The 60,948-nt window shown below is 56.9% G+C and overlaps 6 protein-coding genes across 12 annotated transcripts; 4 read left to right on the plus strand and 2 right to left on the minus strand.

The window, feature by feature from the left end:
• Nucleotides 1–1,208: 1,208 nt before the first annotated feature.
• LYPD4 (LY6/PLAUR domain containing 4) lies at nt 1,209–5,558 on the minus strand. Of its 2 annotated transcripts, XM_036834667.1 has the most exons (5): nt 5,442–5,558; nt 2,864–3,027; nt 2,521–2,664; nt 1,730–2,056; nt 1,209–1,472 (listed from the first exon to the last, which is right to left on the minus strand). In XM_036834667.1, exons 2-5 carry the CDS (start codon nt 2,928–2,930, stop codon nt 1,270–1,272), a joined length of 741 nt encoding a protein of 246 aa, XP_036690562.1. In that variant the 5' UTR covers nt 2,931–3,027; nt 5,442–5,558; the 3' UTR covers nt 1,209–1,269. The 2 variants fall into 2 exon arrangements, with proteins under 2 accessions (XP_036690562.1, XP_036690563.1); XM_036834668.1 differs by lacking the exons at nt 2,521–2,664; nt 5,442–5,558 and having other exon boundaries at nt 1,270–1,472; nt 1,730–2,064; nt 2,833–2,930.
• A 2,240-nt stretch (nt 5,559–7,798) lies between these two features.
• On the plus strand, nt 7,799–11,516 carry DMRTC2 (DMRT like family C2). Its single transcript, XM_036834669.1, has 8 exons — nt 7,799–8,022; nt 8,110–8,267; nt 8,527–8,603; nt 8,841–9,021; nt 9,169–9,295; nt 10,090–10,150; nt 10,307–10,481; nt 11,415–11,516. Exons 1-8 carry the CDS (start codon nt 7,799–7,801, stop codon nt 11,459–11,461), a joined length of 1,050 nt encoding a protein of 349 aa, XP_036690564.1. The 3' UTR covers nt 11,462–11,516.
• Nucleotides 11,517–15,363: 3,847 nt separating this feature from the next.
• Nucleotides 15,364–23,156, plus strand: RPS19 (ribosomal protein S19). 3 transcript variants are annotated; one of them, XM_036834527.1, is made up of 7 exons: nt 15,737–15,871; nt 16,339–16,409; nt 16,683–16,783; nt 21,458–21,641; nt 21,738–21,864; nt 22,176–22,230; nt 23,086–23,156. In XM_036834527.1, the coding sequence occupies exons 2-7, from the start codon at nt 16,339–16,341 to the stop codon at nt 23,100–23,102; spliced, it is 555 nt and encodes a 184-aa protein (XP_036690422.1). In that variant the 5' UTR covers nt 15,737–15,871; the 3' UTR covers nt 23,103–23,156. The 3 variants fall into 3 exon arrangements, with proteins under 3 accessions (XP_036690424.1, XP_036690422.1, XP_036690423.1); XM_036834528.1 differs by lacking the exon at nt 15,737–15,871 and adding an exon at nt 16,151–16,170; XM_036834529.1 differs by lacking the exon at nt 21,738–21,864 and having other exon boundaries at nt 15,364–15,871; nt 23,086–23,155.
• Nucleotides 23,157–27,053: 3,897 nt separating this feature from the next.
• Nucleotides 27,054–30,424, plus strand: CD79A (CD79a molecule). The gene is made up of 5 exons (XM_036834203.1): nt 27,054–27,178; nt 28,541–28,834; nt 29,084–29,202; nt 29,755–29,823; nt 29,968–30,424. The coding sequence occupies exons 1-5, from the start codon at nt 27,103–27,105 to the stop codon at nt 30,079–30,081; spliced, it is 672 nt and encodes a 223-aa protein (XP_036690098.1). The 5' UTR covers nt 27,054–27,102; the 3' UTR covers nt 30,082–30,424.
• A 1,123-nt stretch (nt 30,425–31,547) lies between these two features.
• Nucleotides 31,548–50,526, plus strand: ARHGEF1 (Rho guanine nucleotide exchange factor 1). Of its 3 annotated transcripts, none has more exons than XM_036834697.1 (31): nt 31,548–31,679; nt 36,118–36,160; nt 36,258–36,341; nt 36,850–36,963; nt 38,909–39,007; nt 39,350–39,392; nt 39,600–39,846; nt 40,303–40,332; nt 40,610–40,709; nt 40,859–40,955; nt 41,031–41,066; nt 41,303–41,440; nt 42,185–42,290; nt 42,915–42,926; nt 43,550–43,717; nt 43,989–44,134; nt 45,608–45,754; nt 46,076–46,158; nt 46,390–46,515; nt 46,620–46,734; nt 46,855–46,955; nt 47,097–47,174; nt 47,389–47,464; nt 47,548–47,715; nt 48,212–48,299; nt 48,440–48,526; nt 48,887–48,954; nt 49,045–49,131; nt 49,545–49,708; nt 49,787–49,889; nt 50,202–50,526. In XM_036834697.1, the coding sequence occupies exons 2-30, from the start codon at nt 36,131–36,133 to the stop codon at nt 49,868–49,870; spliced, it is 2,922 nt and encodes a 973-aa protein (XP_036690592.1). In that variant the 5' UTR covers nt 31,548–31,679; nt 36,118–36,130; the 3' UTR covers nt 49,871–49,889; nt 50,202–50,526. The 3 variants fall into 3 exon arrangements, with proteins under 3 accessions (XP_036690592.1, XP_036690591.1, XP_036690590.1); XM_036834695.1 differs by lacking the exon at nt 31,548–31,679 and adding an exon at nt 32,773–32,905; XM_036834696.1 differs by lacking the exon at nt 42,915–42,926 and having other exon boundaries at nt 31,580–31,679.
• Nucleotides 50,527–50,883: 357 nt separating this feature from the next.
• Nucleotides 50,884–56,258, minus strand: ERFL (ETS repressor factor like). 2 transcript variants are annotated; one of them, XM_036834399.1, is made up of 6 exons: nt 56,187–56,258; nt 55,967–56,074; nt 53,064–53,298; nt 52,459–52,654; nt 52,234–52,351; nt 50,884–51,754 (listed from the first exon to the last, which is right to left on the minus strand). In XM_036834399.1, the coding sequence occupies exons 2-6, from the start codon at nt 56,013–56,015 to the stop codon at nt 51,306–51,308; spliced, it is 1,047 nt and encodes a 348-aa protein (XP_036690294.1). In that variant the 5' UTR covers nt 56,016–56,074; nt 56,187–56,258; the 3' UTR covers nt 50,884–51,305. The 2 variants fall into 2 exon arrangements, with proteins under 2 accessions (XP_036690294.1, XP_036690295.1); XM_036834400.1 differs by lacking the exon at nt 55,967–56,074 and having other exon boundaries at nt 56,187–56,253.
• Nucleotides 56,259–60,948: the final 4,690 nt, after the last annotated feature.

The raw sequence follows: 60,948 nt of genomic DNA on the forward strand, positions 1-60,948 counted from the left end.
TCACTTTGCTGTACAGCAGTAATTAACACAACATTGTAAATCAACTACACTTCAGTAAAAATAAGGGGAAAAAAGGCAAAAAAATACTGCATGATATCACTTGTGAAATCCTAAAAAAAAAAAAATTGAACTCATAGAAACAGATTCAAAAAATGGTTGCCAGGGGCTAGGGTTGGGGAAAATAGGGAAAAGTTGGTAAAAGAGTACAAACTTTCAGTTATAAGATGAATAGGGTCTGAGGATCTAATGTATAACATGTTGACTATAGTTGATAATACTGTATTGTATAACTGCAATTTGCTAAGAGACTAGAACTTGTGTTCTCACCAGAAGAAAGAAAAGGGTACATATGTGAGGTGATTAACGTGTTAGTTAACTCAGTGGTAGGAATCCTTTTACGATGTATACATATAGCAAATCATCATGTTGTACACTTTAACTATACTGCAATTTTGTCAATTATACCTCAGTAAAGCTGGAAAAAAAGTGACCTTCCAACCTTGAGTCTGGCTGGCTCAAAACACGTCTCACTCACGTACCACACGCCCTTTGTATCCACGTCCATTTTCATTTAATAAATTTTTTGCACCAAAAACAAAACACAACAAAACAAACAAAAAAACCCTAGCCAGATACTACCACAGTATCTGACACATACCAATGAGCCACACTTCTAATTCATAAGGCCTTCATTTTATTTTTTTAATGGAAAAAAGTCTTCATTAAGTAACTTTTAATATCAGAAAAATAAAACTCTTATAATTCTCTTAACAGCAAATATATCAGTGTCAGTGCTTTGGCCATCTTAAGTTAAAGGCGCTTTATCATAAAATATATGGTTTTAAACTTTACTCAAATTGAATTTATAATCCCTATGACTTCCCTACAAGGCCTTCATTTTAAAGGGGAGGAAATGGAAGCCCAAAAAAGGGAGAAGATTTGGCCAGGATCTCCAAGTCAATGGCTGAACCCAGGCTAGAACTCAGGTCCCCAGGAGGAGGAGGAGAAGGGGAGTGTTTAGGTTTCTCCTGCTTGCTGGGCATGATTCTGTCACTTTGCCAATGATCTCCTCCCCAAGCCCCCTGCTCACTTCACAGCAAGCACTGCCCATTACCTGCCCCTCCCCTCCGCCTCCCTGGACACGTCTGGCCCTCCTCAGACCTTTCATGCCTCCACAACCCTCATGGACCACAGGACAAAGCAGAAAGGCAACTCTGTAACTTTATTTCGCTATGTGAAGGGATAGGGGTGTTTGGTCCAGCTAGATCGTCAGTCCCTGAAGGCAAACAGGAGGCCTAAGAGGATGCCCCGAGCAGGTCTCCCACTAGAGGGCTCTGCACCAGCAAACTGGGCCTTCTCTAAGATGTTGATGACCTCAGTCACTCTGATGCTGCCAATATGGTGAAAGTGGGCTAAAATATCGGTGTATTCACGAGCACAGCCCATGAGGAGGAAGGTGGTATTGAGAGCCCCTGTAAGGAAGAGAGCAAGGGGAGTCAGAGACACTTTCAAGACTCAAACATCCTACCCCTCCTTCCAGACACCCCTCACAAACCAGGACACCTGCTCTCCCACCAAACACTCAGGTACCAGGCACCTTCTCCCCTCCTCCTTGGAATTATGTGCCACAACCCCCATCCCCTCTCCGAGTCCCACCCACCTCCCTCAGAGATGGGAAGGCAGCAGGCCTAGAGCAGGCATCTGAGAAAGAAAGTTTCTCTTCTCTCACCTGCCTGAAATTTTAAGGTGGAACTGTAACACTCAGTGGCATTGTCGGGGCAAGCCTCGGTGGTGACAAAACTTGGGAGGCAGTCCTTAGAGTGCTCGCCCACACAGGTTGGGCAACTATGGGAAGAAGATGCTACAGTCTTAGGAGCCTTGGCCTTGAGTTTCACAAAATGATCCATGTTGGTGAGGTTATTGCAGAGGTATGTCCGGCAGACGCGGCTATAGGAGGCAATGGACAATCCGGGCGGTGAAACGAGGTAGGAGACTTGCGGGGGGTAAGATGAAGCTGGGCTGCAGCCTTTAAAACCCACAATTCCCCTTTTGGTCCCTGCGGAGCAGAAGATTGGAGAGCGCTGATCAGTGTCGTTGGCCACGCCCAGTTCCACCTCCCACCCCACCCCCTGCTCTTCCTGCTCACTCCTCCCCATCACCAACTTTGCCCCTCCCCCACTGTCCACTCGCTGCTCAGATTTCCCAGGTCTCATCTGCCTCTCCTCACTCCTCTCCCCACAGGAGCCCGTCTGCGCCTCTCTCCCTTGTATCCCAAACTCGTCTTCTCTCCCAGAGTTCCCCTCCCCTCCTGGGATCTGTCCACCTCCATTCTGCCCTCTTATCCAGCCCACACCACAACCAGCTGGGTCCTGCCCCTCTCCTGCCGATGTCTTGATGCTGTTCCCAAACATATAATGGGGTAAATATCTGGAACTCCAGTCCAGAGTCCCTGGGTGCTAGGAATGGAGGTGGGGTCAGAAGAGCAAGCAAAAGAAATGTAGCAAAGTCACCCCCGTTCACCTGTCTCGATGAACACCAGCGTCTCCTCACAGCCCTCATTCAGTTTACACACCATGCTCCTCATCAGAAGCCATTGCCAGTTATGGAGACCAACAGCTCTGAAGAGTGAAGATGTTGCTTCATAACACAAAAGAGCTCCAGCCCCTAAAGAGAGAATGTTCTTCCAGTCATCTGCCCCTCACACTGCCTTCTCAGCCCCGAGCCGCCAATCAAGAGCTCAGCCTCCACAGACCCTGTCTCCCGAGGGACCCAGATACGCAGCTTTCTTTCCCCCAGTGACATGAAGCCAGCCCTCCCATCCCAGCCAAGAGGGTCCCTAAGCGTCCAGCCCCACAGGACATACGAGGCAGAGTAGAAATGGCCCCTAGGAGACAGAGCAGCTGCACAGGGCTCAAATGCTGAGGTCCCATGGTCCTGTGTCTGGGTCCTGGATGCTGGACCTCAGTCTGGAACCAATTTCAATCTAGGTCTCAAGCTCAGTTCTTGTCAGCCTCTGGGTCACTGTTTCTGGAGCAGAAAGTTGATTATCATTTTCATTGACATAGGCTCCCTGAGACCTTCAGGGACACAGGTCTTCCCATCTCCATAGTCTCTCTTCCAACCTAACCCAAACACACATTAACTTCTCAAATCCTGACTCTTCACTCTACTGCTTAGGTTCTGCCGTTGGACGTGGTGCTGAGCAGAGGATGCTGGCTTATTCAAAGGATCACTATTATACAGGCTACTCTCCATCCGGAGACAATGAGATCAGAACAACAAATGTGTGTGTAGAAGTTAACCAACATATTACTAAATAACCCTTGACTCGAAAAAGAAATTAAAAAGTATTTAGAACTGAATAATAGCAAACATACTACATGTCACACACACACACACACACACACACACACACACGTGCATGTAAAATCTGGTGAAAACTGAATAAGGCCTGTTAGTTAAGAGTAATGTACCAATGTCAATTTCCTGCTCGTATACTACAGTTATACAGAATGTCCCTATGGGGAACCGGAGGAAGGGTTTAAGGGACTCTATATAAAATTTTTGCAACTTCTTGTAAGCCAATAATCATTTCAACATCAAAAGTTTTTTTAAATACACATCAAAATTTGGGACTCTGATTTCTAAATCAATATTTAGAAGTAAATTTATAATTTAAATACATTTATCAGGAAACAAGAAGAATTACAAAATGTTTATGAATTAACTCAAGAAGTTATATAAGGGGCAACAAGGCATCCCCCAAAAAGGGATAGAAATAAAGATGATGACAGAAATCAATGAAATAGAAAACAACAAAAAAGTATTACAAAAGACTAATATTCATTCTTTGACAATATTACTAAGATAATTCTCCAGCAACTCTAATCAAGAAAAAAAGATGCAAATAAAATACAGAATGAAAAATAAAAATTAACAGACATCACATGTTCTAAGAATAATAAAATTGTCCTTAACAACTCTACATTTATAAATTTGAAAACCCAGATGAAGTGGATAAGTTTCTAAAATAATACGAAGTGCCAAAATTGGCATAAGAAGAGCGTATGCCAAGTCCTAAACCGATGAGAATGGTCAAGGATCTCAGGCAAATTGACAAGAAAAAGAGAGCAACCCCAGTAGGGGAATGGACCAAGCATATGAAGAAGCAATCTCAAAAAAAAAACAAACCAGAAAGGCTAACAAGCATATGAAGAAACACCCCAGCTCAACAATAATCAGAGAAATACAATGTATCCAAATGTGCATCTATCAGACTGGCGAGGGATCAGAAAGCTGGAAAAATATGAGCATTGGTAGGACTGTGGGGCTACAGAGACCCTTGTGCACTGCTGCTCATGGGGTAGTTGGGGGGTAGATAGGGTCCTCTTCTGCACCCTGAGGAAGGGAGGAGTTCTGATCAGTGTCTCAGACCCAAAGTATCATTCATTGTAGGGAGGAGTCTGGCAATACTTAGTCAAATTAGGTTTACAAAGAGCCATCTCTGGTATATCCTAGGTACACATAACAGAGATTTCCACCTTCAACTACAAAGGAACACATATGAGGATGTAGCATTATTGTGGTGACAGGGAGCTGAAGGCGACACGCAGGGGATGCACACCATGGAATATCGTGCAGCAGTTAGAAGCAACTGGTTAGATGTATGCATCACATGCACATGGATGGATCATAAAAACAGTGCTGATTATTTTAAATAGTAAATAATGTCATTTGCATAAATTAAAGCATCATGCACATAAAACACTGCACATCTTGCAAGAACACACACAAACTAAAAGATATGCATTAGCCACCTGAAATGAGTGCCTATGCAACAGTTAGAGAATAAAAGTGGGGAACTGGGGATTACTGGAAATAACTAAAACACTGTAGGTTGTACAAAGTTGATAGACTTTGGACTCAAAGACAGACCAACGTTGGAATCTTTACCTCTCCACTGTCTAGCTGTGTGATCTTGTGCATCTTATTGAACTCATATATAAAATATATTAGTAATATATCTCATAGAGTCATTGTTGAAAATTAATAAGATTATTAGTATAAAGTGCCAGGCAAGAGCTAAGCTCTCCAAAAATGTTGGTCCCCCTATCTCTCTCTCCACTACCTAAAGGTTCAATGTCAATTGCTTTAGCTGGCATTAAAGCATCCCACACACCCTCACCCTTCCTCCCCCAGACTGGCCCCAAACAACCTTTCCAACTTTGTCTAGTACTGCCCCCCTGCACAGCAGTCCAGCTAGACGTCACTTCTGCCACACTTTTCTGTCCAGAATACCTGACACAGGATCCGTAACCCAGAAATCTGCGGCAAACTGAGAGGCCAAGACCAGCAGAAAAGATGGGACAAAGGAAGGGGAAATGAAGGCTGACAAAGGATCAAACAAAGGAGTTGGACCAAGCAGAGAAGATGGCACACACCTGCCTGGGAACGCAAAACAACGGGACCCAGCAATCTGAGAACAAGCACGGACACAACCAGAAAAGAGTGGAATGAAACCCTCAAGGAAAAAGGGATGGAGTAGTGGTCAGAGGCGATGCTATCCCTACAAAAGAGAAACCACACAGAGAAGGAGGAGCAAACTGTTGGAATGGAACTTTGCAGGGAGCAGAGAGAGCACGATCCGGAACGGCAGAAAAATGAGGAGTGGGGCACAAGGACCGGGTTCTCAGGGGAGAGAGGAGACAATCTCACAGGCTCAAAGACAGAAAAGGAGACAGGGCGGAATGCATAGAGAAAAGGAGACACCACAGAGAATGGGGAGGGAAACCGTGAGATGGGTCTAGTAGAGATGCACAGAGAAGGCTACAATTAGAGAGTGGAGCCCCGAGAATGGGGTGAAATCCGGGAGGAAGATGAACACAGAGGGTGGAAAGGGCTAAAAAGACAGAAAAACCACAGAAGCGTCTCGGGAATCGAAGAGGGGGATGGGAGGGGCAGGGGTCCAGGCTATGAGGGAATGAGGCACGTGAAGAAAGGGGTTCTGAAAATCAGCAGGATGAACAGGCAGAGAGAGAGGCTCTCAGAGACGGAAAAAGTCAGAATTAGGAAAATCAGCACCAGCACGGACGATTAGAGACACAAGGAATGGGGCTCAGCGTGAGAAGGTGGGGCTCAGCGTGAGAAGTTGGGACCCAGGAAGGAAACAGGGATATCGCAGCGTGGGGAACATAAAAGGAGAAAGGTAGATCGGGAGTTGGGGCAGCGGGAGAGAAGTGAGAAAACACGGGCGTCCACACAGCAAAGAGTAGCCGCCCGCGCAGAGTCGAGGACAAACGCTCAAGAGGCGCCGACGGGGGAGGGTAGGCCGGAGGGCGAGACTGTGCGTGCGCGGGAGGGCGGGCCGGGCAGCCGTTCCTGGGGGGCAGGGCCAGCCTAGTCCTGGAATCGGTACTCGACGCCCCATTGGCCACCTCCCCAAAAAGGGAAAGAACTGTCTGGGAAGGCAAATCACACGAGGAGAGAGAAGTGTCACGAGACTCAACTCGACGCGCTATTGGCTGGCCTGATAGTCTGGCGCGAGGAGAAGCGGGCCGGAGGTAAAGGGGCGGGCTGTCAGTGAAGGATCTTGAAACGCACTGGTCGCTCGCCTCGGCGGCAGAAGGCGCCGCTTGAAGCTCATTGGCCCTTGTAAGAAGGGGCGGGAAAAGTGGCGCGAGCGAGGCTATTACTCAGGCCACTGCGTCACCACCTCCTTTCGCCTCATCCTGAGTCTGACAACGCTCGAGGCTGTGGTAACCGCGGGCTGACGAAGCGAACGCGACCCCGCCCCTCCCGTCTCTTCCCCTCCCTGTCTTGCGCTGGACTCACCGCCCCAGGCATCCCCTGGCCTCCCCTCTAGCGCTCCTCGCGACCCCTTCGCCCTTCCCCCACCGCGGCCCTTGGGCGCGCTCCCCGAGCCCCGGCCCCTCCCTGGGACCCTGGAGCGGGGCGAGGCCGCGGGCCCAGCATTTGGGGGGACAGCGGCAGAAGGGGGTGCACGCGAGGAACAGATGCACGGGGAGGTGTGGCGGGCGCGGCTCGAGGCTGCTTGTTGGGAATGGGCGAAGGCGCGTAAAGGCCGGGCGGGGCGCAGCGACGGCGCGGGTTTGCCTTAGTTTGGAAGGCGTGTGGGTGCAAGAGAGGAATTTGGGCCGTGGGGAGGGGGCTTTGGGCCTAGATCAGGGCCTGGCACATGGAAGGGGCTCAGTAAACCTTTGCTGAAGGAATGAAAATAATTCTTGAAAGTGAGGCAAGGGATCCATGAGAATGATGTAGTTACTGAGGTGCAAGGGAGTGGTCTGATTAAAAGGGCTGCGGGGGGGAAATTGAATTGCAGGGCATACGTGAGGCTAAGAATGGAAAGGGGAGCATAAACGTTATGTGTGGGAATTGGATACGTGCAGGAGGGAAGGATGATAATTGTTGAAGAGGCTGCCAGGGAAACTGTGGGAATGGGCTGTTGGTGGAAGGCGGGTGTAAGAACTGCTGCAGGGGGCGTGAGAGTGCGCGAGTATGCCCAAAACTGGGATTTCTGCCTGGAAGGGAACAGGTGAGCGGAGAATAATGTTTGGATGGAAAGATACGTAAGAAAGGAAAGAGGAGAGAGGTTCTTGGGAAGGACGATGCCTGAGGAAAGTGAAGAAGGAGAAAGCCAGGGGAGACTCAAGGGTGACAGCTGAGTCCAGGAGTGGGCGAAATGGAAAGATCCTTCAGGCGTGGCCTCCCAGAGGCGAGAGGGCTGGTCGGGAGAGGGCCCACGTGGCCACCCTGACCCCCCACTTCTGCCCCTAGATACATGGAACCCAGTGAAATGCCTGCTGTCCACCACTGCCCCTCAGACTCTGCCCTGGGGTGTGAGACTAGAGCCCCCCAGGGCATGGAGCTCATCCCCAGGAGAGCTGTCAGTCGCTCTCCAACCTGCGCCCGCTGCCGCGGTCACGGTATCACTGCCCACCTCAAGGGCCACAAGCGCCTCTGCCTCTTTCAGGCTTGCGAGTGTCACAAATGTGTCCTCATCTTGTGAGTACGGGATGCAGGGAAGGGAGAGGATGGGCCTCATCTAAAAGGCGGCTGACTTGACTTCCGGCTCGCCACCCCCCTCTTTAGGGAGCGCCGAAGAGTCATGGCTGCCCAGGTGGCCTTGCGTAGGCAGGAGGAGGCGCAGCTAAAGCGGCACCTGGCTCAGGGACTGATGAGGAGAGGGGCGGCTCCTCCCAACGCTCCCAGCCGTGTCAAGAAGGGAGTCACTCGACCAGGGGTCCACCGTGAGTGTCTCTGGCCAGGGCTAGGGCAGGAGTGTGGGCAGGGAAAGCCTAAGTAGGAAAAAGAATCCCAGTCCTGGGGCAAGGTGTTTCTATCCTCTGGGCCTCATCCTCCCCAACTGTAAAATGTGATTAAGTGCAGGGAGGATGCAGTGAGGTCTGTGGGTAGAAATGGGACAGAGGGAGATAATTCAGTTTGGGGTTGGAGTGGGATGGCCCTCAGAAGAAAGAGCTCACCAAAGCTCTCCCTGGTCCCTCACAGCTGGAAAGGAGAACATAGCACCCCAGCCTGAGACTCCCCACAGGGCAGTCCCACTGGCACTGACACCCCCTGAGAAGGTAAGGAAAAACTGGGCCCTGAGGGGACTCCTGTCTTAGCCCCTGCCCAGGGTTCTAGGTCCAGCCCTGAATTGCTGTGTCATCTTGGGCAAATCACTTCTATTCCATGGACAAAATGAGGGGGTGGGATTTTATGGCCCTCAGGCTCTGAAGTTTTGGGGTCCTACCTACATCCTGGAACATACCCATTCCTTCTCCAGCCTTGTACCTGACTCCAACCTGTGCCTCCTGCAGGAGAACTCCCGGGGGCCCCTGCTGCTCAGCTGTCGCCCAGAAGCCTTGCCTTTGCCCTGGACTCCAGTGCCCCCAGGCCCTTGGGCCGCTGGGTGCTGGCTGCCTCCAGGCCTTTCCGTGCCAACCCCAGTGGTGTGCCGCTTGCTATGCCGAGAACCTGCTGTCCCTCTGCATCCTTTCCCTGGTAAGATGAATTCAACATTAATTCAAGAGATATGTGAATGACTAGGTACCACTGTATCAGAAAGAGAAGAGGAAAAAGATACAGGGTAGGAAGAGGGAAGACAAGCATGACCTCTGCATATGCTCTGCATTCTCTTACCCTCATTAGGCTTTGACCCTGGCACTGCCCTCTGGCTGCCCACTCATGGGCCCCTCCCAGCCTGCACAGGATCCCGCGCAATACTGATGGCTCCTCTTTCTGGAGAATCCCAAGGGCCCTCTACCCTGCCCCACACGTGAGTAGGGAGAAAAAGATATGTGTTTATGATGTGCCTAACCCTGTGCTGGATACCATAGTAGATGATAAAGAAGAAGAAAAGGTCTCAGACTAATGGGTGAGGCAGAGCTCTCCGAGCGCTGTCATTGCCTAGCTGTGAACCTTTGTACAAGTATCTTTACCTCTCTGAGCCTGTTTTTCTGTCAATAAATCGGAGACACTACTACTTCTTGGTAATAATGAGAATTAGCAATAATATATGGAATACACCTAGCACAAGCCCTGGCCTTAAACAAATAGTGGCTATTAAATCCACTTAAACAGATAAGATAAGGTTGAACTGCCTGCTGAAGTGAGGCGGGGCAGGGGAACAACATGATGCTAAGAGCCTCAGAGGCCTAGGAGAGAGGCCAGAGGCCATTAGAGAAAGCTTCCTAAAGGTGGGCCAAGCTGCTCCTCAAGTTCCATGGCGATTGGGGAACTAGGAGGGAAGGAAACCAGACTCTGGTAGGGCAGGAACAGTCACCTCAATCCCTTTAGATGTTTTGTCAGTTTTTTTTTTTTTAACTGGCACCAGTTATTTCCCATAATCCTCACAGTAGCCCTGGTAGGAAGAAGCTGACATATTTTCATTTTACAGAAAACAAACCAGGCCATGACAGAGAAAGGGACTTGCCCAAGGCCACAAAGCCTAATGACCCAGCAGGCACTTAAGATTCCCAGATCAGAACATAGCAAAATCCTGCCCCTGTTTCCACGTGTACCTGTCTGTCCATGTTTAATCCCCCTGGCATCTTTTCTCCTTATTTCCAGATGCTCGACTCTGATACTTCAGCCCTGTGACACCCCAGACCCCCTTCTGCTGCAGCCACAGGTCCTGGGGAAGAAGTGGGATCCAGGACCCTGGGAGGAAGTTGAGCTTGGGGAAGGGAAGAGTAGGGGATAATGAAGTAACCAGGGGCAGGGGGAGCACCTGGAGGGTGGGCAGAAGTGGGGATTCCCAGTCTGCTTCTCTCCCTTTCCTTTGCAGGCCCCCGGAGCCTCTCACCTGGCCCGGACCTCTGACCCCTCAGAGTGGCAGCTGCAGTGGGAGGCAGCCGAGGCTCTTGTGGGACTGAAAGATTCATTTCAGGCTCCCCGCCCGACCCCTTCTGGTCCTTCCAGCCGTGCCTGGATTTCCGTGCTCCACACCTGTGGCCCACCAGGTAACCTGTTCCTTAAAAGGAGAGGATGGGATAGGCGTGACTGAGAAATGGAGGTACTGGAGTAAGCAGGGACTAACCAAGTAGATCAGGAAGTCACAAGTTCAAGATCCCAGGCCCAGGCCCCAAGCTTTTCAACCTAGCCCCTGAGATTACAGTTGAGAGTTATTCAGTGAATCTGTTTTATCCTTTTTGTACTCAAAAGCAAATGTCCAGTGCCCTGATGTCAAGGAAAGTGAGGCCCTGAGAGAGGTAGGGACTTGCCTGAGGGCATATAGCAAGACAGTGGCAAAGCCTGTTCTCCTGACTCCAGCCCAAGGCTTTTTCTCTGGACTCAAGCTGCCTGCTGAAGTCTGGAGAGGGGCTGAAGAGGTAACAAGGGTCTGGCCTGGAAGGAGATTTGATAACTGCCTTCAAGGAGCTTCCATTCTATTTGGGAAACCTGGATGCCTTCAGAAAGCTCAGTGACAAACCTGGAGAGAACTAGAGGAATCTTGAGGCATGAGAAACACCTGTGGGGACAGAGAGGGGAGGCTGAGATTTCTCCTGTCCAAAATGGTGGATTGGACATGCTGTGTGGGACTGGGGGGACTGCCGGAACAGAAGCAGATGAGTATGAAGGGGCTTCTGATCATGCAGGCCTGGCATGCCAGGCTTGGGCATCTAGACAAGCACCTGTACATGAAGGGGAGCGAGGGAATGTTTCTGAGTAAGGGACATATTCTGAGACCCTGAGCTTTAGCAAGACAAGTATGGTGGCTGTGATGGAGGGATTGGATGAGGCAAGACTAGAAGTGGGAAAATCAGTGAGGAGGAAGTGTTTGCTATAATCCAGGTGAACAAAGATGGGCCTGGATTAGATGGGGTAAAAAGAGAGGGTTTGCTGGGGGGGAAATAGATGTGACCTGGTCCTGCCCCCTTCCTTCCTGTCTGTAGCTCCTGCTGAAGAAAGAGGATTCCAGCCTGTTGTCCCCTCTCTCTGACCCAGTCCAGCCCCCTCTGTGGCTCTGCATATTGGGCATCTGGGGTCCATCTCCCTCCTGAGCTAGAAGCCCAGAGGTGGAGGCCTCACTGGGGTAGGGGGGCAACAGCCTGCAGGCATTGCATATTTGTTATTTTACTTACAGATTTATGCATGGAATTTCATGTAGTACAATCTTCAGGCTTTTTTAAAGCTTTCAGGTGCTTTGTTAGCTTTTGGCTCCTTTTGTAGCATGGCCATTTCCTTGGCTGAAGGTGGATATTCTTTTACCTTCCTTGGATCCTGGGACCTTTTAAAATCCCCAACGAAGAGAAAGTTGTGCAGTTTAAGTTAACCAGTATCTAAATAGATTTTTGCATGAGTTCATGTTCCAGGGTATTTATGTGACGTGTGATTCTGTATATACCTGTGCACTCATGTCTGTCTCCACGCATGTGAAAACAGGAGAGAATTTTCATTTTGTATTTAGGTTTGTGTGAGTAAGCAAAAAATAAACTTGTATTGTTTTAAGCCACTGAGATGTGGGGATTGTTTGCTACTGCAGCCTAACCTAGTCTATTCTGACTGACAGAAAGGACTTGTTCAATTCACTTCTCAAAGTGAAAATCAGTTATTCAGTAACTACCACAAATAACTACAAACTTGGATTTCTTTTTATGGCCAGATAAGAAAGAGTAGTAGGCAGACACAGTAGGTGATTCACTGACTCAGTAATTAAGCGACTGCTCTGTGCCAAGCATGGACAGTTTCCAGCTGCCCAGAGGGGCACAAGTGGAAATACCTACAGGGCCAAGCAGATCATATAAATGAGTGAAGAAGGCCAGAGGAGCCCTAGAAAACTGAGAATGCATGCCCTACCTAAGGAGGCAGCTTCCTTGTGGCCCTAGTGGATTGTTGCCAGGCAGGAATGTGGGTTCGGGATTGCCATATCTTCTGATTTTTCAAGAGAAGCTGGAAAACTAGATTTCTTTTTAAAACATCTTAATTTTCAAATGTTGGCTCAGTTTTCTTCTTTAAATCCTATGTAGGTTAAACAAGACATATCTTCAGGCCAGCTTTGGTCAATGGAATGTCAACTTAATGCTAATCTAACGTAACATTTTTCAAACGGGGAGACTGAGACCAATCAGGACAGGAAGAATCAAGTTAGTCTTTATCAAGGGTTTTTCCTGAACTAGAGAGGTTCATGTATCTAAGTTTTGGAGGACCTATAAAAGGTTAGTGACAGTTATTATCATTTATTGAGTACACACTGTATGCAATTCACATATAGCCGCACAGCAACTCTGTAAGCTATGCATGATTACTCCAATTTTACAAATAAAGGAACACCTTAGATAAAGTGACTTGCCCAAGTATTTTAGGGAAAATTTGTAGGCACATATTGGAGAAAGGTTCCTTCCTTGCCAGGCCCCAAATCAATAGGTAATTTTTATAATACAGTGAAAACTTCAGGACTCCAGGAGACAGACACAAGTCGCAAGGGTTTTTCTAAAAGACTTTATTTTTCTACTCAAGATAGCAGTAAGTAATAATGTCTTACTCACGTTTGTTTCTTAGTCCTCTGCTTTTAAGTCCTTGAACTGTTCCAAGCACGTGAGGACCTGGTGAGCTATTCCAAAGATATGAAGACTCGGAGACCCCCATCCCCATTCCTACTCTTAGAAGGGCAAAACAGAAAGTTCAAGGGATGTGCCTGATCACTGATTCTTTTTCCTAATGTTACCTACACCTCTTTTTATTCAAGATAATTGATGGTGATGGCATCCAATTACAACTTGCTCTTTTCTAGTTTGGGGCCTTGAGAAGGTGAGCTGCTTCTAATTCTAACAGATTACAGAGCAACAAATCTCCAACACTTCCCAGGACTCAGTGCAAGATAACCAAAGACCAAAGTCTGCTTCACACCTTCCTTCCCTGGCCTTGTTTTAACTTAGATGTGTGATTGCCCCTTAATAGACCTGCCTAAACCTTGCTGTGCCATGCTCTCCCAGTGACAGAAAACCAAGCCCACATAGTCAAGGGGGGAGGGAAGCGTTGAAACATGCAACATGGCTGAGACCCCGCTACGCGGGCCTGACCAAAGGTCCCCAGTACACCAAGCTCACACAGCTGGGAAGAGTAAAAGAGAAAGTATAATTTGAGGTTAAAGGATGACATGAGAAAAGGGAGGGGAAAAAAAAGTGATGGAGACTGGAGGAAGGAGCTGGGGGCAGGCCACTCTTTACAGACCATTTCTCTGCAGCGCATCTCCCCTTGTCAGACCCGGTAGGGCTTTTTACACTACTGGCTAGGCCTACTGTGTCTATCAGATTGTCAGGGCTTCCCCATTGGTGCCTGAGGGAGAAGGGTGGAGGCTCTGCAGAGGTCAGCTGTGGGGAAAGGGCACATTTACGAATTGCTCTCGCTCCTCTGTGGCTGCAGCATCCTTCACCTGTGGTTGTGGGGAGCCAGCGGGCCCTTGGCCTCTGACCAGCCTTTGGAGATTAAAGCCAATAGACTGTGAGCACTGTTTCATATGTCACTCCCTTTCCCATTACCCACTGCCAGATGAGGAAAGGTGTTGCCCAGGTCCAATAGGGTATTGAGTAAAATCATCCCTCTTCTAAGCTTCCTTCATGTACCATCGTGATGTTCTGCAGAAATAACCAATGAGGTTCCAAATGTGAAGCACCATCCTGCTTCTCTCTCCAAACATGTCTCCTCCCCCACAGACACCCATGTTTCACTTCAGGAGCTCATTTTACATTCTGCCTTTTGGGAATCCATGCTTCCTTTCATGTCAGCCCTATGTGAACATGTTCCACTCCAGACCACACTCCTTGAGCAATGTAGAATCAACATCATACCACCCATCCCCATCCAGTTTCTCTACTCAGACCCTCATTGCCTGGGCCATGTAGACCTCATTCTGTATCCCTGTCCCATTGTGTAGCTGGCTCTGCAGCCACCAATATAGACACATAGACAGTCCTATAACCCATACCCTGCATAGACCCTCCTTTTCATCTGACTTAATGTCTCTGATAAGCCCCTTAGGTAGATTTCCTTACATTCCTTGGGGGCCCTTGGCCCGCAGTTTTCAGGCCTGATCACCCTGAGCTGTGCCTATCTCTGTCCAACTATGTCTTCCCCTCCAAGAATAAGTACTCTCAGAGGGCAGGGCCTGCGTGCAACTCCTCTCTGGGTTCTCAGAATACTGATGACTAAACTACGCTGTTTTGATTCCTTAGGAATTTTTTTTTCCTACCGAGTTAATGTACTCTAATGTGGCCTCTCCCCTCATCACAACATAAACAACTTCCTACCCTCGAACCACTTTTTAAGAGGTGGGTTTTTTTTTCTTTTGAGGAGTTTTTAAGTTCACAGCAAAATTGAGCAGAAAGTAAGAGTTCCCATAGTCCCCCCGCCCTCCCACAGTCTCCCCCACTACCAGCATCCCACACCAGAGTGGTTCATTTGTTACACTGGCTGAATCTACACTGACACAGTATCGTTTACATTAGGATTCACATTTAAATGTTTTCTCCTTGCAGCAAGTTAGCAACTTTATCAAACCACAGGTGTGTTCTTTGTGTTCTTGGGTGTTGGACCTTAGAAGGATTAAACTAGATAATGCATGTAATACTACATAATGTTTACCTGTGCCTTGCGCAGAGTAGTCACACAAAAAGTATTTGTTGATAGAATTAATATGTGTGCACTACCTGCGAAGAGACTCAGGCGCTAGGAGGCAGAGCTGAGCTTCTCGGAAGGTCCCGCCTCTGCCCCTTTGCCCCTGCCCTTATCTGCTCCCCGCCTCCAGTGCCTCATTCCCACTCCGCTTTCCTGGGCCATGGTGAAGCAATTTCCGCCCTAAGAAGGGTGCGGCTTCTGTCCCCTTCCGCTCTCGCGAGTACTGCTGGTCGAGGAAGGGCAGGTGGTGGCCACATTTCTTCGCTGCCCTTCCCCTGCGCTCCCGGTCACAGTTCCGCCCTTACTAGCCCCACTTCCGGCCAGAAAAGACACTTCCACCCGGAAAAGGGGTCGTCCCGCTGGTGGCGCCAGAAGTAGCCAGGTCTCTATTTCCTGCCCACCCATAACTTCCGCCAGGAGATACAGTCTCCGCCGCTGTTTGTTCCATCCACGATCAACGCAAACGAAGCTAGATTCTCTCCAACTCAAGACGAGAGCTCCTCTCTCACGCTGCAGGAGAAGGAAGGGCGGGGAGGAAACAAGCCTCCGCTCTCACGCCACACCCTCCCACGTTCGCGGAGGGGAAGCCACATTTGCCCTGAGAGAGGCGCGGCCGCTTTTTTCTAACCCCGCTCTCGCGAGTTCTCGGAACTCTCGCGATAACCAACGCCCGACTTGTGCGCCCGGGAAACCCCGTTGCTCCCTTTTCCGTGGCTGGCAGCTTGGAGGCCGCACGGTAAGGAGAGTGCTCCGGTCTGAACCGGGTGCGGGGTGTCGGGGCCCGATTCCCGAGCCCGGAGCGTGTGCCTGGGAGCTCCGGGGTACCCGCGCGGGGCCGCCCCGCCTCCTGGAGTCGCGGCCACGTGCGAGCTGCAGGCCCGGGCATGTCTGGTCCGCGCGCTGCGGGAACCGAGGCTGGGCCTGGTGGGCAGCGGGGAGTGCGAGGGACCCCAGAATCAGGGGTTGGGGTCATAGAGCGTCTTCACAAACGGGGGCAGGCAGTGTTCGTGCGACCCGGAGGGACCGTGGGCGTCGGTGAGTTCTCTAGGACCCACAGGCGCAGGGGCCTTTAAAGCCGGGAATTGAAGTAGGGCTTTCGGAAGTAAGGAGAGTGCGGCGGTTTAGATCGCGTTGGGGCTGGCCCCCGACCCTTGTCAGTCGTCTTCATCAATCCTGTGTTCACATGCTCGACCTTTCCCGCAGATGCCTGGAGTTACTGTAAAGGACGTGAACCAGCAGGAGTTCGTCAGAGCTTTGGCAGCCTTCCTCAAAAAGTGAGTGTGGGGACTGGGGTCCGAGTGGGTGGAGGCTGTCGCCTTTGCCTGATCCCTCAGCGCCCGCAGGCTTTCAGTCTGGGGAGGCTTGTTGGAGGTCTCTGTGGGGTCCATCCTTTCTACATGAGCCCTGAATTGTGTTTGAGTTTTAGTCTCTTTGTATTTTGGGACACATTGGGCTCTTCTTGATCTGCAGTTGTGTTGAGGGGAGGGAACTGGGATGGAGTTTGTAGAGACTCCTGAATTGTGTCTTTCTCACTGTCTTGGTCCCAGGTCCGGGAAGCTGAAAGTCCCTGAATGGGTGGACACTGTCAAGCTGGCCAAGCATAAAGAGCTCGCTCCCTACGATGAGAATTGGTTCTACACACGAGCTGGTGAGGAACTGGGGCCTTTGTCTGGGGCGTGGGGGGCCGGGTGTCCCCTTTGTGAGCTCTTACTTGCCCCCAGAAATAACGAGAGAAATCTTTGACTCTGTCACTGCATGTTTTGTGTGACATTCAATAATTTTGTATTCTGAATCTGTTTTTTTATTTGTAAGAGATTCATGTGAGGACCTGTGCTTTCCTCTGGGCCTTGTGGGAGACCCAGGGACAAATGAGTAGCGTGTTCACGTTTTGCCTGGAGGCGGTTTGTTTTAGAGAGAGGCATTGTCCTTCGAATGTCTGTGGGTCTGTTTTGTTGTTCAGATCGTCACACTAGACTGCCATGTTAAATGAGTTGTTGGTAACTAAGGAGTTGGGGATCTGACCAGGTCACTCATTGCTCTAAATCTTGGCAAGCCTCAAGTGCCCTGGAGAAAACCTTATGGTCACCCTGTACCGGTCCCTTTTCTTATCTTATTAATCCTTTAGTAATGACTTTGAAGGACTGATTTTAAGTGTAGCCTCTGACTGCATAGTGCTACTGCTAGTATTGCCTCATCTGTCTTTAATGTTTCAAGTTTCTCCAGTCACCCCCATGGTGGCTTACCTTGGGAGTAGGGGATGGGGTTCAAGGCTGGATTGTGCCAAGGTGGCTGCCTCTGCACAGGGCCTTCACTAAAGGCTCTCGGTCTCTCCCGTCTTCATCCGTCCTCTGTGAAGTGGGGGCTCTGTCCTGACCAGAGCTTTGTCTGTAGGTGGGAAGCAGAGTTTGGACAAAACTCCAGAATGACCTTGAGAAGAGTTGGCCTTGGTATAAGGTGCCCAGCACCTCAGAGCAGAAGTATTTTTAGGTTGGTGGGCCAATCTTTCAGGCCCTAGACTGGGCATAGGGGCCAGCATGCTCAGACACAGCCTCTGACCCCTGAGGACTAAGAGATCAAATCTGTGAGATGAGTGGGGTGGGTAGCATATCTGTCTATTCACTTGTATGTTTTTATAAAGAAAAATGGGTCTGGTGAAGGGGAGCTGACTTGACCTCCCTGGGCACACAGTCAGTGGTGACGGGGCCTGGACGAGACCACCACTACCTCTGCCATCCACCTATCTTGGAAAGCAAGGCATGTCTGGTCCTGACTGCTCTTTGGTGATGCCCCAAGAACCGATAGGTCAAGCAAGGCAACTTTGGATCTAAGATGAGGAGGAAGAATCTAATAGCTTTTCCCATTTGATCAGGTGAATATGCATATTTTATATAACCTGTACCTAACAAAAACTTCCCAAGTAGGACTGGTGGTTGCCGATTTGCAGTTGATGTCAGGGAGGTTAGCATGCTTGGGGTCTGCCAGCTCCTGATGCCACAGTCTACCCGACTCTTGTCATCGCTTGGAGGTGGGGGCAGCTCTGTCCCCTTGGCAGCATTTTGTACTTTATTTTTCTAGGTGGGGAGAGATTAAGGGGAAATGGGGAAAGGACTCTGGGGAACGCACACCGAGTTGAGCCTGCTGGTCATCTTGACAGTTGCCGTGGCCCCTTTCTGCCCACTGCAGCTTCCCCAACACATCACGCTAGGTGTGCGTCCTCTGCCTGCCCTGCTGCTCTCCCTTTGGATTTCCAACGCTCGCTTTTGACTTCAGTTCCCCAGCTGCCCTAGTGGCACAGGGTAAGGGTCCTAGACCAGGGTGTGTTGTGTGTGCTTTGTTGGGGCACAGCCCTGACCGTTTGTTTAAAATCATGACAGGCAAGAGTTGCAGTTGCCACCGGCTACATGGTCTACTGTCTGACCCTTTACAGGAAAAGTCTGCCAACCTCTATTGGAGTCTAGAGAGCTCCCACTTAGATTGGTCAGTCCATACTCTGGACAAGTGGAGTCATAGGAGATAGTCATTTACCCAGGAGGAAAATGAGATACAGAGCGGTGAAGACCCTGGGAGGGTGTGGCAGGCTGGTTCCAAAACCGCAGTCTGCCATATTTGCTTTTCCTCCTCTGGATCGTGGGAGCTTGGCCTGTTTTGCCCCCTCAGGGGTTTGGGTCTAAAGCACAGTGGGATAGCGACCTGTCCTGGGAGGCTGAGCTCTGGCAGTGAAGGCAACAGGGCAGTGGGGGTCAAATTCTGGCGACATGTAAGAGCACGGTGTGGACAGCTATTGACCTCAGGTATAGGGGATACAGAGAACAGGGGTAGATGGCAGGGCCTTCCTGAGGGTGGTCCGCAAGAGGTGCAGATCTGTAGGGGTGGGCACTCACCAGGCGGTGGTGTAGGGGGCAGTGTCTGTGAGGGGTGAGGTGTAGAGCTAGAAAGAGCCTGTTTCAGGAGAGTGGGGGGAGTGCTCTAAGGGGAGGGTCAGTGTCAAGGGGAGACCACTAAAGGGCTTTGAAAGGGAGTGGTGCAGTGTGGCCCTGGACAGCCTTCTTGACCTCAGTTTTCAGAAGGGCCTGCTTGGTGGGGAGGTAAGAATAAGAATACAGTGTGTGTCTCGGTAGGTGCTCGGCGGTGGGTGAGCAGCTGTTGGATTGGGGCACCTGAGCGCTTGTGTGTGTGTGTGTGTGTGTGTGCGCGCGCGCGCCATGCTGCTCAGCTTGCAAGATCTTAGTTCCCCAACCAGGGATTGAACCTGGGCCCCTGCAGTGAGAGGGTAGAGTCCTAACCACTGGACCACCGGGGAATTCTCCTGCATCAGATAATTTTATGCGTCATTAAGAAAGATGTGAAACTCCCCCTGGGAGAAACTAAGGTTGAGCTTTATTGGAGTTTGTTCTTTGCCAGTCACTGCTCAGGGTTGAAGTACGTTGTCCCCCTTAGTACCGTGGCGCAGACCACTTGAAGGGGGTGGACTCTGTCACAGCTGACAGGGAGCAATGTTGGGGTTCAAACCCCATCTACCAGACAGCTCGCCCCTTTCCGTGCTGAGATTGGGCTGAGCACTAGTCCTGGTTCAGCAAGATTCATTTCTAGTGTGCGGCCTCTTCTGGGTGTTCGTGAAATTAGGAGTGTTCATCTTTCCCCCTTCGTGAGGCTCTTTCGCCTTCCACAGCCCAAGTGGGAGAGCAGATCTCCACCTAGAGCCAGGGCATGACCAGACAGGTGCAGGAGGGATGGCGGTAGCCATTGGGCATTTGCACTGGTCTTAAAGGCGAGTTTTCCATGAGGTCACTCCTGGCAGAAAGATTGGGGTGGGGTGGCTTGTAACAGGTGACTCTCTTGATCCTGGCAGTGGGTGGGCTGCTGGGTGCCTGGAAGAGGGTCAGAGCCCCAATCTAGGGGGTGGGGTGAGGACAAAAAGAACCAAGGAGAGTGGTTTTAAAGTGAGCAGAGGCCAAAGGCAGTGGTATCAGGGAGGGGCTGTATCAGGGAGGGGCTGCTCAGCGGTTTGTGCTGCGCTGTTGGCCCCTGAAGCCTGTGGCTGTATCCGGAGATGGTCTTAGAGGGCAGGAGAGAGGCTGAGAACCAGTTGTGTGCAGGAACTGCTCTGGGAGGGGCAGCTGCAGGGAAGGAGGAGCCTACCTCACCTGGTCAGTTCCACCTGCCCCTCCCCCCCAGCTCATGACACTGGAGGGTCATGGAGATGGCCCAGTGCCCCGTGACTCTTGGCAGCAAGTCATTGTTGAAGGAATGAATCCTTGACTCCCCCGTTCATCTTCAGGACTAAGGGGAATCTAACGTGCTGGTCTCTGGGGTGACCTGGAATCCCTACCTTTGAGCTTTCAGCCAGGCAGGGCTGTGTGATGGCCAGCATCTGGGCCCCAGTTCTTCAAACCTCAGTGGCCCCCTGAGGTAGAAAAGCAGAACCGTCTGGAGGGGCTGTCCCTACAGAGCTATGTGGCATGAGAGTACTCCAGGAGTACTCTCTGGAGTTTAACCTTTTCCATGAAGGAAAGTAGCACCTGATGCATTCATGGAGTCTTCACAGTAGCGCTCAATGAGGTACTGTTCGTCCTGGTTCTCAGGTGAGGGTAGGTGACTTGCCAAGGCCACAGTATCGGGCGGGCTCCTAAGGCCATGTTACTGCCTCATAGGAGAGAGTGTGAAAAGCAGATGGCATAGGGCCTGGCAGGCAAGTGTTCCAGTTGAACAGAAGAGGATTTCCAAGGAGGCTGGCCGGGGTGGGTGAGGGACCTGCCCAAGCCAGTCGAGGGACCAGAATCCCAGTCCGCAGAGCTGGGTGACGCACCTTCCAGGTTGGGAACGTCCACTGCATAGGATGTCAGCCCTGCTACCACTGTTACCCAAGCGCTCCAGGGCTGGGTGTGGGAGGATCAGTAGGTCTCTTCTCCAGCTCTGCTGCCCTTCAGAGCTCCCAGGCAGATGGAGGGGGACAGTCACGGCTTAAACATTTGCTAGGCTCTCCCCCAGAACCTCAGGTCCACTTCGCAGCACAGCTGGGCACTAACCGCTAAGCAAGTCCCGGGGCGCGGGTTGCCTGCCTGGTCACGTGGCCACGGCGGTCCCTCCACTGCCTGTGCACGCCAGTCTCCCGCACTGGTTGGGGGAGGGGGGGTCAGCTACTGGGCTTGGTGTCTCACGTTCTCAGTTTCCCTGACTGTAAAACGGTGGGGTGAGAATCTGCTGCCACACACAGCTACACTTGTGACCTTGAGCAAGGCCCTTTTCTAAGGCTGCCTCAGCTGTGGAGAAGCGTCTTCTCTGCCTGAGAAGGGTTCTCAAGTCTCCCTTGCCTCCCACCCAGCTTCCACAGCACGGCACCTGTACCTCCGGGGCGGCGCTGGGGTTGGTTCCATGACCAAGATCTATGGGGGGCGTCAGAGAAATGGTGTCATGCCCAGCCACTTCAGCAGAGGCTCCAAGAGCGTGGCCCGTCGGGTTCTCCAAGCCCTGGAGGGGCTGAAAATGGTGGAAAAGGACCAAGATGGGTAAGCAGGGGAGGGGAAGCTGGGGGTGTGGAGGAGCCTTGGGGCTAGATCCCCTATAATGAAGTTATCAAGGACTGTCCCCCTCCGCCCACGCAGTGAGGTGCCAGGTCTGTCCTGCACAGTCTGCACCTGCCCCCCAGGCAGGCAGGGGATTCTTCAGAAAAGCGAACAGCGCGGGGCCTCGCCCCGACCTCTCTGGCTAACTACTGCAGGCTCCAGGAAGGTAATTTAGCGACTGTCCGCTTTCATTAGCCTGCTCGTTAGCTTTTCCCAATTGATTTTTCGGGGCTTTTGATCTAATGCTTGCACCAACGACACCCCGTCAGCTCCCGGGGGAGCTCCCACCCCAGCCTCCAGCTTGTTGGAATGCAGCCGACTGGGGACCTCAGTGGGACTTGGCTGGTGCCATGTGGCCCTGTGGCCAGGTGCCTTCTTGGAAAGCCTGGCTCGTGTCCAGGGGAGGCCTGGCAGGGATCGGGGACGCTGGTGGGAGCCTGCACTCACCTGGGGCTACATGACCCTTCTCTCCCACAGGGGCCGCAAACTAACACCTCAGGGACAGAGAGATCTGGACAGAATCGCTGGACAGGTGAGGGCTGGGTACCTCAGTCACCGCCTGGGTGTTTCTGGAGCCTGGGTTTTGTCAGCTCGGAGTTTCCTCCCCTGGAGGGCACAGCCCAGGGGAGGAGGGTGCAGGAGAAAGAGCGTTTCTGACAGACTTCCTGTGGGGGCTGGTTGAAAATGCAGGTGCCTGGGTGAAGGGAGGCCCAGGGTGCAGCTCGCTGGGCTTGCTTCTGCAGGGCACGCGACTCCCTCTTCCCGGGTCAGCCTTCTGATTCTGACTGTAGTGTTTCTTCTTAGTCTTCATGCTTACTGAGTATTAGGGTGCCTCAGAACACAGGTCTCCGTCCAGATGCTGACCGACTATAGACACCCTGGGCCAGAGTCCCTGTCTGTAGAGAGATCTGCTTTTGCCTACCTCGGAGGGTGGTGGTGAGGATTCAGTGAGCTACAGCAACAGAAGCCCCCAGGGCCTGGCATGAACCCATTGTTGTTTTTCCTATTGACTCAGGCCTCCTAGGAGTCTTAGACTGTCGAGTCACTTAAGTGTCAGAAGAGAATGGAGGTGTCAGCCCTCTGGGGATTGGGGGTGGCCTGGAATGAGTAGGTGGCTCCCAGGGCAGAGCAGGGCCTGGCACACAGTGTGGAGTGATGGGCAGATGTTGGAAACACCCGACAACGCTCTCTGTCCTTGAGAGTCCCAGTTTTATCCTTCTGTAAAATGGAGAGGTACCCAAGATTGTGAGCATCGGATGAGATGAATACACGTAAACCACAAATCAGGGTGCCTGGCGTCCGTCCCATGGCTACTGGGGAGCTACTGTGAAGTGCTTGAACACGGACCCCACAACTGATCTTAACTATTGTCTGTCTTTTCGCACAGGTGGCAGCTGCCAATAAGAAGCATTAGAACAAATGATGCTGGGTTAATAAATTGCCTCATTCGTAATCCTGGTCTGGGTCTCTTGATTGGAGGGTGGCCGGGCAAGAGGAAGGAGCACTGCACTGCACTTCCCTTCCATTGCGAAGGAGAGGGGCCGGGGCCTTCCTGCATGGCTGTGGTGCTCAACAGCCTCGGAAACCTGAGGCCTGGCCTTGCAGGCTCACACGGTTCTGCCCCAAGTGGGCGAGATGCTGGTGCAAGGCCCAGGGGCCCTCGCTCCTCTCCCACACCTTGGCTTTGCGGTTCTCAGAAAAAGAAACTGAAAGTTCAAGCAGTGGCCCCACGTGGAGCCTTGGACCCTGCTGGAACAAAACAGGAGGGTCCTGGGGCTCAGGTGCTGCTTCTCTCGAAGTGACAGCCGTCACTCGGGGTGGTCCTTTGTGTGCCTCCAGCCCAAGGTGACCTGCCTAGTATGCACGTCCTTTTCCTGACCTACACGGGAGCCTTCGCTTTGGGGATCTCTGGCCTGGGCCCTGCTGTAAGACGGAGCTAGCTGTACCTGCCCCAAGACATGGGATGCGGTGCTGAAGCTGCAGTAGGGACCCGGCTGGCAGGGGGGCTGCTACTTCCCTCCCAGAGGGAGGGGCGTGGCCCCTGCACAGAGGCCAAGTTCCCAGGGCCCTGGTGGTGTCGCCCCCCCAGCACAGTTCTGCATGGTGATTGGCTCTTTGCACTAATGGGACGGGAGCTCCACCTGTGATGGTCTTCTGGTCCAGGTGGGAGATACAAAAGGCTTCCAGTAGGCAGGTGCTAAGCCTTGGAAGGGTCCCCTTACCACCCCATGAGACCTGGCCCACCTCCCAGTTGGGGAAAACTAAGATGCTGAGCCTGAGCCTGCTAGGCCAAGACCCCTGAGGTTCCCCCATCCCAAGTTACTCCTCAGATCAAACCCATTTCCTTCCAGTGCCAAGCCTGGCTTTGAACTCCAAATGACGGGTTCAAATTCCAACGCTGCCCAAAATTCTGTGCGACCTTGAGCAACTTACCCTCAGCTTTCTGCTGCTGCCTGTAAAGCTGCTTACTCCTACCTGAGGGATTCGGGGAGATGCCGTGTCTTGCTCAAAGCAGCACACCTGAGGGACCAAGATGTTCAAAATGGAAAGAATATCAAACCAAAGAGTCCCCTACACCCAGTGGGGAATGAAGGTGTCATTTCCCGCCAGCCTGGAAGTTGTCAGGGCTGGAAGATCAGATCTGAATAAACACTGGAGTACAGCCTACCACGTGCAAGGTGCTTTATAAATATATCACTTAATACTCTGTGAAGTAGGTGCCAAAAAGCGCAGTTTGGAGATGGGGAAGATAAGTCACAGGTTGGGTAATTTGCCTGATGTCCCACAGCCAGGAGGTGGCAAAGCCAGCATTTGGACCTGGGCTCTAGCCACTACAGGGCACTGTCCCTTAGAAGTGGGGAAAATGAGGCCCAAAGGGTTACACTCCTGGGCATGACCTTGAGCCAGTCACTCCTTGTTTGGGGCCTAAGTTTCCTCTTTTGCTGATTGAGGATGAAGATATTTCCCAGAATCGTCCTGGGAATGCAATGCCAAGCGTCCGGTTTGCTCACACAGTGCCAGATACCAGGGTGCTGGGTAAGCGGGAGGTGGAGGTGCCCAGACAGGCCAGCGAGCCTGAGAGGGCCTGCAATGCGGCGGCTGCGCCCCTCCAGCCACTGGGGGTCAGCCGAGGGCCTGGAAACTGGCTCAGCCAGGAAGGATGCTGAAGGAGGTGAATTCCTAAGGGCTGCAGCGTCTGGATCCAGACTTCTTCCTACATGGGGGTTATAGGAAGAACTTTAGTACAGAGGGGCTAATGACCTGCTGTACAGAGAGGGGCCCAACAGAACACCTGGGTCCCTGGAGGGAAGGAGGGAAGGCCCGAGGGCCAGAGAAGAGGAACTGTGTCCTAGGAACTGTCCTAAGCACACTGTGATATTCTTACAGCCTCACAGGTAGGGAGGTTATGCCCAGATCACAGGAGGAGAAACTGAGGCTCAGATGACCAGAGCTGAGATTCAAACCCAGGAGGTGTGAACTCTTGAGGCCCATGTTCTTCTGTGTGGGTGACAGTTGCACCTTTTTTTTTAATTACAAAATACTTCAAGCATGCAAAACAGTATATATACATAATAGTGTAAAAAAGACCCATGGGACTTCCCTGGCGGCGCAGTGGTTAAGAATCCACCTGCCAATGCAGGGGACACGGGTTCGAGCCCTGGTCCGGGAAGATCCCACGTGCCGCGGAGCAACTAAGCCCATGGCACCACAACTACTGAGCCTGCGCTCTAGAGCCCTCAAGCCACAACTACTGAAGCCCGCGTGCCTAGAGCCCGTGCTCCGCAACAAGAGAAGCCACCGCAATGAGAAGCCCGTGCGCCGCAACGAAGAGTAGCCCCTGCTCGCCGCAACTAGAGAAAGCCCGTGCGCAGCGACGAAGACCCTGTGCAGCCAAAAATAAATAAATAAATAAATAAATAAATAAATAAATAAAGACCCATGAACCCACCACCCAGCTTAAAAAGTAAAACGACATAAAACTAAGACAGACAAAGCCCTCTGCGTATCCTTCCCAGTCGCAACCTCCTTGCTTCCCCAAGAGGTAAGCCCTCTCAGGAGTGGGGTATCACTCCCCTGCGTGCGTTTACACCTTTACTGTAGACACATGTGTCCCTAACAGCACATGCTGTTGTTTTGCCTTTTGAAAACAAGTCAGCCGGATCCTGTCATAGTACATTTCTTCTCATTTTCTTGTTGTTTCTGAGATGCAGCCATGTTGACAAGCAAAGCTCGGCCTCTTCTCCTGCTGTGTGCTACTCCATTGACTGACTATACCTCAATTTATGCATCCCTTCTCCTGTAAATGGACTTTTCGTCTGTTTCCCAGTTTTTGCTACCAAAAATCTCCCTGCCATGAATTTTTTCATGGTGTCTCCTTGTGTGTGTGTGTGTGTGTGTGTGTGTGTGTGCGCGCGCGCATGTATGAGATGGTCCCCTAACTGCTCACAAACATCTAAATGTCATTCCCCTCCCCCACCCCTCAGGCCTCATTTTCCTCCCACTTGACCTACAATAATGCTCAAAGGAAGCCGGTCACACATAAGTGACTTGGAATCCCTGCTCCACCACCAGACTGTATAAACTGGGCAAGTAACAGTGATGGTGTTCCCTCTCTGTGATGGCCTCAGTTTCCTCCCCTGCAAAATGGGGGGTGGCCTACCTTGCCCACTTGTGGAGAGGCTGAAATGAAAGAACACCAGGAAAGAGCCCTTCGTGGCCCTTTGGGTGTCGGGAACATCAACTTATGTCACAACATCAGGGAGATATTTTTATCCTCATCTCTTGAATTAAAAATGCCAAATCTTGGAAAGGGAAGCCACCACCTAGTCACGGAGCTGGTGGGCCTGCCTCATTTATTCCCCATGAGCATTAATAGTAACTAACATTTACTGAGCACCTACTACATGCCAGGCCCTGTGTTCAGTGCTGTGCATGCACAACCTCTTTAAATCCTCTTTTCCAACCCCAAGAAGGGAGGACACGGAGGCTCAGAGAGGGGACAAGTTTTGCCCAAGGCCAGTGAGAGGCAAAGACCAGGCTCGGAACCACCCCCGTCCCCTGACCACCTGTGCGCAGCAGGCACCCCAAACTCCGGCTCCCTCGGGCTTCCTTTCCAGTGACGAACCAGGCCTTAAACCAACCTCTTCCCCCTACCCAAGCAGCCTCCTCTCGGGGGAGTTGTGGCGGCCACAGGTGCAGGGAGCAGTTCCTCTCCACTCATGGCCTGAAGCCTCCCGGCAGGGGCTGCCCCCAGCCTGACAACCAAAGGACCCAGCAGTGGGGCCAGTGGAGCCCATCTCCGCAGGGCTGGGCAGGAAGTGGGGCGGGGTTTGGGGCTTGGCCGAGGTGGGATCTGGTATCCCAGGGCCGCTGCAACCCATACAAAACAACCCACTGGGAGAAGATGCCTGGGGGTCCCCGAGCCCTCCGAACCCCGCATGCCTCCACCTTTCTCCTCTTGATCTTCGCTGCTGGCCTGGGTACGTGGTCAACAGGCAGGTGCTTGGGGGAGGTGGTGGGGGGACTGGGAGACTGTTGAGAGGGCCCAGGCAGTGGGGACGGGAGAGGAGCTGGCAGGAGGGGGGCTAGAAAAGACCCCGTAGAAACTGCATCTGCTTGACTGTCCCAAGCAGGCCAACGGGAGGCTGGAGGGGGGCTCAGCGAAGTTGAAGGAGCATCCCCCGGTGGGGGGAGGCAGGGCACCCCCTCGTCCCCCCAGATCAAAATAAGGAACTAAGGTTGCCCTTGACTGAGCTCCAGAGCTGGGGGCAGGGAGGGGACTGTGGGTAGTAATCAGCTTCAGGGGAGAAAAAACTTTCTCCTTCTCTGCCTGGAATCCCGGTCACCATCCCCTGCATAGGGAAGCCCTTCTCAGTGCTGGGGGGGGTGGCCAGTGACCTTCCCCCTTCCCCTCCCACGCAATGCCAGCTGGCAGGGCTGTGAACCACCCCGTTTGAGCGAGGAGTTGAGAGAGGTGGCCAGTCACCCCAAATTTCCACTGGGAGCTGAGTTTGGAGTCCGTGACCCTCAGGTTGCTGCCTCTTCCGCCACCTCTCTCCTCCTCCCGCCACAGACAGCCATGTGGACTGGCCCAGGGGCAGCGTGGGGGGGGGCGTGGGGGGGATAGTGGCACAAGAACTGGGGCTTCCCCAGCCTGGGCCACCCAGCCCCCTCCCGCCAACCACGTAGCTGAGGCCCTCCCCTAACGCCCAGCCCAGCCCAAACGCTGAACTCACCCCGGCCCCCAGCTTGACACACACAAAGTTACGCAAACGGAGAACGAGGGGCGGGCCCAGGGTCACAGGGCAGGACAGGCTCACAAACTGGCAGGAAGGGGCCCAGGGCCAGGAGGCCAGGGTTCGAACCCCTGAGCCACTCCTGCTGCCCTGGGCCTCAGCTGTCACACTTGTAAAATGGAATAATGAGAGAACTGACTTCTAAGGGTTCTGGGACAGTTATACACAATATATAAAGCGCCAGGTATGGGGCCAGGCTGGGGCTGGGGTGAGAAAATAATCTAGGAAGGCCTGCAGGAGGAGGTGATGCCCAAACTGATTCTAGAAGGAGCTGCCTGGCCAGGGGCCCTGCTAGCACGAGGGACCCAACTATCCAAGTGCCAGTGAGCTCCGTGGGGCCGAAGCTCGGAGCAGGTATGGAGAGGGTAGCAGGAGGTGGCTCTGGAGAGGCGAGTGGGGACCCCCAGCAGTGTGTCACTCACACTCTTCTGCACACACCCCCGCCACACACACATGCACACACACAGCCAGGAGCGCTGGAGCGGCAGGGGCCGGGCTGGGCCTGTGTCTCCATTCACGGTCCCTCACGCATTCGCCTCTCCGCAGGCCCGAGGTGCCAGGCCCTGTGGGTGGACTGGGGCCCACCATCGGTGACGGTGAGCATTGGGGACGAGGTCCGCCTCCTGTGCAGGCACAATGGCAGCAACCCCAACGTCACGTGGTGGCGCATCCTCCAAGGCAACTCCACGTGGCCCCCTATGATGGAGCTCTCAAGCCTGGGCCCCAAGGGCGAGCTGATCATCCAGCAGGTGAACAAGAGCCACAGGGGCATGTACAGGTGCCAAGTCAAGGAAGGCCAGAAGATCCAGCGCTCCTGTGGGACCTACCTCCGCGTGCGTGGTGAGTGCACATCACTCCACAGCTGGGGCCACTGGCTTCCTCACCTGTGACGGGGGGTGGGATGGAGCCAGTGCCTGCAGCTCCTGCATCTCGGGCATCCTCACTCCCCGGCTCACGGCACAGCGGCTGATTGATTTTCTCACCTGCAAGGTGGGGACTTCAGTGGTCTTGGGCCTCGATGGGGGCGTGGCCAGGAGGCGAGGGGAGGACTTGAGGGGCTGGGCTCTGAGCAGCGCTCCCTCCTCGCAGAGCCACTCCCCAGGCCCTTCCTGGACATGGGGGAGGGCACCAAGAACAACATCATCACAGCCGAGGGCATCATCCTGCTGATCTGCGCCGTGGTGCCTGGGACGCTGCTGCTCTTCAGGGTGAGCCACGCCGGGGACCAGCGGCCCCCTGAGTCCGAGGGTCCCGCCTAAAACTTGACAGAATGGCAGCACCCACCTCACAGGGGCTGTGAGGGGGTCAGGAATTTAATATAATGAAAGCATTTCACATGGCGCTGGGCCCGGAGGGGCGTCCTGGCTCAGTCTCCCCTCAGGGCTGTCCTCACGTTCCCCGCCCCCCCACAGAGATGTCCAACTCTCCCCCTCTACCCAGGAGTGCCTCCAGATGTAGCCAAGGCCAGGGAAGATGGGGGCTGGTGTCCTCCCAGAGTCTCTGGCCAGCACCAGTCTCTCTTTAGGCCGCGGGGCAACTACAGCCATTTACTATTATTGCTGTTGTTATTCGTGGAGAAGAGCAGGCAGTGGTGACAGCCAAAAGGACACTGGCTTGGACCCAGAGAGACCTGCCACTTACAGGATATGTGGCTCTGGGCATGTCCCTTACCCTTTCTGGTAAAGCACCTCCTGGCCTCCGTGAGGGTCTGAAAACACATTCTCTCCCCCCATTCACGGAGGATCCCAATCCCCCAACAGAAACGGTGGCAGAACATGAAATTCGGGGCAGATGTCCAGGATGACTATGAAGATGAAAATCTTTATGAGGTCAGTGGAAGGCGGGGGCAGGTGCGGGGCAGGTGCGTGTCTGTGGGGTGGGCGGGGCTCTTACGGGGCCCCTCCCTGAGGTTGGCCGGGAGCAGGGACCCAGGCGTCAGGGCCCGGAGGCTCACCACCCCGTTTCCACCCCAGGGCCTGAACCTCGATGACTGCTCCATGTACGAGGACATCTCCCGGGGCCTCCAGGGCACCTACCAGGATGTGGGCAGCCTCCACATCGGAGATGTTCAGCTGGAGAAGCCGTGACCCAGCCGGGCTGCCCCACCGGCTGTGCACCCAAACCGTGTCTCACCCCACTTCCTTGGAACCCGCTCTCTTTTCACAATCTCTCCTGGGAGTATCCTGACTCAACTTCCCCTTTGGGAGTGTCTACTCTTCTTCCCTCTAGACCGTCCTCATCCCCTCCCCACACCCTAACTCAATCCTCCCCTTACTGCCTTTCCCAGGCTCCCCTCCCATCCAGCGGGTAATGAGCCCTTAGTCGCTGCTTCTAGGGGAGCTGATTGTAGCAGCCTCATTAGTGTCACCTCCCCCCCTCCCTGCTCTGTCATGGCCACTTAGTGATAATAAATCCTTCCCAACTGCAGACCTTCGCAGGAGTCACAGATCTCATGGGGACCACTCCCCCTCCTCCTCTGGGACCCAGAAGTCCAGGACCTCAGCCCCCTCCTCCCCCAGCTCCTGACCACTCCCCACACCTGGGACCAGGTAGCCAGTCTTGGCTGTCCCCTGAAAGAACCAGGAAGTGTCTTGGGAAGGGCCCCAACCCAGGCCATGTGCCTGAGCAGAGGGGGACACAGAGGGGACCCAGATAACCATATTCACTTATGCATATTTAAGTCCCAAAGACACAGTAGACTGTCTGGTGAGACTGGTACCAAATTCTGACCATGGCCACACCTGCTCTCTGGGAGTGGCCTTGTAGAAGTGGGATTTGGAGAGTCTGTGGCCCTAAACTGGGGATGGTGGGGAAATCCAGAGGCGGTTGACAGAGAGGGACAGAGATACAGAGTTTCTGAGCTAGAGAGGGGAGGGAAATCGAGACAAAGATAATGGTGGAGAGACAGAGCAAGTGAATTGAAAGACACTGAGGAGAAAGGGTATGAGAGAGAGACAGAGAGACAGCAGGAAGAGATAGGAAGGAAAGAAGGGTCCATAGAAAAATGGACATCGAGAGGCTGACCCCTAAGACTCCAGGGAAAGCAACAGTTGGGGAAATGACTGATGGCGATGCAGAAAGATCCAGACCCAGAGATGGGGAGAGAAGGCTCTGGGGGAGAAAGTGACAAAGAGTTGAAAAGACAACGGGGAGAAGCAGGGGCCCGTTAGCGGGAGGGAAAGACCTCAACGGAAAAAGAGAGACAGACACAAAGAGAGGAACACGGACAGAAACACACAGAGGCAAAAAAAAAAAAAAAAGAGAGGAAGACCAAGAGACACACAGAGACGGAAAGCAGGGGCGACTGCTGCGCAGACTGAGGCGGACGCAGGGCCCCCAGCCTCGCCAGGGAGGTGATGGCCGACGCCAGGCATATATGAGAAAGGTGGAACCCGCGCCCTGCGGACGGGCAGACGGACGAAGCCGGCAGCGGTCGGGCGGGTCCCGGGCGGAGCGGGGAAAAGAGGGGCGGGGCTGGCGGCGAGAAGGGGAAGGAGGCGGAGGTGCCGGGCGGGCCCGGGGCGCGGGCAGGAAGCGGGGAGGGGCGGCGGGGCGGGGGCCTCCGGAAAAACGCCCCAACTTCCTGCCCCGCCAGAGCCAGGAAGCGGGAGCCGGGACACCGGGCCCGGGATCGCCGAGCCCGACCTCGGGCGCCCCGCCGGTCACCTCCCCGCGCGGACACCAGGTACACCATCCCTGGCCCCGCCCGGCCTCTCTTCCCTCGGCTGCTAGGGGAAGTGGGGAGGAGGAGGGAGGGGGCTGGGCGCTGCCGGCAGTGGAGCGGCCTCCTCCCGGCCCCGCTGAGCCAGCAGGCGCCCCTCCCTGGGCCTCAGTTTTTCCATCTGTCAAAGGGGACAAAGAGAGGAGAACTAATACTTGCTCAGTGCCCAGTAGGTGAGATGAGGGCTGCGAGCCGGGGGTCAAGGCTTCCCAACTGTCTGGCGGAGGACGGATGATCACTCCCATTGCACAGGTGGGGAAACTGAGGCCCAGGGAGTAAAACCGACTCGTCCCAGGTCACATACATCGTGAGACCGAGTGGAGTTGGGATTTGAACTCGCAGGTGCTTTCAGCTAAGCGCCGTCCTCCAATCCCGCATGCTTTAGAGCCACCCAAAACGAAAAACGACAATAACAGGGTCATAGGCCGCTGTGAAGCTGAAAGTTGCAGAATGCGTTTGAAAGCATTTTTTGGAAAGGTCTTTTTCTGGGTCATGAGTTATACCCTGGGAGATGGGTTGCAGGGGAACAGAACTGGAGATCTTTTCCCATTGTACAGATGGGAAGACTGAGGCCCAGGGAGAGTTAATTACTTTTTCCAGGTTCCACTGCATGTCAGATGGGAAGGTATGCTCAAACCCAGGATTTTTGCTTTGCGGCCCCAGCGGGAAGTGTGAGGCGGGGTGGGAGGCAGTGCAGGGAGAATTAATGTACGAGCGTTGGGAATTCAAACGGTCCCAAGTTAGGGCGGAAAAATAGGGTGAGGATCCCAGTCTGGGGGCTAAGGGCCGGGGCGACTCGGTGTTCTCGGATTGAGCACTGGTCTGGGGGCTGGAACCATCCCCAACTCTGGCCTGGGGTCGGGGGGCAGGGGGCAGGGGGCGGGGCCCAGGAGAGTGACGGGGGCAGTCGAGATACGGAAACGCCAGCCCTCCAAGGTAGGCCAGAGCGGCCCTATCTGGCCAGCGTGGCTCAGTGGAGAGCTAGAGCGGCCGGCAGGAGGAGTAGAGTCTCTTGGGCTGGAGCCTGACAGGAGCGGGCTAGAGCGGCTGGCGGGAGGAGTGGAGCTGGAAGCAAAGGTGGACTCTGGGGTGGCTAGAGCGACTCGGAGGCGGGGGTGGGGGAGCCCGGAGCCGGCGCGCGGAGGCTTCGGTTCTGGCAGCTGTGGTGCTTCTCCTCCGACCCGGAGCAGGTGAGGGACGCGGCCCCCGGCGGGCGTCACACCCTGACTCCACACGTCCTCCCCAGCATCCCTGACCATGCACACTGCCACGTTCCCTGTAGGATTTGGGGCGGTGTACACCCGCCACGTCCTGCATATGATTTGGGGCTCGTGTAGACCCGCCACCCTCCATGTAAATTACAAGGTCCTACAGACCCTCCAGGTTCCTGCTGCTCCCCCGCCCATGGAGGTCCGGCTCCTTACAGATGTGGGGTTTCCATAGATCAATAGCATCCGCTAGAATCCGGGGCCCTGTAGATCCTGGGTCTCGGGGACCACCACACTCCCCTATAGAATTCTGGTCCCCTTTTAAGTCTCCAGAGATCCCGTAAACTGGCTTCTTTCCCTTAAGGACTTATGATCCTGTGTTATCCAAGGATCATTGTAGACCCACCATATGTCAGATAGAATCTGGGTCCTTATGCATTCCAAGGGCTCACCTTGACTACTCTGTATTTTAGGTTCTTTAAGGCTCCTAGAGGTTCTTGGAGACCAGGCTCATCCACTCAATATCTTATAGACTCTGAGCCCTGCATAGAACCCAGGCACCCATGTAGTCCTCACACATGCCCGCTTTGCTCTAGGACCCCCACCCATAAAGATCTTCTGAACCTGCCCTCATCTCCACAGCCCCATGCACATAGCACCCCCTCTGCTGGACCCCAGGGCTTGTCAGCTGCCTTTAGATCCATCTGACCGCTTCAACCCATCATTCTCTAGCCTTTGTGGGACGACGCCCCACCTTCTAAGCAACCACCCCCCTCCCCAATCCTCTCTGAGCCCCAGGCCTCTGTGGGGCAGCTGAGTCCAACCTGCACTCCTGCCCAGGCCACAGTGCCCACATACCCCTGACTCCCAGACACCATAGGGAAACCTGATGTGTCTCAGCTTTGGTTCAGATTTCAGTTTCCTAAGGTCGGGGTGGGGATTCCCCATGCTCCAAAGCCGTACATTCTGGGAGTTAAATGCATAAATTCTGGAGCCAGACTGCCTGGGTCGGAATCCTGGCTCTGCCTCTTATGAGCTGTGCTGCACTTTCCTCCTCTGTAAAATGGGGATAATAAGAAGAAGACTGATTTCACAGGGTCACTGAGAGGACTGAGCTAATATCTATGAAGCAGTAATACTGTTCCTGGCACGTATTTAATGGCATTTAGTGTACATTAAGTGTTAACTATTATTTCCTATCATTGTGATGAGGAATAAAAGAGATAATACACATCAAGTGCATGTTCCAGGGCCTGCCTGGCATGTAAACATATGCTCAGATAATGTGTGTGTCCTCACCTTTGCCCTTTTGGAATCTTCCCTGCCTCTGTCAAACTTTTCCACCCCTGAGTGGGATGAGCAGGGACCCTCCATGTCCATGGTCATGCTTTCCAGCCCAGAAGTTGCAGCTGATGGCCCGGTGAAGGTTTTCTTTTTCTTTCTTTCTTTCTTTCTTTATTTTTTTAATATTTATTTATTTGGCTGTGCCAGGTCTTAGTTGCGGCATGCGGGATCTAGTTCCCTGACCAGGGATCGAACCCAGGCCCCCTGCATTGGGAGCACGGAGTCTTAACCGCTGGACCACCAGGGAAGTCCCCGGTGAAGGTTTTCTATCTCGGATGGGAGTAATAATAGATGGGGTGCTTGTGGTTTTGAGGGTTCAGTGATTTACTCTGTGAGAAGCACTTAGAGCAGTGCCTAGCACACTGTAAGTGTGGTGTAAGTTCAGCTCTCATAATAAATTACTATTATTTTTCTGTCTTGTTTTGCAAATTTATTTATGTGAACATTTAACAATACTCAGATCTTAAGTCACCCAAGCTTGGATGTTGAACAAATACACTTTATGGAAAAGAATAAAAATGAGGCCTGCTTGGGTGAACCCATAGGATGGCATTTGGACACTCCAGAAAGCATCATTGTTTAATTATCATAATCAAAATCCAGGCTGCCATTTATTGAGTGCTAGGGAGGAGGCCTGTGGAAGAGGGAGAAGGGTGGGTCTCCAGCGACTAGGGTTATAAATAGCTTTGGGCTGTGGGGAGAACCCCCCCGCACGGGTCCACCCCACCCCTGTTTCCACAGCGCCTTCCCACCTGACACGGGCTCGAGTGGCATTAGTCAGACTAATTAAGGACACAGAAGATGTCAGTGGGAAGACGTGGGGAGAAGTGGAGATTCTAAGGGAGACAAGATGGGAGAGACAGCGAGAGATGGGAGAGAGAGAGACGAGAGACAGCACATGAGACAGTGACGCAGACAGGTGCGGGGACAGTGGCTGCAGGAACCAGATGTGGGGAGACAGGCAGAGACTGAGGGGGAAGACGGAGCAAGAGAAGCAGGGGTGGGACCTAGCAGAGGGGAGGCGGGGACAGTGGGAAAATGAGACAGGTCTGAAGGAAAGGCGAGAGAAAATGAAGAAACGGGGAGAGGAGAGTCAAAGGCATGAGGCAGATTCAATGAGAGGCGGCTGGGGAGAGGCGAGCCGGCAGACACAGAGACAGACCGGACAGGTGGACATAGGGTGAGAGAGATAGACACCCCCTGGGATGGGCTCTCTGAGGACCATCCCTTGTTTTCTGGGATGGAAGCCGGAAAGATGCCAGGTCCCTGAGGGGAAGAAGTGGGGCCGAGGACTCTTGGTCCTGAGGGAGGAGGGTTCAGAGTTTGGTTTTCTCGTGTGGAGAGAGTTGGGGGTTGGGGGATTTGCCATTGTGATTTCCTGTCACAGGAAGCAGGGCTGGTGGGTTCAGAGACAGCATCCTGCCCCAAGCCTGTCACAGGTCAGAGCAGAGCCCCCGTGCCCCAGTTATCTCCCTCCCGGCTCCCCTTTAGCCTTTCCACCTCTGCTGGCCCACAGGCCCTGCCTCCTTAGGACCCAGCCCCAGCCCCTCCTCCATCGGGGACCCGAAATCGCAGGCTCTCCCGGCCACAGCTCTCTCACGGACCCGGGCTCCTGGCCTCCAGCTTCCCCCCCGCCCCGACCCCACAAGGCTCCCTGTCCTTGGGCTCCCTGCCCTGGCTGGCCTCTGAAGGGCTCTTTGTCGCCACACAGAGGCCCCATTGAGCTGTGGAGGCCGGGATGGGGGCGGAGGCTGTTTACTCACCTTGGCACCTGGGCCAGGAATCTGTGAGTAACCGCCCTGGGCCGCCCCCTCCCACCCCTCTAACCGCGGCCCCTCCTCTTCCCCCAGCCCTGCAGAGCCCATGGAGGCCGAAGACGTCGCCCGAGGGGCGGTGAGTGGAGAGAGCGGAGAGAGCCGAGGGGTGAGGGGACTGGGGGGCTGTGAGGTGGGGAGCTCTGTGGGCTGAAGCCATCCCTCCCCTTCCACAGGCCCCAGGGCCCCCCCGGCCCGGCCTGGTGCCCATCAGCATCATCGGGGCTGAGGACGAGGATTTTGAGAATGAGCTGAAGACGGTGAGAGGGAGGTGGGGTGGGAGAGCTTCTGTCCCAGGCCCCCTGGGGCCCCAGCTCTCAAGTCCCGTCCTCAGTGTCCCCTCTCCCACCTTAGGTCCTGTTCTCTGTCTTCAGGTGCTGTCACTCGGCCTCCTCTCACTGCCCATCTCTCTTTCTTTAATCTTCCTGGTACCTCCTTCCTCATCCCCTCACCCCATCCTCAGTGCCCCCCCCATTACAGCACAGACTCACACCCTGTTTAACCCCAGTTTTTATCGCTGCCCCCGCCCCCTAATTACAGCACAGATCCTCATTCCATCTCTCCTGATTTCTGTCCTCTTCACCCACCACTGTAACATTAAATCTCATACATTCTCCCCAACCCCTGACTTGCCACCATCACAGCAGAGACACCATCAGCACCCCACCTGCCAGCTTGGATCCATCGGGAAGTGCCAGGGAAGAGGGAGGGTCAAGCCCCAAGCCCCTCCTCTGCTCCCCACTGTCTCACTCCCATCCCCGCCCCCAGAACCCCGAGGAGCAAAACAACCAGTTCCAGAGCCTGGATCAGGTGAAGCGGCGCCCGGCCCACCTCATGGCCCTCCTGCAGCACGTGGCCATGCAGTTCGAGCCAGGACCCCTGGTGAGGGCGGGGCTGGGCAGGCGAGGGGCGGGGCGGGGCGGGGCGGGGCTGGGACCAGCCACAGTGCTCAGTGCGTTAGACCAGCGAGGATGAGCCAGGCGGGATCCAGAGCGCACAGCTTGAGAGCCAGGAAGCCCACCACGGGATGCAGACAAGGTTGCAGGTGCCCCGCGTAAATTTCTGAGCAGTGGGCGCAGCCCGGGAGAGCAGGCGCAGCCGAGCCTCGCAGAGCAGCGGAGAATCCAGCAGCCTGGCGGAAACCATGCCCCCGGCCCCCTTCCGTGCCCATGGCAGCGTCACCCATCAGTGACAGCGCCTTTTCCCAGACTCTGGAAATCAAATTCTCTGCATGTGCCACCAATCAGTCCTTCAGAGCTGGTGGTTGGGAGAAAACCGTTAGCCTCCTCGGGTCTAGGCGGCACAGTAGGCTCTGGTCCAGAAACAAGGAAACTGCTAAAAGCAGCCCACGAGGCAGAGAGAATGTAACGGATGACCCGGAAAACTTGTTATCGGGCAGAAAATACCCGGGAGGTGTGCATGCAGAGCCACGCCATCTGGGAGACACCTGCAGAGTCTAGAGCACCCAGCAGGTGACTTAGGGAGGAAGAAGCCATGACACCGGCTGGAGGGGGCTCTGTGGACCAGGGTCCTGTCCCAGGAAGACCCCGTGCAGCCCAGCACAGGCTGGGAGCTGGGCTTAGCCTAGGGCACTGCTCTGTACTGGAAATGCGTGGTAGATCCCTCCGGAAAACAAGGAGACTGATGGAAGTGGCAGGGAGGGAGGCCTGGGGGGGTGCAGAGAGAAGAGTGTATCGACTGACACCAAAGCTTCAAAAACTGGCAGGCAATCAGGAAATTGCCAGAAAAGTGGCTACCCCCTCCCCTGGTGCATGGAGGCTCTGGCCCTCTGGGCAAGGGAGGCCCCCTGCTGAGCCTGAGGGTTTCTAGAACTTGAACTCCTGGAATTTAGCCCAGGGATTGTGCTGACTGCCGTGTCCCTTTACAGATGTGGAAACTGAGGCCTGGCCAGGGGTTCGGCTGAGGTGACCCAGATGGCCTTCGGCATTTTGAGATTTGTCCTCATGCTGTTTCCTCACCTCCTTGGCTGGGGGAGTGGCCAGGAGATAGTCGTGGTCCCTTGGGCTGCTTCCTGTTGGCCTCTGATGGAGTTTTGCTTTATGGGGGCGTGGGGAGGGGGCAGGCATAGATTACTGGGGCGAGTCCTTAGCACACTGAGACCATGTCCCTTACCTGATGAGAGTCCCCCAGGAGCCAGGACAAGTTGGAGGCCCCACAGCATTGCCAGTGTCACCCAGCATAGGGCTGCCACGTAGGTGACCTCAAGGAGTGCTTGATGAGTGAGTGAGTGAGTGCCACTTGTCCTCCTGTTTATGTGCCCAGTGCCGCCGTGTACTAGGCCCTGTCTGGGACACAGATGAATCAGAACGTCCCCCCTGCCACACACACACACACACACACACACACACACACACGCACACACACACGCCCTCAAGTAACTCACGGTATTGCTAGGTAATGGGGAGCAGTAGAGACAGGCTGGCTGCCTGAGATCCAGTCCCAACTTTGTCACTTACTAGCTGTTTTCTCATCTGTAAAATGGGATAACGATCATCCTCCCCATGACTGAACAGGGTAATGCGGCTAAAGAGTTTGCACAGCGTCAGGTACACACCGAGCCCGCTTACTGTAGCTGGGGGTGGTGGTACTAGCAGCAGCAGCAGAGAGAAGACAGACCAAAGAACCACTTCACAGGAGAGAAAATTAACGAAAGCCGTGGTGGCCTGGGGAGGCAGGCGGGGGCCTGGTACGGGGATGGGGGACATCAGGGAGCACTTCACAGAGGGTTTGCGCCCTGAGCCGTTCCAAGGGGCAGTGCGGTTTGGGTGGGGTGGGAGGAGGATGGGTCACACTTTGTCTCCCCCAGCTCTGCTGCCTGCACGCGGACATGCTGGGCTCACTGGGCCCCAAGGAGGCCAAGAAGGCCTTCGGCGACTTCTGCCACAGCTTCCTGGATAAGTGTGCGGTGAGAGACACCTTCGAGGGGGCCCATCCCCCGTCCCCTTCACCCTGGACAGCCAGCCTGCTCCTCCCAACCTCCAACCTGCTGAGGGCAACGTGAAGGGCGGCCTGGTCTGGGGAGACCCTGTGCCAGCCTGGCCCTCCCTCCACTGCTCCCTCCCCTCAGAGCATCGTACCCACTGGTACTTGGGCTGCCATCCCATTGATCCCAACACTGCCCCCTTCACTGCCGAGTCCTCCCCTCCCTCCCGTCCCTGCCCCTTCACTGCCGAGTCCTCCCCTCCCTCCCGTCCCTGCCCCTTCACTGCTGAGTCCTCCCCTTCACTCCATTCTCTCCCCTGAGCAGATTCTGCGGGTGTCAGTCCCTCCCACCGTGGCCTTTGAACTTGGTAAGGAGAGGAGAGGGGATTTGGGGATGAGGAAGAGTTCTCTAGCAGGGACCAGGAGCCCCCCGGGAGGGAGGCCGCACTCTCATGCTCCCAGGACGGGATTGTTCTTCCTTCTTCATGGCCACCACAGCCCAAGGAAGCATAGCTGTCAGAGTCGAAGGGTGGGAGGGGAGTCACAGCCCAGGGAACTGGCCCCTGTCCCTGCAGACCGCACGCGGCCCGATCTCCTCTCCGAGGATGTCCAGCGGCAGTTCGTGCAGGAGGTGGTGCAGACCCAGCAGGCAGCCGTCAGCCGGCAGCTGGAGGACTTCCGCTCCAAGAAACTCATGGGCATGACGCCCTGGGAGCAGGAGCTGATCCAGCTGGGGGCCTGGGTTGGGCGGGACCGCGCCAGCTATGAGGCCCGGGAGCGGCACCTGGCCGAGCGGCAGCTGACCCACCTGGAGGAGATGCAGTGAGTGGGACCAGCCCCTCCGCAGCCCAGAGGGCGCCCTGTGCTGCCCCGTGCCTTCCGTTCCCAGGCTCCCTCTGCAGCTTCAGCGTTTATTTCCCAGCGTTTGGGTTCCTCCCCTGACTTCTGGGGCCCAGCCCTGGCATTTTAGTCCATCTGGTTTTGCATCTTCCCTTCCCAGCTTTGGGGTCCCTCCTAGTTTCCGGGTCTTGTCCACGGTCTTGCATTCAGGCCTGGGCTTTGGGTCCTGTCCTTGCAACTCTCACGACCCCGGGTGAGAGTCTGTCCTTCAGTGATTGTCCTTCCCAGATGCGTCAGCAGCAGCACCCCCCCCCCCGTCTGCCTGTCCTCTCTCCCTGTCCCAGCTTTGAAGGGGACAGCAACCTGGACAGTTGTGCTGGGTGGTCAGGGACCCCAGGCTTAGCAAATTTGTCACAAACTTCGTTCTTCTTCTTACAGACACACCATCTCTAACGATGAGGAAAAGAGGTGATGGAAGCAGAGAGGCCGGGGAGTTTGGTTTCCTGGGCCCGAGGGAGGAGGGCCTGCCTGCCTAGGGGCCTGGGCGTTGAGCAACATCTCTGGCTCCATCCTCTAAAACCCTCTCTCTCCCCCCCTTTGCTCAGATACTCAGCAGGAAGTGGTCATGGGGCTGGTGTGGGAAGCGAGCGGAGGGGAAGCTGTGAGGGTAGCAGGGCACCTGCGTCCGTGGGAGTGCGCGTGGCAGTGCGTGTGTCTGTGCGCCCTCACCGTCCCCTCCCCGCAGTGCTGCCGTGGTCAGCGCCATCACCCTGTACATGCGCCACCTCGGGGTGCGGACCAAGAGTGGGGACAAGAAGTCGGGGAGGAATTTCTTCCGGAAAAAGGTGCTTCCCTGAGCGCCCAAACCCGGCCCTTACCTCCCCAGAGACCCCCCCCGGGGGGCCTCGAGACTCTGCACCGCTGGGGTCTGATCCCTCTTTGTCGGCATCGGCACAGAAATGCCCAGCCCCCTCCTCCCCCCCACCTTCCATAGGTGATGGGGAACCGGCGGTCAGAAGAGCCGACCAAGACCAAGAAAGGACTGAGCAGCTTCCTGGATGCCGCCCGCTGGAACCGGGGAGAGCCCCAGGGTGAGGTGCCCAGCCTCGGCCCCGCCCCAACTTCCCCGTGCTGCCCCCACCTCATGGTCCCATCTCTCGTTTCAGCCCCAGACTTTCGACACCTCAAAGCTGAGGCTGATGGTAATAGTCCTGAAGCTAGAGCATCCATCCTGGGGACCTGAGAGAGGAGGGCAGGGGACCTACTAGGTCTGAGGGAGGAGGGGCGAGGGGCTGGGACTCCTGGCTCTGAGGGTGGAGGAGGGGTCTCCTGGGTGATGGGGAGGATGGGGCAGAGCCAGCATCTTGGATCCCCAGGCCTTTGTGGATTAGAGTTGCTGGACTCTCATATTCCCCTTTGTCCTTCAATGCCTCCCCAGGTGAGAAGCCAGGCCTTACAGAACGTAAGGGAGGTCTGGGGGTGCCCTCCCGGGACCGGAATGTCGGACCCCCTGGGCAGGACACCCCCGGAGTTCCTCTGCACCCTCTGTCTGGGGACAGCCCTGACCGGGAACCAGGTGAGAGTTTCCCGGGCCCCGCAGCAAAACGGCCCCTTGGTTCTCTGCCCTCCCTGCTCCTGGTCACCAGGGTTATTGGTAACCAACCCCTTCCCTCGGTTTACCCTTTCCACGGCTTTCTTCGCAAGCTCGTACCTCTATTCTGGTGACAGGTTGCCCCACCTCCCTGGACTACGTTTCCCATCAGCCCCCACGGCTTCATTTCCCAGAACCCTCTCTGAGTACATTACCAATCAGCCCCCCCTTAGATGGTGAGCCCGGCTGCTCCATGAACTTAAGGTCTCACACTCCTTGGGTGGCCCTCAGCCCTCTGGATCTCAGACTAATACTTGGCCAGGCCTGGGTTCAGATCCTGGCTGTGTGCTTGACTTGTGTTAGATCTTGGAAGTCACTCCCCGCTCTGAATCTCAGTCCCCTCACCTCTAAACGGGCACCTTCTCTTCCCACAAGTCCCAGTTGAGCGTCGGGAGAATGCATGGATGTGGAGGCATCCAGTCTCCTCCCCGAGTGCGAGGCTGGCACCCTAGTTTTGCAGCATCTTCACCCACTGAGCCCCACCTGCCCATGGCCCTGTTCTCAGAGGTCTTTCCATCTGTCCGCCTCCCACTGAAGTATAGAGCAGCCACTTGGTGTCGGCCAGGCACTGGATGGCTTTAGAGGCACGGAGGCCCCCAGGGTGTGGGTCTCACCGTGGCAGGGACCTTCCAGCCAGCCTTGCTTTCCCCACCCCCATTATCCCCACAGGTGTTGATGCCCTCCCCGAGCTGGGGGACCCGCCCCCGCAGGGCCCGGCCAGCCTGGAACCTGCAGCGCCCCTGGAGAGCACAGAGGAGGGTGCTGACACGGAGAGGTGCCCAGGGCCGGGTGCAGGGGAGGTGCCGGGCGCAGGACCGGGCTTATCCAGTGCAGGGAGGGTGTGTGTTGGGGGTCGCACTGCCACTTGCACCTGCCTGTCCCTGAGCCAAGCCGTCTCCACTCTGCCCTGCTCCTCCCTCTTTCCGTCTTCTCCCTTTTTCTTCCGCTCTCTTTCCTCATCTCCCCTTTCCTTCCTTCTTCCTCCCTTTTTCCTTCTCTTCTTCCTCTCCTTCCTTTTTCACTGATTTTCTCTCTCCCCCTCCTCCCTCTCTTTCTCTCCTTTCCTCCCCCTTCCTCTTCCTCTGCTTTCCCTCCCCTCAGCTCCTCCTGGCCCCTCTCCCTCTGCCCCCACCCTCTGCCCTGCACTTTTCCATCTCTTCCCCCTTCTCTTTTAAGTCTCCAGCCCAGCCGCCTTGCTCCTGCCTCCCAGTGCCCCTTCCCTCCATCCCCCAGCCCTCTGTGCTCTGTGCCTGGGGGCCCTGTCCCCCTCACAGTTGGGGGGCAGGCTCTGCCCCCTGCCTGTCCTTGTGCCGCTGCTTTGGGGACCCTTTGGCGGGTGGGGGAGGTGAGTTGGGTTCCATCTGTGTCCACCTCTGACCCTGTGCCCCTCTCTCCCCAGAAGGTGGAAGAGGTGGGTGCCTGGGCCCTGGGTGGGGGGAGGGCTAGCCCCTCCCCCATTTCTCCCAGCCCCTCCCCTCTCCCCATGGGCCACCCCCTCCCCTTCACCCCTGTGAGGGGTGGGTGGGCACGCCACCCTCAAGCCGAAGAGCTAAGTATTGAAATCCCCCTTCCCTCCCTCAACTCCTGCCTCTGTCCCCATCCCCCTGCCTCAGGGAAGGGAGGGGTCAGTTTTGTGCTCCATACTGGGTTCCCCTCCCCTCCTCCACCAATTTCAGTATCCCTTCTGGCCACCCCCCTCACTGCCCCAGCACCCCAAAGTCACACTGGTCCTTCTGACTCTCTCCTCTCTTCTGTTGCATGTTTGATCTCTGTCCTGGTCTCTCCCTGTCTCTCCCTGTCCTGGTCTCTCCCCATCTCTGTCCCTGTCTTGGTCTCTCCCCGTCTCTGTCCTGGTCTCTCCCCATCTGTCCCTGTCTATCTCTGTCCTGGTCTCTCCCCGTCTCTGTCCTGGTCTCTCCCCATCTGTCCCTGTCTATCTCTGTCCTGGTGTCTCCCCGTCTCTGTCCCTGTCTTGGTCTCTCCTTATCTCTGTCCTGGCCTCTGCCTGACTCTGTCCTTGGCCTCGGGGTCCAGGCTGTCGGGGCGTCTGGGGCGCTCGGAGAGCCTGCGGGTGAGTGACCGCCGCCGGCCGTCCCGGGGCAGCCTCGGGGCTAAGGGCCGGGGTGGGGGCCGCTCCCGGAGCGACGTGGACATGGACCCCAGCTCCGCCACGGCCGTGCTTGGCCCTGCCCGACGAGCCACGTACGTCACTCCTCCCCCCCATCCACTGAGGCAGCCTGGAGAGTCAGGGAGGCTGGGGTGGGGGGTCTTTGCCAGAATCACCAAGAACTGGGTATCAGATGCTGAGGTCACTGAGGGCCTCCAGTGGTCACAGGAGAGGGGTAAGAGGCTTCTTTCCAGATCTGGGGGCTGGTCTGCAGCCCTAGGGGATGGGGTTGGACACTATAAAGGGTTGAAGGCTGCTCTCTGGGATGCCCTGCGCTGGGGCCCTAATGAGGCCTCTGTCCCACAGCCCCGAGCCTGGAGATGAGGGGGAGCCGGGCCGATCGGGACTAGAGCTGGAGCCAGAAGAGCCCCCCGGCTGGCGGGAGCTCGTCCCCCCGGGCACCCTGCACAGCCTTCCCAAGAGCCAGGTGAAGCGGCAGGAGGTCATCAACGGTGAGTGCCGCCCCCTCCAACCCACTGCGGCCGAGGACACAACCCAGCTCCAGCAGAGTCAGACAGGCGCAGGGAGATGTCCGTCTCGGTGTTACTTACACCGGGCAGAGCTTGAAGGCAGCCCGCTTCTGACAGAGCACCGTTTGTTAAGTAAATTGTGGAATATTCCATGGAACGGGAATGCGGCCATTGTTGAAGTGACATTTCCAAAGAATTTTTTGTAGTGCAGGACAGTGTTGATGTTAGGAGCCAGAAACGGTCTATAAAATTGTATTTCTAGCGTAAGCCTTTGTTTCCTTATTTGGGAAATGTGGGCAGTGATAGTTCCTACCTCAAAAGATTGTCATGAAGATGAAGATGAGATTAGTGTGAAATGTTCAGCAGTGGTGGGCCCAGGGTAAGAGCATTCAGATGTAGCTGTTGTTATGACTGTGATCTTCAGCGCTCAGAGGAGAAAAAGATTCCCACCCAGAAAAGTTTGGGAAGATAATCAATACATTAGCAGTGCTTACTTCTGAGCAGATGATGGGAGTATCGTTTTTGTCTCGATTCTGTGCTGTGATTTCAACTCATTTGTGTGTTGAGGGGAGTTTGGCAAACGTACAGTACTTTTGGAAGCTCATTTGGAAGTTAATTTACAGATTACTTAATAGTAAGAAGGGTTCTCATTCAGAATTTTTAGGGCAGTAGATAAATGCTTTTTGGGTCACAGATCCTTCTGAGGGTCTGATCAAAACATCAGCAGTGCTATCCGATAGAACTTTCTGGAATGATGGTAACATGCAATACCTGTGCTTTCCAACATGGTAACCACCCGCCATATAATGGCTGTTGAGTGCCTAAAGTGTGGTGAGTACAACTAAGAACTGAATTTTGCATTGCATTTCATTTTAATCAAGCAATATTTGAAGAGCTGTGTGTGGCTCGTGGCTACCATGTCGGACAGCATAGCGGTTTCTCTCACCAGAAAAATATACATACGTAACACACAAAATGGTACATTTAGTCTCCGGGGACTTTTGGGGCCCCTGGAACTCAGGCCATCAACCTGTGCAGAGAGGGGGGGTCATTGTGCCAGAAACTGAGCCTGAGAAAACTTGCTGGACGGTTAGACATAAAACACAGCTGCAGGCTGTGTTAGACATAAAACACAGCTGCAGGCAGTGAGGAGACCAAATTGTCTCGGTTTGCCTAGGACTGTCCCAGTTTTAGCACTGAAAATCCCATGTGCCGGGAAAACCATGGTGCGGGGCAAACTGGGACCATTGGTCACCTTGGCTGGCTGCCCCAGCCAAAACAGAAAGGCAGTGGGGCTGAGGAATTCTCAGTGGCTATTTCAGGGGCAAGTGACTCCACCCCGAGAGAATCATCCCTGTCCCGTCCCCTCCTCCTCATTCCCCAGCCTGCCTCTGAGAGTGCCCCCCCATAGTTTGCACGCTCCCCAACCATGCCTCCTGCCCGGTGGCCCTGCAGAGCTGCTGGTGACAGAGGCGGCCCACGTGCGCATGCTCCGGGTGCTATATGACCTCTTCTACCAGCCCATGGCGGATGGGGGCTTCTTCTCCCTGGAGGAGCTACAGAACATCTTCCCCAGCCTGGACGAGCTCATCGAGGTGCATTGTGAGTGCAGGGCTGTGGCCCTACGTCCCACTGCCAGCTCCCTCCTTCGTTGCCTTGATGACAAACCCTGGAGCCTGGTCTCACGGGCAGCCTCTGTTCCAGCTCTGGGGACGACCCCACCCCAGAACCCCAGAGCTCACATTCTAGGGACACATCATCAACAAGCACGTGGTGGGGAGTGAGGGAGGGACAGGCCCACCGGCCCCATGGATCAGACACACCCACCTGCAGCCTGACCCCCCCCCCCACCAGCTCCCGACCAGCTCTGCATCCAGTCTCACGGGCCCTGACAGCACCCCCTTTCCTCTCTGCTCCCCGCAGCCCTGTTCCTTGATCGCCTGATGAAGCGGAGGCAGGACAGTGGCTACCTCATTGAGGAGATCGGAGATGTGCTGCTGGCCCAGGTGAGGGTGCCCAGCCTAGGGCCACCCCCTTCCCCTCACCCCGCCCCCGGCTCCTGGCTGGGGACCTGAAATCCAGGCCCCAGGAGACCAGGTCTCAAGCTTTCAACCCCTTCAAGACCCAGGGGTCTGGGCCCCTAACCTGTCCTCCTGTCTAGGCTGCCATCCCCACGTGAGGCCCCGCTCCCCCCAATCCCACCTGAGACACCCTCCCTGGCCTGAATCTTGCTGTAGTTTGATGGTACCGAGGGCTCCTGGTTCCAGAAAATCTCCTCCCGCTTCTGCAGCCGCCAGTCGTTTGCCTTAGAGCAGCTCAAAGCCAAACAGCGCAAGGAGCCTCGGTTCTGTGCCTTTGTGCAGGTGAGGCAGGGGTCTGGGCCCCAGGGTCCCAGGGGAGGGGGGCCGGCGTCCCGGTCCCCAAGGCCCGCCGCAGCAGAGCCGCCTCAGCACTGCCGCCCCCGCAGGAGGCCGAGAGCCGTCCCCGGTGCCGCCGCCTGCAGCTGAAGGACATGATCCCCACGGAGATGCAGCGTCTGACCAAGTACCCGCTGCTCCTGCAGAGCATCGGGCAGAACACAGGTAGCCGCAGGCCCTGCCCCATGCTGCTGGGCCTCCGCTCTCTTGTCTCTAACCTTGGCCTAGGGACTGGGAGCTTCCAGGGTTGGGGTTCACCGGGGCTGGTCTCCCCCTTGCCTGCAGAAGAGCCTGCGGAACGGGAGAAAGTGGAGCTGGCGGCTGAGTGCTGCAGGGAAATTCTGCACCACGTCAACCAAGCCGTGCGCGACATGGAGGATCTGCTGGTGAGCCTGAGCGGGGCCCCGGGCCAGGGCAGTGGGGCGCGCGTGTGCGGGAGCCCCGGCTTGTCCCCCTCGGGGTCGCTGTGGGTCGGCCCCAACTCTTGGCTTGTCACGGTGACACTTCCCTTCCCTTCCCTGCCCCAGCGGCTCAAGGATTATCAGCGGCGCCTGGATTTGTCCCACCTGCGGCAGAGCAGCGACCCCATGCTGAGCGAGTTCAAGGTGGCCCCGCCCCCGGCCCACCTGCCCTCCCCTCTCCTCCCCTCCGCCCCGCCCTGGGGATTCTCTGATAACACACCCAGGAAGCCAGAGGGGCCCCTCAACCCTGACCCCGTGCTCATTCCCAGCGGGGCAGCCCCTCCGGACCCCATGGTCATCCACGCCTTCCCCTGCCCCGCCCTCGCCTTCACTGACCATCACTCCCTCCTGCCTCCAGAACCTGGACATCACCAAGAAGAGGCTGGTCCACGAGGGCCCGCTGACGTGGCGGGTGACGAGGGACAAGGCTGTGGGTGAGCACCAGGGCTGCGGGCGGGGGGCCGCGGGACGGGGCTGCCAAGCGAGGGTGCTGAGCACGGGCCTTGCCCCCCTGCAGAGGTCCACGTCCTGCTGCTGGACGACCTCCTGCTGCTGCTTCAGCGCCAGGATGAGCGGCTGCTGCTCAAGTCGCACAGCCGGACGCTGACGCCCACGCCCGACGGCAAGACCATGCTGCGGCCGGTGCTGCGGCTCACCTCCGCCATGACCCGGGAGGTGGCCACTGGTGAGGCCCCAGGCGCGGCTGTCCCCGAGGCAGGGGAGGAGCCCTCCACAGAGCCCGGCACGCGCGTTCTGCCCAAGGCCGAGGCTATGAGAAGGGGGCCCTGGGCTGGGCACGGCCAGGGCCCCAGGCCGGTTGTGGATTTTACTGAGCGAGATGGGGAACTGCCCCAGGTTTTTGCACAGATGAGCAACCAGTTCTAACTGGTATTTTGAAAAGACGCCCTGGCTGCCTCTTGGGGGTTGTAGGCAGCAGGGGTGGGAGCTGGGAGCCCAGTGAGGGGCCATGGTGGGGGGAGTGGTTCCAGGGGTCTCATAGGTAGAGCCAGACTGGGGGCTTGTTTCCTGTTTAGGTGAGGGAGGGCTCCGGAGGGAGGCACGGGGGCGGGGGCGGTGAGTTGAGTTGTGGGAGCCACAAGGTGCCACCATGATGGGGGCCTTCCCCAGGAGCATGTTGGGATGGCCCTGGCTTTGAGCCTCACCTCTCCCTCTCCCTGCAGATCACAAAGCCTTCTATGTCATTTTTACCTGGGACCAGGAGGCCCAGATATACGAGCTGGTGGCCCAGACCGTGTCGGAGCGGAAGAAGTGAGCAGCTCTGGGTTCCAAGAGTGGGTGGAGGAGGAGGAGGCCCAGGGCCCAGGTTCTCTGGGGACAGGGGGTGGGTGGGAGGTCCTGGCACAGGGTCTGGGGGCTCTGACTGCCCAGGGGCTGCCCTGTCTCCCCAGCTGGTGTGCCCTCATCACTGAGACCGCCGGATCCCTGAAGGTCCCTGCCCGTACCTCCCGACCCAAACACCGGCCCAGCCCCAGCAGGTGAGGGGGCCAGGGAGGCAAGTGGAGGGCAGGGGGCAGCTTCCCTGTGTGTCCCCATGACCTGAGCTCCAGCCCAGTCTCCACGTGCATGTGTGTGTCCGTGTGTGTGTGTGTGTGTGCACGCGCGTGCCTGTGAAGGTGTGTACACGCGTGCGCCGACCCTACCACGGCCCATCTGTCTCCTATCCAGGCCTCTCTGTCTTCCACCAGCCGGGCCTCTCTGTCTCCCTGTCTCCCAGCCTTGACCTCTGTCTCTGTCTCCGGACCTCCCTGCCTCCCCACCTCTAGTTCTCTGTCCCCCTGCTCCTGCTGCCCACCAGGGCCAGGGCGGCGGGGTCACCCAGCACTTGCTCCCCCCAGCACCCGTGAACCCCTGCTCAGCAGCTCTGAGAACGGCAACGGTGGCCGAGAGATGCCCCCGGCTGACGGTGAGCCTAGATAGAGGGGTGCCAAGTGGGGGTGGGGTGTCCACAGGAAGCCCAGCAGGATCTGAGTCCCCTGCCTGCTCCCCGACCCAGGCCGGATGGAGAGAATCTTCAGCGCCCTCCTGCCCTTCTGCAGACCAGGCCCTGAGGGCCAGCTCGCTGCCAAGGCCCTTCAGAAAGGTAGCTCAGCCCCACCCCCGCAGGGCTGCCGCCAGCCGGAACAGTGCTTTCCAACCTGCTGTATGGCCAGCCGCCAGAAACAAATGCACCAAATCCACCTCCTGCACGGCCCGACCCTGCACCACTGTCCTTGGTGGCCCCAAGCCCCTCTTTTGCAGCCCCGCCCCTTCCTTAACCTTCAGTTTAGCCTCTCCCGGGACCCATCTCCGTCCTCGGTGCCCTCCCGCCCCGCCCCCACCCTAGCCCCAGCCTCACCTCTGCACCCCCTTTTGCAGCCCCCAGCCCCTTCTGCAGGTCTGGCCAACCGGAAGCTCACTCCCACCCGCAGGCCCCTGGCCTCTGTCCCACCCCTCCCCTCCCACCCATCCCAGCCCAAGCCCTGCCTCTGACTTTGTCCCCTTGCCCCTGTCCAGTGCTGTCCCTGAAGCAGCTCCTGCTCCCCTCGGAGGAAGACAGCGGGGTGGGGCCGCCGCTCGAAGGCGATGGAGTCCCAGGGGGCGGCCCCCCAAGCCCAGCACAGCCCCAGGAAATTCGGGAGGAACTGCTCAGCCTGGAGGAGACCATTAAACAGCTGGAGGTGGTGGCCTTGGGGTGGGTGGGGAGGCGGGGGCTGACTCAGTGGAGGGACCCTTCTCACTGACGATCCCCCAACCAGGAGGTGGAGGAGGAGTTTTGCCGCCTGAGACTCCTCCTGTCTCCGCTCGGGGAGAACACTGTCCCCCAGTCTGGCTGTACCTGAGGCCCCCTGCCCCAGGCAGGTGAGTGGGGGACTGGGGGAGCCAGGCACTGCCTGGGGAGGAGGGACCAGAGTGGCTCCCTCAGGCATTCGCCGCTCCACAGCCCCATCCATCTCTCTCCCTCTGTCTTTGACTTTTGCATCTCCCCACTCTGCCTCCTGCCTCCCTCCATCTGTCCGTCTCTGTCAGTTTCTGTTTCTCTGGCTCTTTTGTGCTCCTTCCCCACCCTCCCTTTCTCCCTGTCTGTTTCTCTCTCCATCTCTCTCCTCTTTCTCTCCATCTCTCTTCCCATCTCCATCTCCCTTCTTCTCCTCCATCTCCCCCTCCCCCCAGGCCTTTCCGCAAGAAGGAGAGGGCCACCGGCCACTGCACAGCGCAGCATCTCCAACCCCAAGGGCCTGAGGAGAGGGAGCCGGGCTGCCAGGGCCACGCCTAGGGGGGCCCAGCTGGGATCACTGCCCCCCGAACCTCCCACTGGCCTCGGCCTTCTCTCCCTCCTGCTTGGGGGACTCAGGGCTTCATTCCATGGGGGCACCATCTGGCCCCCATTCCTGGGCCATCTCAGTATTGCCCGGGGGGGGGCCAGCCCCCACCCCCAAGTGCCTTTGCTCTGTTTTTATACCCTGAATTGGAGGTTTATTTTTTAATATATATTATCTAAGGAGAGGTCTGTGTTTGTGAGGGCGGGCAAGGGCCCGGGCGCGGTGTCTGGAACGCTCCACAACTGTCTGGCATCACTTCCTGCGTCTGTCCTACCCCGTCGCCTCTGCGCCTTTTGCCTTTCTCCAGTTGTTCATTCATTCGTCCCTGTGTCTTGACAGTGACTCCCCAGGCCCCTCCCAACACCCCTCCCAGCTCCCACCCCCGAGCCCCCTGGTCACCCACGACGACGCTGGGCACCCTGCATCTCACACTTCTTTCTGTTCTTTTATTTTTGTAGTAAACTCTCTGGAGGTCGCTGGTGGGGGTCATGGGGTGGGGGGCCCTCCTGGGTGGGGGCTGGGGGCGGGGTTATTGCTCTGAGCTCCCTGTCCCCAGGGGGCCTGTGATGGAGGCGGGGGCATCAGGACTGGGGCCGGCACAGGGGGAGACACGGCCGCACGAACACTCAGGTCACAGCACAGGGGCAGGTGGGCAGGGAAGGCTGGGCGCCGTATTGCACTTTGGGAGTGGGCCAGGCGGGGACCCCCTCAAACTGGAGCCTGGGGAGGAGGCTGGAGGCCATCGTGTCCCCTCCCCTCTCTGGAGGGGGAGGTGAGACCCCCAGTCTGGGGCTGGGGAAGAAGACTGGGGCCGCCGTGAGCCTGGGCCTGGGAGGGGCCGAAGGCTGGTCCCCGGCCTCAGGCAGGACATCGAGAGCAGACCAGACAACGGAAGAGGCTGTGCGAGTGGCCACCCTGGTCCCCGCCCTGGCAGAATCCATCACCCCGCACCGGCTCAGCTGCCGACCCCCCCTTTGCCCGCCTTGGCCTTGGGGGGCACGGGGAGGCCCTCGTCGCCCTCGCTGTCAGAGCTGCAGCCGCTGACGTCGGTAATCTCCAGCTCCGAGTCGCTGTCTTCCTTCCCCCCCAGCGCGGCCTCTGGGCCCCCAGCCCTCGGCAGTGCCAGGCGAGGGGCTGCTGCCAGGCCCGAGGGGCGCTCGGGGCCCAGGCCCTCCGTGGTGGCAGCCAGCAGGGGCGCAGCGGTGGGGCTTCCCCCTGCCCCTGCTGAGGGCAGGTGGCCCAGGGAACTGGCCAGAGGGTTGGGGTAGAAGTGGGGGGGGTAGAGAGGCGGGGGCAGCTTGGGGAAGGGGCCGGTGAGGTACGGGCTAAAGTTCCAGGGGTGCTCTGGGAAGGCGCGGCCGAAGGGACCCAGCAGGCCGGGGGGCTTGGAATAGCCAGTGGCACCTGGTGGGTGGGGGAACGGGGGTGGCGTTCAGGCTGGGCCACTCTGCCCCACTATCAGGGCTGGCTGCCGGGGCCTTAGTAAAGGGTGCCACCTCCCTGCCGTATTCCACCCGAGTCTCCCACTGTCCTCGCACGTGGGATCTCCCCACCCTCACGTGGCTTCCCCCCATCTCTACCTCCCCACCTGTCTCCCATTCATTTAGCGCCCCCAGAAAACCCTTCTCTCGGCCTGTCCCCCTCTCCAGCTTCCCTCCTCCCTGCCTCACCTCGCATCCTCCAACTTTTAAACACGCGTGCACGCACACATACACACACACACACACACATATACACACACACAGCCTCGACACGCGTGCGCGCACACACACACACACACACACACACAGCCTCGCCCGGAGCCTCCTTCCTGCATCCTGTCTCCTCCCCCATCTTTGCCCTCACACAGCCCTCCCCGGCACACCTGGACCCCAGGCCCTTACCAGAGCCCAGCAACGGGAAAGGGCTGTCCAGACGCAGTTTGTCTGTCTCGGGGGTGAACAGGGGCGCCCGGGCCCCCGGCTCTCCCAGGCGTGGGGCAGAGAACAGGGTCTGCAGGGTCTGGAGAGGGAGGGGAGGGAGTGGGTGCCACTCAGACTGGTTGCCCCCTCCCCAGGGGGTTCATGGCACTAAGCACCTCGCTCTGGGATCCCAGGATCCTGACTCACCTCGGGGGTGAGGGGAGGAGCATCTGGCCCAGGGGCTCCCCCGAAGGGACCAGGGGTCAGCAAGAGTGGAGCGCCCGTGGTGGCTGCTGCCACGTCCAACAGTGGGTAATTGACAAGCACGACTTTGCTGAAGTTGAACTTGTAGGTGAACCTCTTCCCTTTGGTCTTGTGGAGAATGCGCTTGTTGTAGTAGTAGCTGTGGACCGAAGGAGGATGCTGATGCTGGGGGCGGGACCCAGGGAGGTGAAGGCAGGGCCCCTAACACGTGCTCTGTGCCCGGCACAGAGCACAAGGACTTGGGGAAACTGAGGCTCGCAGAAATCCTTTGGCCAAGGTCACAGGGCAAGGAAGGGGTGAGGCAGGGGCTGGGATCCTGGCCTGTGTGGCTCCAAAGCCCAGGGCTCCGGTCCTCCCTTCGTGCCTTCCTTTCACGCACAAGTAGGTACTTACAGTAGCTACACGTGCAGAGCCCTGTGTGCTGGGATCCGACAGGATTCTGCCCCAGGAAGTTGAGGGAAAGCCCCCAGGGGGCAGGGGCCCAGAGGGACAGTGAGGGGAGAGGGGCGAGGTGGGAGTGGGAGTCCCGGCCCCCAGCCCCTCCTCACCGCAGGGCCCGGCTCAGCTTGTCATAATTCATGTGGGGCTTGCACTTTCGGATGCCCCAGAGCCGAGCCACCTCGTCGGGGTCCTTGATGACGAATTCCCCGTAGTCCCCCTGCCAGGCGATGACACCCTGGTACTCCTCCTTCTGCAGCAGCTCCAGGATAAAGTGCCACAGCTGGATCTGCCTCGAGCCGGGGGATGACTCCGGCTTGTAGGCCCAATCCGGGAAGGCAAACCCTGGGGACAGGAGGCAGGGGTGCGGCCCCGGGTCAGGGCGCCAAGTCCGGGGCTCTGGGTCCTCCTTGGATTCAGGAGCCAGGAGGCATCCAGCCCTCCCCTGACTCCTGGTCTCTGATGAGCAGTCAGCCAGCCTCAGGCATGTTTAGGGACGCGATTCCCGCTCTTCACGCCCCAATTGGTGTCTAGTCCCCAGACTGTCCAAATAGAGGGAGAGAACTCGTCCAGGGACACTGGGTTGGCAGTTCCAGCCTGATCCCCTACCTTTGCACAACTTGGGCAGAGGGTGGGAGGGAGGGACCAGTTTCCTGCATTCTTGACTGTGGGGATGAACTGGGAGGGGCTTGCAGGGAAGGGCACGCCCTCCACAGCATTCTCCCCGAAGCCCCCCCCAGGCTGGCCCTGCCCCCGGAGGGCTCTGGTCTGAGAGACCCTGATTCCTGCTGTCCCCCCTCCCTGTCTCCTGTCCATCTCTCCCTGAACTTCCCTCCCCCCACCGCCCCAGCTGACCTCACCCTGGCACGTCCAGGCTGGGCCTGTGTACATGTGTGTCTCTGCACCTGTCCATGAATTTATACCTTTCACGTCCCTGTGTCCCCTCCCTGCATCCATGCTACATTGGTCTGAGAGCAGTGAGTGTCTGCGGATGCCCACAGCACACAGCCTATCTCACAGACGTCCACTCACCCTCGAGGGACCCCCAGCTGTACCACGGGACACAGATGCACCAGAGTGCCACACTCCTGCTGGGACATGACACACCACCCACCATGTGCCGCCAAGGCGGACACTCCGGATACGGAGCATTGCACACCCATCCCAGCACACGCAACAGCATGTCTCGGGCCCCTCAGCACTGGGATCCACTAACGGCACGACTGTGATGAGAGACACGCAGGACCCCAAAGGGCCAAATGAAACACTGTGGTGGAGACAGTGAGTGCAGCATCAAGACGCATGTGTCAACCTGACAGGCACAGCCTGGGTGACACCATGACAGTAGAAGAGCCTCCCAACCCCCAGCCCCACAGGCACCCAAGTCTTAACACCCACAGCTCAGCGCTGTGTGTCTCACGCTCAGGTGGGCGTCCTGCGCCCCATGTCCAGACACCCAGATGCTAGGTGGAGACAGGAGGGGCTTGCCCACCCCTAAATCTCACCTCCCATCCACAAGGCCTCAGGCCCTGCGTCCTGCTTCTCCTATGCCATATCCTCTGTCCCCTTCCCCCTCCTCAGAGACCCCAGAACCAGGCATGAAAACAGGAGGCAGAATTAGCCTATAAGAAGCTGAGAACCATGCAAGAAAGGGAAGGAGGTTGGTGAGGGAGGGCACTCTGAGCTGGCAGACCATTTGTATCCACTTGCTGTGTGGCCCTGGGCAGTTCCTTGCCCTCTCTGGCTTATTAGAATTTCAGGGATGGGAGGCAAGGAGGAGCAGGGTCGCATCAAGGCTGCCTGGTATCTAAAAATGGGAAATACGGCCTCCCTGCCTGAGGCTGGAGAAGGCCAGGCAGTTTCCTCCCTGAAGGGAGGATTTTTCTCTCAACTCCATCTGGGGTCTTTCTCACCTAAGAAGACAGGGCTCAATCAACATGCGACCTCTGGCCCATTCCACACCCAGAACACGTCCCCGGGGGGGGGGGGGGGGGAAGCGGCTGTATCACAGACACACCCACACGACCCCAAAGATGACAACGCACAACTGGCCACACACATGTAGACACACAGCGCAGCCCGGAAACGCCACCTGTCCATCGCGCGTCCTCAGATGTGCTGTACATGCTGACACGCACACACAACGAGAGGGAGGACCCGCAACCTCGGCACACAGACACATACACGTCAAGACACACACACGTCAAGACACGCAGCCCCCGATATCCAGCTACACTCCGGGACACACAGGTGCAAGAACCACCTCCACACACCCCAAACACAGACACAGCCCCCGGCCCAGAGGCCTGGGGAGCACCCACCCCCGCAGCCCGAAAGGCACCAAGCTCAGCCGTCCATTCGGGTCGGAAAGCCGCACACCGCGAAGGGAGCAGCCAGAGGCTCTTCAGCCACGAGGCAGGGACACATGGCGGCGAGCTGGCAGACACCCCCACCCTGAAATGCAGCCACTCAAAGTCCCAAAGACACTCAGCACGCCCGGCCCAGAGACACTCGGGTAGCCTCGGACGTACACAGACAAGCAGGCGCACCAGCTCAACAAAGAGGCGAACGCACACTTTTCCAGTGTGACCCCTTCTTCCGGAAACCCTGAAGGGTGACACAGAGACACACTCCAAGACCCCAAATAACCAGGCACCAAGTCTCGTCTCTTCCCCTCTCTCTCTCTCTCTCTCTCTCTCTCTCATTGTGGGGCGCGCCCACATCCCCGCTCTGGTCATCCACTTCCAAGCAAGCCGTCCTCTTTCCCAGGCTCCGGCTGGTTTGGCCACGTCTCCGTGTCCCCCTGCCTGGGTCATCCAGTCTGTCCACTTGTCTGCCAGCGCCTAGCCTAGTGCCCCCTCTCGTCCCCGTCCCTGCCCCATCAGTGCCCGTCTCTCTCCAGTCTCCCTGCTTCTTTGACCGCAGGTCCTGGGTGGGAGCAGACTGCAGCCGGCCGAGACCCCAGGTCCTCAGGCCCCACGTTCCTTGTCCCTCTCCAACCTCCACACCTCACCTGCCCTCCAAAAGACGCTCGTGTCCCAGCAGGCATGTGGCAGGGACATCTAGCTGTGAAGTTTTTAGCCAAGTTTTTCATGAAGGGGTTGGATTCAGGCGACTCTGACTAAGACCCGGGGAGGTGGAAGGAAGACAGTGAGAGATGCAGAAAGGCGGGGCCGGCTTGCTGGGAAGGCCCGAGGGCTAGGGAAGGGGTGGGGGAGGTCCAGGCCAGTTACCAGGGGTCCAGAGAGCCGGCAGGGCAGGCGGGGCGAAGAGAAGGTCGGAGACGCAGCTGCAGTCCATGGTGGAGCTGGCCCTGCAGAGAGGCCAGACAGACAGACGCATGAGGACCGGATGGAGCAGGCGGGAGAGACAGACACTGCCCCTCCACCCAGGTCCCAGCCAGCCTGGTGCCCGCTGCCCTCGCCCCCTACATCCCGCCCCGCCTGCCTGCCTCCTCCAGCGGGCACCCCTCTGCCTGCTGGTCCCCCGGGTTCCCGGTCCCTCTCCCGGCCCTGTGCCCTGTCCTTCCCTCCCAGCCGGTCCTCCCAACCAGTCCTCCCGGCAGCCTCCCCTTCCTCTGCGCCCCATCACTAAGCAGGGGCTCCCAGCTTCCCTCCTCGCTCCTCACCACTCACCACTCACTCACTCACTCACACTCACTGGCTCTCGCCGCCCGCCCGCCCCGCACCATCTCAGCCGCGGTCTCTCCATCCCTCGCCTCTCGCCTGACCTCTCAGGGTCCGTCTCTGCGTCTCTGGGTCTCCCTCTGTCTCTCTCTGTGGCTGCCCCAAGTCTATCCCACTGCCAACCTCCTCGCCCCACCCCGCCCCTCCCGGCTGACCCCCCCGGCTGCCTCATCCAGCTCCCGCGCTGCCCGGAGCTCTCATCTGTCGGCCCAGAGCCGGCCAGCACCGGCGGCCGTCCCGACGACAGGCTGGGAGGGGTTAGGCCCGGCCCCTGCCAGCCCTGCCCTCTGCCACACCCACCCCGCAGAGCGGGCCCCCAGCGCCCGCATAAGTGCTCCCGCAGATGCCCCTCCTTAAACCTGCAGCTCCCCTCAGACCCCGACCACTTGGGCCTGCTTCCCCCCCCAGACACCCCTTCCCCTTAGACCTGCCTCCCCCCCAGACACCCCTTCCCCTTAGACCTGCCTCCCCCCTAGACACCCCTTCCCCTTAGACCTGCCTCCCCCCCAGACACCCCTTCCCCTTAGACCTGCCTCCCCCCCAGACACCCCTTCCCCTTAGACCTGCCTCCCCCCACAGACACCCCTTCCCCTTAGACCTGCCTCCCCCCTAGACACCCCTTCCCTCTTAGACCTGCCTCCCTGCCCCAGACACCCCTTCCCCTTAGACCTGCCTCCCCAGACACCCCTTCCCCTTAGACCTGCCTCCCCCCAGACACCCTTCCCCTTAGACCTGCCTCCCCAGACATCCCTTCCCCTTAGACCTGCCTCCCCAGACACCCCTTCCCCTTAGACCTGCCTCCCCCCCAGACACCCCCTTCCCCTTAGACCTGCCTCCCCCCCAGACACCCCTTCCCCTTAGACCTGCCTCCCCCCCAGACACCCCTTCCCCTTAGACCTGCCTCCCCCCCCAGACACCCCTTCCCCTTAGACCTGCCTCCCCAGACACCCCTTCCCCTTAGACCTGCCTTCCCCCTCAGGCACCTCTTCCCCTTAGACCTGCCTCCTCAGACAAGCCTTCCCCTTAGACCTGCCTCCGCCCCAGACACCCCTTCCCCTTAGACCTGCCTCCCCCCTCAGATACCTCTTCCCCCTTAGATCTGCCTCCCCCTCCAGACAGCCCCCCTCAGACACCCCTTGGATCTGGCTCCCCCCCACCGCAACAGGTCCCCCCTTTCAGATCCCCACTCCCTCGGACACCCCTCTCCTCAGGTACCTAATTCTCCTGAGATACCCCATCCCCTGCCCATCCCTGTCTCTCAGACCCTTTCCCCTTTCTGTCAGCCCTCTGCCTCAGATACCCCACCACCCAGACCCCACCCCCGGTCACCCACACCCTCAGACATCTGCTCCTGTCAGAGGCCCATCCCAGACACCCCAACCCCCAGGTCCTTCTGCCTCTCACCACTCCACCCCGCCAGACCCCACCTCTCAGAGGGCACGCTTTCCTCAGCCTCCCTCCTTTAGACACAAGCCCCTCAGATACCCACCCACCCCTCCCCATCACACACTCTTAAACACACCATCCCTCTCCCACGTCCGGCTGCTCAGAAGATCCCACACACCTCAGAAACCCACACACACTGTTCCCCCGTAAACCCCACCCGACCGCTTGGACACCAGAGGAGACTTGTCAGCCCACTTGCCCTCAGACTTGTCCAGTCTCCCACGGCCGCCCTCACCCCAGCCCCGTGTCTACTGAGGCTTCTCCCCCTCACTCCCTCCAGCACTCAGACCCCTCCCGGGGGCAGCCCCTCCCCCCTCTGCTCCCACACCCCCATCTCACCCCAGCTCCCCAACTTTCTCTGTTTATCTCCCTCCCTGTCTCTCTCTCCCTCTTTGTCTCTCTTTTCCCTTCTCTGTCTCCTCCCCCTATCTCTTTTCCATTTTTCTGTCTCTCTCCTCCCTCTTTCCTTGTCTCCCCTCAACCTGGGGTGTCTCTCCCCATCTTTCCACACTCAGCTCTCTCCCCCTGTCTGTCTCTCTCTGTCTCTCTCCCTCCATCATTCAGTCTTTTCCTACTTCTCTGTCTTCCACGTCTGCTCCCCCATCTCTTTCCAGGTCTGTCCCTCCCTGTCCCCCATCCCTTCTCTTGTCTCTTCCCCCCCCCCACCCCCCGTCTCCCCAGGTCCTGCATCTCTCGCTCCATCTGTCTCTTTTCCTCCCTTCTCTCCCCTCTGTAACTCTCTCCGTCTCTCTGCCCCCACCTCTCTCCCCATCTCCCTCTATCCCCCAACTCCCCGCACCTCGCCCTGTCCACCTCTCTCCCACCTCCCTAGCTCTCCCTGCCTCTCCGGGCCCCCCTCCCTCCTGCCTCCGCACCCCCCCCCCGCCCCCACCCCCTATTGGCCCCTCTCATTTCCGTGTTGGTTTTGATTTCTCTTCCCGACGCTTTCAACTCCCCGCCGCCTCCTCCGGACACGTTATAACGAGGAGCCGTGGGATCGGCGCTCCGGGCCCTGCTCCCACGCTCCCCCTTCGTCTCTCTCTCGCTCGCATCTCTGCCATCTCGAGGTCTCTGCCTGCCTCTTCTCCCGTCTCTGTCCCCCGCCCGTGTCCTGTCAGGCCCACGGGGACTGGCCCCCACCGCCTCTGGTTCTGTCCCCTTCCCTGCATGTCTGCCCTGATTGTCCGGGGTGCAGCACCGCATCTCTGGGTCCCCATGTCTCTCCGTCCCTGGGTCCTCACATCTCTGCGTCTCCACACCACCCTGTTTTTATGTCTCTGGGTCTCCACATCTCTCCTCCCAACATCCCTGTCTCCATGTCTCTCTGTCTCTGTCTCCCCATCTCCGCATCTCTGTTTCTGTCCCAGCAACCGTCTCTTGGGGCCCCTTTGATCTCGCCCTGCCCCTGGCGCCCCCCTGGCCCCATTGATCGCAGATCGACCGATGGGGGGAGCAGGGCCTGCGGGGCCGGGACTGCGGCCCTGGCAGGGGCCTGGCAGGATGGCCGGACAGACAGACAGACACACAGCCCCAGTGGCTGCAGAGGGGGAGCTGCCACAACCCCGCCCCTCCCAGCCAGTCCGCGCGGGCGGATGGGGACTCCGGGCAAGCTTTAATTTTTAATTTTATTTTGCTTCCTCCATACCCCCCGCCCCCCATCTCCACCGCCCGCAGCCATGGCACCGAATATGTGTGTGTGCGCGTGTGCGTGTGCGCGCAGCAGTGTGGAGAGGGGCTGGGCGGGCGAGAGCTGCCTTCCTCCTCTCCCTGCCAAGCAGCTACACAGACCCACACGCCAACCCAGGCACACGCACCACACTGCCACAGCTCAGCAAAGTGACACACACCACACTGGCACACACAACACACAGCACGAAGATGTGTGATGCACATGTCCACAAACTCATACACATCAAGACTGTCACAACTGACGCACATCACATAGACCCACACAGCAACCCAGGCACACATACCACCGTGTTACACACAACAGACAGACATGCATGTCAAAATAGTCACACACACATCATCATGGTCATAGACATCAACCCAGAGACAGACACACAATTATACACAGATATGCACAAGACACACAGCAATTCAGTCCCATACAGAAACAAAGACATACAATCATAAATCATAGACAGACACACACTAACATAGACACACTATCATACACCAAGGCTCACAATCAAATACAGACACAGAGACCTACAATCACACACTGACACAGTGCCACACAGAAACAGAGACACACCCAGGCACACACGGCAGCACAGCCAAGCCAGTCACACACAAGTGACACGAGAGCACACAGAGTCACACAGACAAGCACCCTGCGTGCACACATGCTCCATCATGCAAGGGGACAGAGGCGCACACACCACACCAACACAGCCAGCCACCGCAAGGCCACAAACACACGCGGCCTCACACACACACACACACACACACACACAGACCCACAGCCCAACTGGGTGGGGTGGGCACTCAGAGATAAACCCACCCTGGGGTCCCGCTGCTCCTGCCATCATCTGTCCAGCTGTCTGTTCATCCACCCATCTGTGGATGTCCCAAGCCAGCCCCTGCCCCTGCGTGTGCACGTGTGTGAGGCGCGCACTGGCCCAGGCCTGCCTCTGCTGCTGTCTCACTAGAGACAGATCCCAGCCTCTCTCAGGCCTGCTGGGTGTCAGTGTCTCGTCTCTCTGTCTCTCTCTCTCTCTCAGGGTCTTTGTGGCCCCATCTCTCTGTCTGCCTCTATCTCCAAATATCTCCATCTCTGAGTGTCTCTGTTTCTTGTCTCTGTCTCTGGGTGTCTCTGTCTCTCCCTGTCTCTGTCCCTCTCTGTCTCTCCCCATCTCTC

Source organism: Balaenoptera musculus, chromosome 19 (assembly GCF_009873245.2).
Source record: "Balaenoptera musculus isolate JJ_BM4_2016_0621 chromosome 19, mBalMus1.pri.v3, whole genome shotgun sequence".
NCBI classification, from domain to species: domain Eukaryota; kingdom Metazoa; phylum Chordata; class Mammalia; order Artiodactyla; family Balaenopteridae; genus Balaenoptera; species Balaenoptera musculus.

Excerpts from the sequence above, each read along its gene's own strand:
- ARHGEF1 (XM_036834697.1), top strand. The coding sequence starts at position 36,131 with ATGGAGGCCGAAGACGTCGCCCGAGGGGCG. Across the intron at positions 40,956-41,030 it reads GAACCGGGGAGAGCCCCAGG|CCCCAGACTTTCGACACCTC; the intron begins GTGAGGTGCCCA and ends CTCTCGTTTCAG. Across the intron at positions 44,135-45,607 it reads GCGGCAGGAGGTCATCAACG|AGCTGCTGGTGACAGAGGCG; the intron begins GTGAGTGCCGCC and ends GTGGCCCTGCAG.
- DMRTC2 (XM_036834669.1), top strand. The coding sequence starts at position 7,799 with ATGGAACCCAGTGAAATGCCTGCTGTCCACCACTGCCCCTCAGACTCT. Across the intron at positions 9,022-9,168 it reads CCCTCTGCATCCTTTCCCTG|GCTTTGACCCTGGCACTGCC; the intron begins GTAAGATGAATT and ends TACCCTCATTAG. Across the intron at positions 9,296-10,089 it reads CCCTCTACCCTGCCCCACAC|ATGCTCGACTCTGATACTTC; the intron begins GTGAGTAGGGAG and ends CCTTATTTCCAG.
- CD79A (XM_036834203.1), top strand. The coding sequence starts at position 27,103 with ATGCCTGGGGGTCCCCGAGCCCTCCGAACCCCGCATGCCTCCACCTTT. Across the intron at positions 27,179-28,540 it reads GATCTTCGCTGCTGGCCTGG|GCCCGAGGTGCCAGGCCCTG; the intron begins GTACGTGGTCAA and ends GCCTCTCCGCAG. Across the intron at positions 29,203-29,754 it reads GGACGCTGCTGCTCTTCAGG|AAACGGTGGCAGAACATGAA; the intron begins GTGAGCCACGCC and ends ATCCCCCAACAG.
- RPS19 (XM_036834527.1), top strand. The coding sequence starts at position 16,339 with ATGCCTGGAGTTACTGTAAAGGACGTGAACCAGCAGGAGTTCGTCAGA. Across the intron at positions 21,642-21,737 it reads GTGGAAAAGGACCAAGATGG|TGAGGTGCCAGGTCTGTCCT; the intron begins GTAAGCAGGGGA and ends CCGCCCACGCAG. Across the intron at positions 21,865-22,175 it reads CTACTGCAGGCTCCAGGAAG|GGGCCGCAAACTAACACCTC; the intron begins GTAATTTAGCGA and ends TCTCTCCCACAG.
- LYPD4 (XM_036834667.1), bottom strand. The coding sequence starts at position 2,930 with ATGGGACCTCAGCATTTGAGCCCTGTGCAGCTGCTCTGTCTCCTAGGG. Across the intron at positions 2,057-2,520 it reads GCTGGTGTTCATCGAGACAG|GGACCAAAAGGGGAATTGTG; the intron begins GTGAACGGGGGT and ends TCTGCTCCGCAG. Across the intron at positions 1,473-1,729 it reads CACCTTAAAATTTCAGGCAG|GGGCTCTCAATACCACCTTC; the intron begins GTGAGAGAAGAG and ends TCTTCCTTACAG.
- ERFL (XM_036834400.1), bottom strand. The coding sequence starts at position 56,253 with ATGGACTGCAGCTGCGTCTCCGACCTTCTCTTCGCCCCGCCTGCCCTG. Across the intron at positions 53,299-56,186 it reads GCCGGCTCTCTGGACCCCTG|GGTTTGCCTTCCCGGATTGG; the intron begins GTAACTGGCCTG and ends TCCTGTCCCCAG. Across the intron at positions 51,755-52,233 it reads TTTCCCGTTGCTGGGCTCTG|GTGCCACTGGCTATTCCAAG; the intron begins GTAAGGGCCTGG and ends CCCACCCACCAG.